The sequence below is a fragment of the Rhinatrema bivittatum genome, chromosome 14 (assembly GCF_901001135.1).
Source record: "Rhinatrema bivittatum chromosome 14, aRhiBiv1.1, whole genome shotgun sequence".
Lineage (NCBI taxonomy): Eukaryota > Metazoa > Chordata > Amphibia > Gymnophiona > Rhinatrematidae > Rhinatrema > Rhinatrema bivittatum.
Window position 1 is genome coordinate 45,338,764 of NC_042628.1, and position 72,089 is coordinate 45,410,852.

The window sequence follows — 72,089 nt, forward strand, 5'->3', positions numbered from 1 at the left end:
ATGTGCAAGCAAAGCCTGCAAATGCATTCCCCCACCCCCAGAGGCCGAAATCACTCCTCTCTCATCAGCTGAGCAATAGGACACTTACTAGGCAGGCTTGAAAAAGTGCTTTTCCCTTTCTCCAGGGATTATGAGTTTAAATCAGAACCAGAGCCTGCCCAGCTTCCCCCCATCATGGTCCTTCATCTGCACCTGCCAGAGCTACGTCCTTAAGCCCTCTCAACCAGAGCCCCTTCTTCACCAAGGTTAGGTCAAAGTCATCCTAAACCAATCCTTCTCCCAGAGGAAGAGGGTTTAGGCTTCACGCTGGAATCCCTGCAATACCAGCTCTGACACCCTCCCCCTCCAATTCACAGCAGCGACTCAGATTCTAAAAAACAAAGTACAAACTTTATTCTGTTTCTTTACAAAGGCACACGCCTTGCAGGGGTTTTTTTCTGTCACTTTCTTAACAAAATATAATAGCTTCTCAATAAACACACAACCTCAAATTGTAAAAAATAACAAAAACGAAGAAAAAAAAACAAAGTAAAAAACAAAAAACAAAACATGAAACCCAAACAAACAAAACACAACTGATACAGAAGCAAGTTGTAGATGGAGGGCGAGAGGAGCCTGCGCTGTAGGGACTGAAGCTCACACAGCACCAGGCTACACCCAAGAGAAATAAAGAGAGGAAGGCTCTGGGGTGGATAGGCAAGGACTCAGAATGGGGCAAGACCTTGTACCTTCCCCCACCCCCATGAAAATTAAAAAAAAAAAAAAAATTTAGAAGTTTAAGTGCTTAAAAGGAAAAGAGAGAATTTCTAGTGGGTGTTCCATTTCATGGTTTGGAAAGATTTTTCTTGATTTTAAATTTTCCCAAAGCGCTGGTAGCCGCAGCTGTGTGACATGTCTTGGCAACGGCCCCCTCCCCCTCGTGTGAGATTTGGGGTATGAATGCCTTTGTTTGTTTGCTTCCTTATGAATTACAGTAATCGTGAGGTCATAAAAGAGACCCAAAAATTCAGACTGTATTTTGTAAAAATTCTCTGCATCTGTTCTGCAGATGCCCACTCCCCTCCCTCTGTGCTAGCAGGGGGCTCCAACGTCAGGGTAGCTCCGGCCCCTGCGGCGTCTCCTCCCGGCTCTGCTCCATGGCATCGCTATCCTCCGACGCCAGGTCCGAGGCGGTATCCGAGTCGCTGGCTTCCAGGCACGCCCGGGCTGGATTCACAATGACCGCCCGCCGTTTGTCTTCCTCCAGCTGCAGTTGGCTCTCCTGTGTGCCCTCGATGTGCTGAATTGCCTGGGGAGAGAAGAGAAAAGGTCAGAACATGAGATGATAAAACAGCAGCCCCTACACCTTGCTCCCTCCCTGCGACTGTGGTGTTTTGCACGTATGCACGCCTTTCAAAACCTCCTCTGTGCACCAAGATGCACGACTCGTTTGTAATTTTTATTTATTTGTTGGTTTTTATATGCCGGTGTTTGATCTGGAATATATCACATCGGTTTACATTGTAACTTGGCTTTAGGAAGGGGGGGGGGCCTTCCTATTTACATTATAACTTCGAGAATGCTTCTTATTTAACATTTTAAATTCAAATTCAATAATTCAATAACAATCGGAAACGAGAACAATATGTCTTCAACGTATAGTATGATATCACATGATTAATTCTAACAGTAGCTTTAGCAGCAACGGTAACAAACGGGAACAAGGTTAAGTCCAACAGGTTGTGTTGTGTCTTGGAATACAACAGCATAAATAATGTTATCTACAATGGTTGAGATATAGCTAAGATGGGTTACAGCGAAGCGTTCTATAGGGGTATTTTATAGAATAAAAACATAAATAATGTAGCTTACAGTGGCTCAGCCATGAATCCAATGAGTGTCCGTGAAGCGGAGGTAACTGTTTTTGGGGCCTGGTAAGGGTGGTATGGAGCGTATCAGGATTTGGCGAAGATTAGTAAAGATGTCAGTAGCTTGGATTAGAGGTGAATATAATGAGAAGACGTGATCAAGAGATAAACATAGCGGGCAGTTTCAGCGGGGAAGAGGTTGTGTGCTTTCGGCGTATGTGATGTATGAGAGGGGGCGCCTTGTAGGAGGTGAGGAGGGAGGAGCTGGGGGGGGGGGGGGGGGAGCTTCCCCTGCCATAGCACTAGCATTGTTTGCCACATATCAGCCCCGTTATTTTATAGGAATTCAAAATATCTTTTCAGAACTGGTTTCAGACACATTTACAGCACGAATTCCTCATTATAAAATGACAGTTTTCTAAGCCATGTACACAGGTAAACGGTGAATTATGCAGATAAACGCAGCTACAAGTGGGGGGGGGGACGACTTTTAAACTGCCAATTTAGAGGAGGCGTTGCCGGAGGAGCTGTTCTGGGCGGGATCGGGAAATGACAGGCAAGGATTTCAATTTTCAAATGTGTGTGCTGTTTTCCATGGAAAATCTACCCGCACAGAAAACCGGTGCAAAAGCCCCCACAGCAACGTGAAAGTATTGCTCATGCTTTCTCTGCAAATCCTGCAGGGGGGGGGGGGGGGAAGAAATGCCCACGGACTTAACCCAAAAGTGGGCAGTCTACAAATTGCCCCCTTAAATGGCCCAGAAAGCAATAGTATAGACTAGAGAGACATTGCCTCGCATTTTACACATTGTGCTGTCTATAAAGATACAAATCTAAATGCATTAAATAGGAACTTGTTTCACTCTACTTTCATCATGTCAGAACAATTATTAAAATATTGTACAAGTAATTACAGGCAACTGGACAAATGCAGAAGGATGACGAACGCAGCCAAGGTAGTGCTCTTCCAACAGGATGGGAACGGCCCTCATGAGCTCACGGCTAAGGAACCGCTCTGGACTGATGCCTTCTCGCTTTGATTATTTTTTTTTTCACTCTTTTTCTGATAAAATTGCAAATGTTTATGCGAGATTTCCTACTGGTACCAACGCGTAGAAATAAAGTGGAACCAAGTCAACCTTGAGACAGTGCAAGAAATAAATTCAGACTACTGCAGCAATGAATGTGTCACCCTGCCCTTTAAATCTTTGCACCATGGTATGTCTGAGGGCTGGCAGAGACGATACTAGCCAGCTTGTCTCAGTCTCTCTCCAGCAGAAGGAAGCTCGTGCACCACTGGCTTAAAAAAAGCCTCTGTATGACCTTTGTTAATCAACTCTCCCTTGGCTCGGCTAATGTTGCTAATTATCGCCCTATTTCCTCTCTGCCCTTCCTGATGAAGGTTATTGAATCAACTTGTATTGAAGCAAATAAATGAGTATTCCATTTTTCTGCTTGATTATACGGAAATCGTTTTAATACAGAAACCCTGCTATTATCTAGTATTGATACATTCAGACGAGGGTTTGATTGTGGCTAGAACTATGGATTAGTTCTGCTAGATCTATCTGCTGCATTCAATATTCGCAATCATCAGATCCTAATTTCTCATCTTAGGGCGTGTGGAACATCGGGTGCCATTCTAAACTGGTTTGCATCTTACCTTGCCGACACATCCCAACAATTTATACAGCTATATCTACCTGGCATCTCATTTCCACTAATGTTCCCCAAGGGTCAACCCTGCCAGCTACTTCATTTAAGATATATATATAGGGCTCCAATTTGTAAGTTACTTGCTAGCCTCAGTGCAGGGTATGAACTGTATGCCAACGATGTGCAGCTTTCAGCTGTCAAGCAATGGCTTCTTCACAACAAGCTTGCCTTGAACTTACACGTGAGCCAAGTCATGCATCCTTAGATCCTTATCTGAAAATATTAGTTATGACATTCAGTTTTCAGGATTGTCAAATACCCATTGTGTCGTATGTTAAGAGAGTCTTGAGCTCACCTTAGATTCACACCTGTCAATATGCGATGAGTTAAATCTGTTAAGGCCGGATTTTTAAAATTACAGTTAATGTGCAGACACAAGCCTCTGCTAGACAGTCACATTTTGAACAGTACTGCAAGTTCCACTGTTCTCCAGCTTTGACTACTGCAATTTGGCTTACATTAGGATTATTCAAAATTCAGCTGCCCAGATAAAAAAAAAAAAGTTGAGACACTAGATTACGTGGTCTTCACTGGCTACCAGGTGAAAGGTGAATTAAATATAAAGTGGCAACTGAAACCCACAAACTTCTCAGCAATATCGTCGTCCCAGGGATTAATACCATATTGCGTATTTGCAATCCATCACGCATGCTCAGGTCAGCCCAAGGTGGTCTTTTAGATGTTCCATCAATGTGTTTAGTAAGCCTTCCTGATACCAAAGAGAGGGTATTTTCAGTAGCAGGTCTAACGTTTCAGAATGGATCACAGACTAGTTACGTTGAATCTATACGCAGACTTTTTGGAAGAAGTTTCAGTAGATATTTGCTTTAACTTGGCATGCGGTTGGCTGGCCATTTGAGGACATTCATTTTCTTCTTGCCAAGCCACTCCAATGTTACTTAAGCTTTGTGTTAAGGTCATTTTCCTGCTGAAGGGTGAAAAGAACATAAGAAATTGGCATGCTGGGTCAGACCAAGGGTCCATCAAGCCCAGCATCCTGTTTCCAACAGAGGCCAAACCAGGCCACAAGAACCTGGCAATTACCCAAACACTAAGAAGATCCCATGCTACTGATGCAATTAATTCTATAACATATACCAATACAAGGGATGCTTGTGTCCTGGTATTACTTATGTACGGTGGCTATTGTTCAAGGACAGCCAATTTTATGGGTGTCCTTCTTTTTAGCCCTGTCTATTAATCTTTATTATCCAAAATTCAATGTAGATTTTCTATTTTGTCTTTTACTTTTTTATCTAAAAAGATCCCCTTATCTCCCCGTTTTATGAGGCGACCCGCTACTTGTTTGTCAAATCTTATCAGGACATCCGTCTCAATTGCTTCTCGCGGGGATCGCGTCTGCCTGCCCGACATGGGCCATGTTTCGGCACTCTTGTGCCTGCTTCAGGGGCTACGGGGGGGGGGTTGTGCTGTGTCCTAAACAGGTACTCGATATCTGTTAGTTCTCCAGTGTCATGTTGATAATGTTCCTACTCGTGCCTTCTGTAGGAACATTATCAACATGACACTGGAGAACTAACAGATATCAAGTACCTGTTTAGGACACAGCACAACCCCCCCCCGTAGCCCCTGAAGCAGGCACAAGAGTGCCGAAACATGGCCCATGTCGGGCAGGCAGACGCGATCCCCGCGAGAAGCAATTGAGACGGATGTCCTGATAAGATTTGACAAACAAGTAGCGGGTCGCCTCATAAAACGGGGAGATAAGGGGATCTTTTTAGATAAAAAAGTAAAAGACAAAATAGAAAATCTACATTGAATTTTGGATAATAAAGATTAATAGACGGGGCTAAAAAGAAGGACACCCATAAAATTGGCTGTCCTTGAACAATAGCCACCGTACATAAGTAATACCAGGACACAAGCATCCCTTGTATTGGTATATATTATAGAATTATTATTATTGAAGGGAAGAGGTTGGTTGATGAACTGATGCAATTAATAGCAGTGGCTATTCTCTAAGTAAACTTGATTAATAGCCGTTAATGGACTTCTCCTCCAAGAACTTATCCAAACCTTTTTTGAACCCAGCTACACTAACTGCACTAACCACATCCTTTGGCAACAAATTCCAGAGCTTAATTGTGCGTTGAGTGAAAAAGAATTTTCTCCGATTAGTCTTAAATGTGCTACTTGCTAACTTCATGGAGTGCCCCCTAGTCCTTCTATTATCTGAAAGTGTAAATAAATGATTCACATATACTCGTTCAAGACCTCTCTCCTCAGTCCTGGATCTATGGCAAACCAGGACACACTTTCTTCTAGGGTCTACCTGTACAGTGTATAGCAGGCATTCCTGTGGCCAGGTCTGGGTAAGGGCATCGATCCCTTGGGATTCTGGTTCTCATCTGCGACTGAAGAAGTTGGGAACTTGGGCGTTGGACCAGGTTGCCAGGAGATCCATGGCTGGGGTTCCCCAGCGGTTTACTAAGAACTGGAAGGCTGTGGTCGACAGCTTCCATTCCCCTGGGTCTAGACTTTCTCTGCTGAGGTAGTCCGCAGTGACGTTGTCTTTTCCCGCGATGTGGGCGGCTGAGATCCCTTGTAGGTTTGCTTCCGCCCACGCCATTAGAGGATCTATTTCCAAGGACACCTGTTGGCTTCTGGTTCCTCCCTGGCAGTTTATGTAGGCAACTGTTGTGGCGTTGTCTGACATGACTGACAGATTTGCCCCGGAGTCTGTGACTGAACCGTATGCAGGCTAGTCTGACCGCCCAGGCTTCCAGTCTGATGATGTTCCATCCAGACTCTCTTGTCCCATTGCCCCTGAGCCGTCAGTTCCTGGCAGTGGGCTCCTCACCCTCGTAGGCTTGCGTCCGTGGTGAGCAAGATCCAGGTTGGTGGGGATAGCCTTACTCCCTTACTCAGATGGTCTTCTTGTAGCCACCATTGGAGCTGGTTCCGCACCTCCTCCGGGAGCTGCAGGCGAACAGAGTAGTCCTGGAACATCGGGTTCCACCGTGACAGTAGGAAGCGCTGTAGCGATCATATGTGAGCTCTTGCCCATGGGACCACTTCCAGGGTTGATGTCATGAGGCAGAGGACTTGGAGGTAGTCCCATACCTTGGGGCGAAGACTTGTTAGCAGGTTTCGCAATTGGTTCGTCAATTTTCTTCTCCTCGCAGGGGGAAGAATGACCTTGTCTTGTCTGGTGTCTAACCGGACTCCCAGGTATTCTAGGGATTGGGAGGGCTGTAGGCAGCTCTTGTTTGTATTGACAATCCACCCGAGGTTCTCCAGTAGAGCCTTGACTGGTGGTCGCCTGATGACTTTCCTCTGGGGACTTTACCCTGATCAGCCAATAGTCCAGATATTGGTGTACGAGGATTCCCTCTTTCCTCAGTGTCGCTGCTACTACCACCATAATTTTGGTGAACATCCAAGGGGCTGTGGCAAGCCCAAAGGGTAGCGCTCGGAACTGGTAGTGGTGGTCCAGGATCGCGAAGCGCAGGAAGCACTGATGCTCGTGATGGACCAGGATGTGCAGATATGCTTCTGATAGGTCCAAGGATGTAAGGAATTCTCCCAGCTGTATCGCCCTTATGACCAAGCGCAGGGTTTCCATGCAGAAGTGTGGTACCCTCAGGTATCTGTTGACAGACTTGAGGTCCAGGATGGGCCGGAATGTTGCCTCTTTCTTGGGAATGATAAAATAGACAGAATAGTGTCCAGTATTTCGGCATTATGGCCTTTAGGGCGAGTAATTTGGCCAGTATGGTTTCCACTGCCGTCCTCTTGGAGGGTGCGCGGCAAGGAGATTTCATGAACTTGTCCGGAGGGATGTTGTGGAAGTCCAGATAGTATCCCTCTCGAATGATGGTCAGGACCCACTTGTCCGCTGTTATCTCGACCCATCTTTGGTAGAATAGGGCAAGCCTGCCCCCTATGGCTTCTTCCTGTGGATGGGTCGGCTGATTCTCATTGTGGGGTGCAGCTGGGGCCTGTGCCAGAGCCGGCTCCCCTCTTGTGTTTGTTCTGAAAGGACTGGCCCCTGCCTGCCTGAAACGCTGTGATCCTCTGCGCCTAGGTAATCGGGGAGAGGGGCGTTGGCTTCTTTTGTTCTTGTCCTCCGGTAGCCAAGGTACTGGCGATTCGCCCTATTTGTCGGCTAACTTCTCCAGTTCGCTTCCGAACAGGAGGGCTCCTTTAAAGGGCATTCTCGTGAGTATCGTCTTGGAGGTTGCGTCGGCTGATCAACTTCGGAGCCAGAGTTGCTTTCTGGCTGCCACTACGGATGAGACGCCCCTGGCTGAGGTGCGCACCAGGTCAGAGGTCGCATCCGTGAGGAAGGATACCGCTGGTTCTAGTGCTTCGCCAGGCATGGCGGCGTTCCTGGTCATGGATAAGCAGGCGTGTGTTACCACGGCACAGCAGGCAGCAATCTGTAGTGACATTGCTGATACATCGAATGACTGTTTAAGGATGGATTCCAGACATCTGTCCTGGGCATCCTTGAGTGCCGCTCCTCCCTCAACTGGGATGGTAGTGCACTTTGTGACCGCGCAGACCATGGCGTCCACTTTGGGGAACACTAGTAGATCTTTGGCTGAGGGTTCCAGGGCCCACCCCCCTTTGAAACTGGCCTCCGGGGAATCCCATTCCAAGTTGATCAGCTGTTGTACGGCTTGCAGCAAGGGGAAATGGCAGGCGGCCTGATGAAGCCCTTCTAGGAGAGGTATCTCTTCTTTGGAGAAGAAACGCCTCATGGTTCGGTAAGGTTCCGTTCCTGGAGGTATTTCCCCTTCCTCCAGGGGGGCTTGATCCTCGTCCGAGGTGTCCGTGTCCCCTACAGTGAGGCTTTTGGCTGGGGGGAACACATCACTGGAAGGCCTGGAGGGCCCTGGGAGGCAAGGGTCCTTTGGTGGCGGATGTGTCTGGCGGTTGCATGTGGACAAAGGTGTGTAGACCCTTAAAGAATTCTACCCAGGAGAAGGATCCTGGGTCTAGATTAAAGGCCACTGCGTTCCCAAGGGATCCCGTTTGGGGGAGGGTCGTGCTGGGGATAGAGAGGTCCGGATTCCTGTACTGGCTGGGAAGGGTTCTCCCAGGGCCTCCTCGCACTAGACACAGAGCCGTGGCCTCCTCGTGCTGCGCTGCTCTTATGTGGCAGGCTAGGCAGAGGGCTTGTGCCTTGGTTTTCTTGGCCGGTGGTGCTATGGTTCTGTGCGCGTAGGTAGTTGAAACCCTGGTCTGTGCATTTAAATGTGCACGCTGGGAGGCTTAGCTATGCGCTCCGGGTGTGCCCAAGATGCGCGTATAGGCCGGGATGCTCACTCACTGAGATGCGCGCGCTGCTGTGCGCACAGCCTTAACTTGTACGCCCAGCACAGTTGTGCGCGTAGCTGTGCATACGGCACCTATGCGCGCGCCACTGTGCGCACAAGTAATTTGTGTGCCCAGCTCGACCCTGTGCGCACAATTCAGTTAGGCGGACAGAGCGGCAAAATGGCATCAGCAACCACACATGCAAGATGGTCTCCATGTGGGAGGAACCTCGTATCCGATCGGGGTCTAGCCCGGCCTGGTCTGATCAACCCGATGGTACAGACGCCGGCAGGCGATCTGTGCGGCTATCCGAGCCTCGGAGACCGGAGACTTAGAAAAAGTTTTCTACCTTACCTTGTCTCGGTGTTTCCCGGTTTCATTCCGGGTGGTCTCCGGCTGCTTGGTATTGCACCCGCTGCTTCTCAGCCACTCCCGTTGCTGGGGTCTAAGTCTACGCCGGGAACCGGCTGCCGGACCAAGGCCTACCTCTGAGGGATCTCGGAAATCACCTCAGGTAATCTCAACTGGGGGAGGGACCCTTAGGTATCACCGCAGGAGAGCGGGGCTCGTCTGGAGAGGTAAGATTTCTTCTTTGGTTTGAATACTCTAACGCTGAGCAAGCGTGTATAGAGTCCCGAACTGCTATGGAGACAAAAAATACTGAAGAGCGGCGCTTCCTGCACGGATAATTGTACTGGTGCTGACGTCAGATTGAAATCTGACTGTCTCCAACTGCTATCAGGAGCACACTATACCCATTGGTCCTGAATCCATCTGCTACACGCTAGGAAATAGCAGTTTTGCCAGCACTTAGCCAGATAAGTCGAAACTTATCCATCTATGTTGAAAATGCATGCCGCCTATCTGAAAGATACATGAGCATGTTGTAGGATAGATTTGCACATTACGCGTATTTCACATTGTGCACGTGTATTTGCATGCACGATATAAAATACATACGCGGGCCCCTAGACACGCATAATTGGGCGCTTGTGAAGCTTTTTTAAAGTTATCCTTCCTGTGTGGATAGCGGACCTCAAAACCCTATATATTTGTGGCTGTTAAGGAGTAGAGCTGCTTAGCCCTTAGCTTGTTAGGGCAAAAAGTGTTGCGGCTGGCCTTGAACCGGGATCCGCTCAGTTCAGGGCTGGTATGCTATGGATAGAGCCACAGAATGGCTCTGAGAAACTCAGATTTAGACTACTGGTGTATGGCCCTACCCTGGAGGATCCTGACTGGTCCTTAAAAGACATGCTGGGACTCCTTGAAAAGGTGTTCCTAGTATTTGGAGGGCTAAGAGGCGAGATGATGTGTGGGGTCCTGGTGGAAGACCCATGAGCTCATTTTAGTCCTGTATGCAGGGCCAGTGCAAGGGGATTAGGTGCCCTAGGCGAGCCTTCTCCCTTGCGCCCCCCCCCCCCCCCCCCCGGTCTTGGCCCCAACTCCTACATCGTTCTCGATCACGCCCACCAACTGTGTGGTTTTCTGGGTCGTGAGCAGGTTGGGCCCTGCTTGCAGCCCGCCAAATCTCCGCTCCTCTTTGCTGCCGCTTGCGGCCCCATATGGTTCACACCCAGTGGCGTACCAAGGGTCTCTGGTGGGTGCGCGCCCTTGAAGTGCACAAAGGGGTGCAACAGAGGAGCTTGCCCCTTTGTGCGCCCCCTTCGTGTGCACCTGAAGTGCTAGCCTGCTGTTCATCTACCATAATAACCTTTCCTATTAACTAAAACCATTCTAACAATGGAGCACAAACTTTATCAAACCTATACTTGGATAGGGCATCTACGGCGAACTAAGAAGGCAAATTCAAAAACAGAATCAAAAAAGTAATATAAAACAAATCTTCCCCATGACAATAACAACTCTCATATAGGGCTAATGCATTTGTGTGCCTCTCCAGCATCCCCCCCTTAATCCTTCTTGTACTAATGCTTAAGGTCACAGAAAATCAGTGGCATCTCTAGACAGAAGAATTTTTTTGAGGGGGGGGGGAGCCAAAATGACATTGCTTCATCACACCCACCTCTATAGCATGGATCCTGCTTTAAAATTGGTTACAAAAAAAAAAAAAAAAAAAAGTGTTAATAAAGAAGTCCAAAGGGTCTTCTGCATAATTTTAAAAAGCTGGCCAGTTTTGCACTATAAAATTATTTGATAGCCTCATTCAACTAATTCTATATGGCTATGAGAGTGAAGTCTGGAATATAAAGGAAGGGACAGAATGTCAATATAAATCCTGCACCTCCAGTTCTCTAACTCTGTGCTTCCACTGAAATTCCCCCAAACAATGGAGCTTGGATGTTTCCCTTACAGCTCATCATAGTAAAAGATATTTTCAAATTCTGGTGTCACCTCACAGTAACAGCAGCACAAACACCTTCCACTGCCAGGCACATTGTGAACTAACACAAAACCCCACAAAAAAGACACTGAAAATCTATACTGCAGTCCCATCGTAACGTAACAGTAATAACACCAAGGACTCAAACAACAATAACCCTACCTATGAAAAAGCAAGGGTAAATATTACACTGGGTCTTAGAATACCAATACACCACCTACTGAGGAAACAAAACAAACCCGATTGCTATAGATCCCTATACAGACACTACATGCTAGCAGAATCTCTCATCATGATCACACACACAGAGCAGAGACAGACTCTCACCAAATACAGAATACAAAATAAAGGAGCACAAATTAGACAAAAACTGAAATGGAAACTCCAAGAAGCCAGACTCTGTGTATTAACAATGGAAAAACAGAACCACCACTCCTCATAAAACAAATAAAATCAAGAAACATAAAGCATCAATTATAATAGTAACACCATAATAAAAGAATATTTTAAAACTACTGATAAATAGAATTTCTATTAATTAAAATCATATACATTTTTTTACAAATTTCCCAAACACCAATAAAATATTTCAAAACAGCACATATATCAAATTGCCCGATCGCTGTCCCAGGTTCTGTAACAGGGCCTGCTCCTGTAGGGGTGAGTGAGCCGGGCTCCCCGGTATCACCCCGATGCTGCTGATCACCGAAGGCAGAGTCCTCGAACCTTCCAAACAGTGGCCTCGACCAGGAGGGATGGTCCCCTCAGGACCTAGCAACCTCCTGGGAGACTAACAGAACCACAGTCCTTCCTCAGCTTCCATTCAAACTTTTTTTTTTTTTAATTAAATTAAAGGCACAGACTCTCAACCTGATAACTCCACTACCCTAATTGTCATCAGGTAATCAGCAGAGACCATGGGTTTTGCACCTCTGCCACCTGCTGGAGACAGAGTAAGACTGGGGTACCATGGGTGGCACCTCGCTATATATGGCAGGGTTGTTTTGAAAAAACTTCTCTGTCTCCACCTGCTGGAGGGGAGGCAAAACCCAGGTGTCTGGACTGATCTGGGTATGTACAGGAAATTCCTTTTATATTGTCTTTTTTTTCTATTTCTTTTTTCTACAGGCCCTCAGTCTCTCTCTCACCTCTGGGCCCCCTGTTCACGAGTCGCTACCGGGCCTCTTCCTCTTCTCGGGCCGCTGCGACTTGGGATTCACGGTGGCCCGCGGCGGCTGCTCCTCTTCTGCATGCGCTGATGCTGCTCCTCCTTCCTGCCCACGCGGCTCTGGCAAATGTTTTCTTCCGGGGTCGTGCGGGCAGGAAGGAGGAGGAGCACCTGCAGGTTTGAACACAACCTTTTTCTTCGGGCCGTGGTGTCGTGAGCTCCACCACGGCCCTGCCGATCTGCCTGCGTGCTATGTGTCGCTGCTCAGCCACCAGTGGGATGAGGGCCACCGGTGGCCGCATGAGCCTCCCTGCACCCGGGGGCACTGGCTCCCCTCAGGATACCACTGCTCGCGGCGCCCTAGTCCCAGACCTAGTGCTTCCACCGGCCCTGCCTGTAGGCACTGATGTGCACTGATGTTAAAAACCTGTAAGCAGAAGTGGTGTCAAGTATTGCTCGTGTTTGCCCATGGCATTACTGTGAAAACTGACCTGGATGGCATTTGTGGACTAGATGCAAGCTTCACCCTAACAGTGAGTATCGGCAACCTTGATTTTGTACCTGCAGTGCATCACAAGTCAGAAAATGCTTCTGTTATTGCCTTATCTGATAAACCAGCACCAAGACCCCATTCCCAGGGTGGTTTATACTGCAAGGGCTTCCAGCATGACAGAGCTACTGCATATTATCACCTACCAGGTACATCTCTGTGGAAAACACACACATCTCACTTTGGGCTCAGTGCACTCTTGCCCCTCTTCCTACATAAAGGCTGCCTGCGCAGTGCCCGGCCCAGCACACCGCCCCCAGCACACCGCAGGGGAACTTACTCACCTGCACAATGGTGTCCAGGTTCTGCCGAGACGTGGAGACTGTGTTGATGACGGAAGAAGGCCCCATGGTTACCACAGTAACATGATGAGAAGGGGGAGGTGGAAGAGCAGGAGCTGGTACTATCACAGTGGGGTGATGGGTTGGTGCTGGCGGCAGATGTGCAGACAGAAGCTGTTGGGGGTGGGGAGAAAAAAAAAACCAAAAACACAAGAATACACTGCTGTCACCTCAAAACTATTGTAGGGCAGAGAGCATTTGTTACCCCTATAAACTGCGCTGTGACATTTCTAGAAAAAAAAAATCAGGCAGAAGGCTGTGACTGTGCAGGAGAGCTTCTATTCCGTAGAAACATTCAGGAATCAGCTACACGAGTAAAGCAAGTCCAACACTGTGCCAGGAAGCACCTGGAGGAAGTGGTTATCAGCCGGCTCTGCCCACGGCAGACCTGCAGCCACAGGACCCAGGAGGCCTACACAGTGCCAGAGAAAGCAGCAGGATGTTAACAGCTGGGCTGTGTACTTTCATTAGGACAAGTTCTAAGGGGTCTGTCATCTTACAGGGCTCCGTTTTTGATTCAAAAGCATAAAAAAGGTGGGGGAAATAAGACAGGAAGAGACATTCCAAAATGTTTTTCCAAAAAAAAAAAAAAAAAAATGTAGTGACAAATTCTTACAGTGCCTACATAGTCACCAAAATACATTTCCTTAAGACTGCTGCAGACAAGGCACCGAGAGCCATCCACACCACTGCTGCTGCACTGGAGCCAGAGGTTCCACAGCTGGAAACATTGCAGGAATACTCAGCCCCTGCTACTTCATGGAAGATTCAGAGAATACAACCAGGGAAAGCTCCATTTTAGGCTGCACCGCCTTCACTCTCTCCCGGCTGAGGCCTCCCAGTGATGGGGGAAATCAGGATCAGTCCTGGCACACAAACATCCGACCTTTTCCCCTTCAGAAATGCAGTTGCACTGCTGGCATCTGGGGAAGCATTGGAACAAACTGCTCTTTATCATTTTAATGAAAGGCGTTTGGATACGGCGGCTTTTGGACAGACAACCGGCACTGCAGCTCTAGGAAAGGAGCCTGAAAGAATGACCCTTCATCGGACTGCTACCAGCAGCAGCAATGCTGCAGACCCAAAGAGCGCACACTGCAAGAACCATAGGCGATGGGGGGGAGAGAATCAGGGTTTCCATAGCAACCGTGGCAAACCCACAAATCTAGTTACGACTCATGGTCAAGCTTCAGTCTCTGGATAGCTCCAGGCTGCGGTGCAATGAAAAATCGGATCCAATTACCACCAGTGCATCAACTAAAATGTCGTCATCATCATATCTTCCTCCACATCAAAGCCTGAAGACTCCTAAAGCACGAGGGACCAGTGAATGGTGGTGCAAGGCAGCTACCATAGGACAGATCCCTCCTCAGGGAGCACACACTTTCACTAGTGTCTCAGGCTGTGCATGCCGAGATGATGGCCTTCAGGGGGGAGCCCTTTCACTGCTGCTCGACAAGGCTTGCGAGTCCCTCATTGGATCGCACACACCACAAAGCACAAAATGCAATTTACAGTACAGAGGCTGCCACAGGTTTAAATGCTGCATCTGCAAAATAAACACAGCCCCATGCCCTCACTGGCGAGGGATCTCCTGTATCAGTGTCAGGGTCTAGCTTAGCTACCTCACAACAGGGACACCTTTTCAGGGGCGTTTAATAAAGAAAACAAAGTCCAAGCAGAACATAGGATTCCTGACTTATAAACTGCAACAACAAACAAAATAGTCCGACAATGTGAATTCCTCTTAACTAGAATGTCAAAAGGAGGAGATCCAGCACAGTTCAGTGTTTTCCAGCGTGACCCTGTCCACTGGAAGTCCCTGCTGGCTAGCACTTAAAAACAGCTGCGCAGGTAGGGTGGATCTACCAGGTAGCCAATGACTACCTCTATTCGGTATAGCGCCACCCACCATACCTGAAAACTAGCATTGCTAGCTACTTTCACCATTCCCACAAATCGGAAAGCTCTCTGCCAGAGCGCCAGTCACATACCTCCAGGACCAAGGATCCAAAACCCTCCACGGACCTCACAATGAGAGTCTCCAAGGACAAGCAGGATGGTAGCCCTCACACATGGGTGACATCATCGGATGGAGCCCCGGTCCGGAACGTTGATCTCAAAGATTCTAGAACTTTTCAACATGCCCTACTGAGCACGTGCAGCTGTAGTTATCACTCTGCCCCCCTAGGCAGAGTCTCCCAGTCTCTTTTTTTTCTGTGGAGCCGTGTGTGTCACTGTATTCAGCTTTGCTCTCTCTTCACAGTTTTTGTAAGTAATTTTTACTAGAGCTGCAGCTGTTTTTCCTTTCCCTTATGGTATTTTCTTTTCCTCTCTTCTTTTCACTGTCTGCCAGCTACATGGCAGGCCTTAGTCACCATGCAGATGGCAGAGTCTAATACTATCCCTTATTAAATAAATACTGCACCTGCAGTATCTGTGTCCTCTTCTTGCTCTGTGTTTTTGTAACTTTGTCAGGTGCTGGCAGGACTGACTGAATGCAGTCCATGGGTGATCTGTGTAGGCCGCTGAGCCTGGGAACTCACCAAAGTTCTACCCAGGCAGGAGTTCCACATCATTTCACCGAACGATCGGCATCAATGGAGATTCAGTTAAGTTAAGAGATCAAGGACCACACCGATCCTGTGGTTGGAGAGCTCATCCTCCCCACATTCAAAGGAACTAGTCTCCACGGGCAGAAGCCCTGTAGCCTCCCATCCTGCTTGCCTGTAATGGCAGTGCAGTCTTCTTATGAGAAAGAGTGAGCAGGAGCCTGGGCAAGCAGCTTGCTGCTGCACCTTTCGTGCCTTGCCCAGTATCAGTTGCCCAGGCACATTTGTGACCAAAGCACTGATGATCTGACACATTGATGTCAGGCCCGTGTTGAGGACCAGGACTGCCGTTGAGCGCCATGATCACGACGCCATCAAGATATGTGACTACCCTCGATGCCGTAAGGGCCTTCTCTGCCATAGGCATCTGTGGGCACTGTAGAGTCCCGATGCACCGGAATCATCGAGCGCCTTGGATCTCAATGTGATGGAGTAACGGCACCGACCTCTATTGTCGGGGATCAGGACTGCCATCGATGCCCTTGATCCCATCAAGGTACATGGGTGGCTATCCTCGATGCCATTGCGGTGCAGAGCTGTCTTGATACCATCAATGCCCTCCAGATGCAGGTCTGCCATAGAGGCAATTGAGCGTGTTTGCCAGTGATGCCTTTCATTTCCACTCTCGACAATGTCTAGCACCATCAATGAGGCACTGGGATTGCCTTTGAGTACCCTGTCACCCTCAAGGCCATCAACTGCCAGGGATCCTGAGAGACCTCGAGTGCCACTGAAACCCTCAGGTGAAAGGAGTTTCGGCCTTGGATGAACTTGGGCCATCTAATCAAAGTTCTCTGGAGCACTGAGGAATCCCGGTGCAGTGGTCCGGTGTCCATGAGGCTCCTTTGCAGTGTCGAGATGGGGCACCGAGGGGCATCATGCTGTCTCATCACTGGCCTATGGCTATTGGGTACCATGGATGCCAATGATCTTGGGGGCCCTGAGCTGCTGGGATCGGAGGCATAAAAGGTCCTACCTGGCTTTGTGCATCATCAGTGCTAATGAGTGCTAGGGTTGCTGTCGCAGCTATTGTCAGCCATAGCTACTGGTGAGGGACGCCATTGAGCTTGCAGCATCAACGCCCTCAGACATATAGGTGAGCTGAGGCGAACCAGTTGATTATGCCGGTATTCAGTTCCTTTGGGCATGGATGAGGCGTGTCAGGGTCATTTTGGGGCTGCAAAGCTTCTGCCTGCAGGTGCCTCTGACATCCTTGGTACTGTTGCTTCATCGATGCCTTCGGGCACTGGGGCACCAAGGATGGCTCTATATACACTGAACTGGTCAAGACATAGTCAAGTGCCATCGAAGCCCTGGGTGCAGCATTGTTTGGTGTCATTGATGCGGTCTATTGTTGGTGAGCATGACAGTGCTATGGGCCCTATGGGCGCCGTCCAGTGGGCACCAGTGGATGTGGTCGGATGCCGCCAGATACTACCGCAGAGCACCATGGGCACAGTCTGTCACCATGGACTTTGCTGCTGCCGATCCATGAGAGAAACAGTGGTGAGGCATTCCCGACGCAATTTCAAGGGCTATGTTCAGCCTCTTGGAGCGTTATCAGGTACTGGGGATACCATGGAGACAGCATTATAGAACGCCACCATACCATAATCAGAGCCCTAGTGGTACTGGGGGTGCCATCGACACACTATTCCTATTCACTCCATTGGGAGTTAGTGCGACAGTGGCATGCAGCATGTGCAGTTGGGTACGGCAGGGGTCATCTCCTCCAAGCGCCTCGGGCACTGGCAGGTGGCATTCTCTCTGTTGGGGCAGTACACAGCCATGCCAGGGTTCTGTGGTCCTTCAAAGTATCAGCCTCCTCGTCTGTTCTGCACTATAAGCTAGGGAGCACCGGTGAAGAAGGCGAAATCACACATTCTGTGATTGCTTTTTAGCAGTGGGCAGCCACAGACACTAACCAGTGGTGCTTGGTCCTTGCTGTGCCATGGGATTCTATCCACAAGCATGGTGAGTGGGTTCGTAGGTGAACTGCCATCCATAAGATGGGATACTACTGTATGAGTACTAGTCAGCATGCTTTTACAGCGGAAGGCACTATTCTTCCAGTTGTCCTCTATTATATGGGTGTGTCTGTGTGTTTCAGTCATAACAAGCTCAATAGGTTGTGCTCCGCAGCCACAGGACTGACCTAAAATTGCGTTCCTGGTCAAACCCCTAGAGGAGTGGATACCAGGAGGGTAGTGTCCAGAGTTTTCTCCTTCCTCACGAGAGGACTATGTCTTTCAATTGTATTAGAAACCCCCTTTATGGGGAAGCTCCATCCCTTGCAGGTTTATTGCCTAATTGGAGCCTCAATTCTTTTGAATCAGTGCATATCCTTGTAGGCCAGGACCAGAGGACAGCAACAACCACTGGACCATTTTTGCTGGGGGTTCCTCCGTTGATTACAGTGGTAGCGTACCCATCTGAGGGTGGCTGCAAGTGGCAGATTTGGTCACTTCTGAACCTCAGCAATCCGTGACTAAACCAATTCTCACCTGGAGAGTTGGAAGGTTTTTCGGAATAAGGAAGCCCCAATTCACATTGCTTTCCTGTCCCTTCAGGAAGAGGAGATACAACTGGGTTTCCAGGGCGACTCTTATGGGTTTCCCTCTGGACGCCTGGTTGTCCACCCCTACAAGGGGTGTCCCTCAAGATCATTTTCCCGGAGAAGGAATGTCACTGCTTCTGACTAGCAGCCACTCTCTGTTCCTTGCGGGATCTGAGAGCAGGTTGGGCGGTAGCGATCTCCTTAGAACATCCTAAGGTCCTACAGGTCCATATCGTGAGGGAGCCATCCAGATTCAGTCGCCCTATCATACTAGGAGTCTCCTCTTCGGGGTAGCAACCCGGTGAAGATTAGGGGTTTCTCCTGTCCAGGAGTCACCTTTGATACTGCTGAGCTCAATGGGCATTTTTCATGAAGGACCACTAATGCCAGTCATTCTCGCCCGTTGGACCCTACCTCAATGGGGAGGGTTCTAGTCCATCTATACGTCCCTATTTTATTGTTAACCTTGTCTGCGGAAAGGAGAGTCCTGGTTCTTGCAATGGTTGTTCCATTCCTTCAGGGAAGTATATGTAATCATGGCTGAGGTATTAATACCTAAGCCAGGTTGGTGAACAGTCTGTTCCGAGATCACACTGACCCTGCCCTAGTACCCTTAGGGTTTTCTGGCCAATGAAGAAATCCTGTTCTTCAGAGGTTTGCATTTGCGGCACCCGGGCTTCCTGTTTTGGTGGAGTGTTTCTGGATTTCTTCCCTCGGGGACTCGCTCTCAGTTTAAGCTGTTCCAAGCAGGCTGAGGACGCTCAGTGGTTAACTCCCTACTGGAATCGACAGTGAGTTATTCACTTAGGGTTAAGATGTAAAACCTGGCGGCTTGCATTTACCCCTGCAGCCTTGTGTTCTTTGCTCCTTCCGAATTCCAGTTGGAATATCGAGGGGAGGGGAAGCAAAGTTAGGGCATTTGTGGTATTTCTTACTGTATACCTGCAGGGAAAAAATACACCACTTTGCCCCTATATTTTTGCCAAGTTCTAGACAGTACTGCATTTAGCTTTTCAAACTGAACTAGGTCAGTTCCATAGTGCCTTCCTGCTCACCTGAACTATCCTGTAGACTGGATGGATAGCCCTGTCCTTGATAGGGTGCAGTGTGGGTGAACTTCGGGTCTAACTTATCTCCCTGAATGGGGGTTTGGGCTAGCAGCCCATTCAGAGATTGCCTTTCATCCCTGAAACTCTTGATGCTGTCCTGCATGGACAACTATGTCTGGTACTTTGGCACATGTAGGGTCTGTCGCAGACCATGCCGTTATTGCTTCCAAGCATTGTTGGCTTTTTTTGTCCATTGTGCCTATCAGCCAAACTTAGGCGCACTTCTGCAGATGCAGTCTGTCCTTCAGATTCCAGTTGACCGCAGTTTCTTTCTGGGAAGCTCTTGGGCCCCAGTTGGTTTTTCAGTTGTCTTATAACACCGAAGGAAACTATGCAGTCTTCGTCCAAGAGTCCATCTCTTGTTTACATCACTAGACTTTTTCCTGTATCCAGGAGGTTCTAGACCTAATGTCGTCGTCGGGATTTACTGATATGAAACCCTGCTTGTAACGTTTTCCATGATACGGAGTGTTTCTTACTGGCACTCGCATCTCTCCCCTGCCTTAGGCGCTTCTTCTACACATCTGGGTTTTATGTCTGTCTTTTCTATGCTTTTCTCTTTGTAGAAACCAACTTTTTTCCTACCTAGATCCCTTTGTGGGTCGGCTGCCTCACAGGCAAAAGGAAGAGAGGTGATACTTTCAAGCACTGTGCAGTTTTCCGCTTTGTCCTGCTCGGACAGCCTACAGCTTGGGAATCACCCATGTGTGAGGACTGCCATCCTGCTTGTCCTTGGAGAAAGCAGAGTTGCTTACCTGTAACAGGCATTCTCTGAGGACAGCAATGGTAACATGGAATAGTTTTTGGGTACTTGCCAGGTTCTTATGGCCTGGATTGGCCACTGTTGGAAACAGGATGCTAGGCTTGATGGACCCTTGGTCTGACCTAGTATGGCATGTTCTTATGTTAGTCCTCACGAAACTCACCCGCCTCCCCAGGGTTTCTCCCTGTATGAACTAAATTATGGACGGAGGGACTCTACCTAGGGGGCAGCGTGATAACTACAACTGCACATGCTCAGTAGGGCATGTTTGAAAGTTCTAGAATCTCTGAGTTCAAAGTTCTGGACTGGGCTCCATCTGATGATATCACCCATGTGCAAGGACTAACATCCTGCTGTTCTTGGAGAACACCTGTTACAGGTAAGCAACTCTGCTGACTTGGTGCGAGAAAAGGCACAAGGGATGAGAGGCACAGCAGGTCTTCCCTCAGATATGATACAGAATGAAAGGAAAGAGGAATGTCTCTCAGAGATGGACCGAGATGGGATGAGCAAGATTTCCAAGCCACCTTGCTTTGTTCTTTAGATCTTTTTGACTGCGTGAGCACAATAGGGGCATTCATTCTGGGCCTCACCAGTGGATCCAGAATCCCCTCCCCAGTTTGGGGATCACTAACCCGGCAGGCAAAATATTTTAAATCTCAGTTGAACAACTACGATCCATTTACAAAGGGGAACTCAACATGGGAATTCTCAGACTTCCAAGTGAACACCAGGTTTCCTGTGGTTCGGAGTAGAGAGCTGGGGTGGCTCACCTGCTTTGATATGAAGGAGTAGAAGGAGGCGGTGAAGTTTGTGGGAAACAGATGGTGGCGGCAATGGGGTTTTTCATGGATCTAGGGATATGGTGGTGGCGGCACTTGGAGGAGCTATGAGCAGCACTGCCAGGGCTCCGGGCAGCAGGATGGGAGCTCTCACCTGGCTTTGGCTTTGTTGCTCTCGCTCCATTGTCTCCTGGTGCAGGAGCCGCACCTGTTCCTGCTGTTGCTGGAGCTGCACCTGCTGCGCGATCACCTTCAACTTCTCGGGGTACATGTGAGCCTCCAGGGAGCGCACCTGCCAGCCAATTAGAGAGAGAGGAGCCCACACCATTGGTTGGTGGAAAGTTAAAACCCACCCCCTTCCCCCCATAACTGCTGCAACCATGAACTGGGTGGGGGCCAGCAGGACATCACTTAGGGGCACCGGGGCTTTTAAAGCAACCCCCAGCAAACAAGCACCAGTTTATACAAATATAAAGAAACTTTCTGCCACAAGAACATCACAAATGGGGAATTTATTTTGTTGGAATCTCTGCGTAACTCCCCTACAGTCACAGCCTTCTCCTCCTGCCTGATGAAGACATTGCAGTGCAGTATGTGGGTAACAGAAATCGACACAACAAAAGCTCAATGGAAAGCTCAAAAGTAACTAGCCCTATCCCTGTCATTTGCATATTTATTGCCGCTGCATCACAATTATAACCCGGGCACCCCATCACCTGGTCTTCCAGCATCATGCGGACAGAGCGCTCCTTGTCCAGCTGCTGCCGCAGTTCTATCATCTCCCTGCGCAGGTCCTCTGCTTTCTCATCCTCCCAGATATCCGGGGAGCCAATGCCCTCGTCTTTATCCTCTGCCCGCCGCCGCTTGGGAGAAGAACCACTCAACTCCTGCAATCAGAGAGGGGAGGGGAGAGGAAAGGGTGCAATCAAGCCAAAAGCGAATAGGAGTAGAGGCGTGACCTCATGCTTGGGACCAGGGAAGCTGCTTCTCCCTTCTGACCTCGGGCAATTCACTCTGCCCTCCACTACCTCATGTACCAACTTAAGACTACAAGCCCCCGGGGGCAGGGAAATACCTATTGTACCTGAATTGGAACTTGCCTTGAGCACAGGTTTGGAAGCCCATGGAATTAAATTCGCCTTCAAACTGAGGAGGTGCACACCCAAACCCATGAAGGTGGCAGAGAAGCAGAGAGCACAGTGACAAGGGGCCATCCAGGCCTAATTTACTTCCCGTTACAATGCCAGCTGATCTCTGTCATTCCTGTCACTTCTCTGCAACCAGGCATCCTTTGCGCTTATCCTAGGCCTTCTTAAATTCTGTTCCTGTTTTTGCCTCTACCATCTCCCTTGGAAGGCTGCACAATGGGTCTTATCACCCTTTCCATGAAGAAATGTTTTCTGACATTACTATCGAGTCTACTTCCTTAGAACTTCATTGATCTAAAACATTCTCTTCACTGAAAAATATTGGTTTCTTTTGCTTTATTTATATATCTTTCAGGTATTTAAACATCTCCTCTTAAAGTATACATAGGCAGGGCCTAAAGCCTCATCTCATAGGGGTTTTGCTGCAGTCCTTATACTGTTTTTGTAGCCCTTCTCAAGCAACCATGGGCGGGACACATCTAGAAGCAAGAAGTAAGAAACAGAGAGGCAGAGACATTAAGAATCAAGAAGGTGGTCGTGGGGGGAGAAGGAAGGAGGGAATTGCAAGCCATGTTACCTGGATAAACCTCTTCAGCTGCGTGTTCTGTTGCAGTAGCCTGGTTTTCTCCTGCTCCAGGGAGAAGATGTATTCCGCTGTTTGCTGCAGGATTGCTGCCTGGGGACAGCAAGAGGTGCAAAGATGACAAGCTCAAGAGAATTCACCTTACAGTCTCTTCCACCTACTGCAGTCCTTTATCTCACCCACCTCCTTCCACCTCCTGCTAGGAGTCAATGCTAAGCTTTCACTTCGGTCAGCTGCTCCCACAAATTAGGTGAGGCACAACAGACCATGACCAGGGAGATGCGGGTCATAAGGACCAAGGCCAAGACTTTTTGCATTCCGCTAAGGGGAAGGAAAAGTCAATGGGTCCAAGAACCCCTTGATTCTTCAGCATAGTCCCTTCTATTCTTTGGAAACCTGGTGTTCTATTCTATCCTTCTGCATGGTCCCTGCTATTCCAGGGCACCTGCATTTTGAGATTACTGCAGTTCTCACCTTGCTGAGCTTCTCCCCATCTGTGTGTGGAATGAGTGTTTTCAGGGACTGGAAGCCGGCATTGATGCTCTGCATTCGTCGGCGTTCATTGCTGTTGGCGATTTCCCGTCGTATCCGCCGCTCTTGGTCACGCTGTGTTTCTGGCGTCAGTGGGATGTTGGCCAGGCTGGGGAGAAAGAGACCAGCATAAACACAAGAAAGCAAAAGCATGATGGAGCAAATCAGAACTGCTCATTACTTCAGCAATTAAATACCAGGGTTGTGAATCTGGAGTTAACCACACATTCCCCAGGAAAAACAACCACTGCACCCAAATTGGTTTAGATAACAATTATGCATATCATAAGCTATATTAGTTTTCTTCATTGTCTTGTTTCTTGGCTATCTACTGTTTTTTTCCCCGAAACTAAGACCTACCCAGAAAATAAGCCCTAGCATGATTTTTCAGGATGCTCGAAATATAAGCACTACTCCAAAAATAAGCCCTAGTCAGGTAAAATTATGTCAGTCAGTTGGCAAATGTTATGTAAATAAACTAACCCATTGGTGTGTAAGTTTAGAGATGGTGACATATTTAACAGCATATAACTTTATACTCCTTCAAATCGTCTCTACTGTTTGGTTGGTTATAGTTTCTACTTGTTCGATGTAAACCGAGCTGATTTGATTTGTATCAAGAAATTCGGTATATAAAAGCCTTTAATAAATAAATAAAAATAAAATATAACAGCTTAGAAGAGCTGAGCTGGGGTTTATTCCACATTTGGTAATTTGCAATACTCCTATTATAATAAAAGACTAAAGATTTTTCTCCTAGGACAAGCAGGATGTTGTGTTCCTATAGTTTGTTACTTTATTTTTTCCTAATCTACTTATGAGACTGAAGAGAGACCCCGCCTGGACGAGTGGATAGTGGCATGCTAGACTCCATCTGATGATGTCACCCACATGTGAGGACTAACATCCTGCTGTCCTAGGACAATACTTTGCTTTTTCTTTCTGGCTGTTGGTTTTCAGTGTTTACTAGCAGCCCCAACACCACCACACCGGGAAACTCTCCAGATTGCACTGGAATCTACTCCAAGAATTTCAGTCAATTGTGGATTTCCAGGGTGACACTAGAAGGCTCTGAGCCTCTCTCTGTTTATTGCTACAGCCCATCCCCTTCAAGAAGCCCACAGGAAAGGGATGAGAAGGGCCGAAGAAGGGAACAGAGCAACTGTTTTCTGCTCTGCAACAGGTGTTGGAATCTCACCCATTTCCTCTTCGCCAGCAAGCCTGCAGGGAACAAGAGGTGTTGGGTGAATCTGGAGCACAACTACAGGTAGCATGTGGGGAAAAATTGTCGAGGGACAGAAACAGACACAGCTCAGCCTGCAGTTGCAATTTCAGGCTTGGGACTCACTGAGGGTAGACTGAAGGTCCACAGGTTAGGGAGCTGTGACTTATAGGGGGGGAATGGGGGTCATCCCTGGAGAGAGGAAAAAGTTCCTGGATTCGTGGACCACTGACAGAGGGCCACTACACTGAGTTTGGCCAATCAAAGTTTAAAGTTTATGAACTTTGCTGTATGAGGACTTTGGGACAAAAGTCACACTATAAGAACAGATAAAAAAAAAAAAAGCTGAATACTAATGCAGTCAATATGGTGAGCAAGGGCTATTGCCAGCAATCACAAGGAAAGCTAGAGCAAAAACTTGCAGGGCAGGTGCAAGGGAATTAGGCGCCCTAGGCACCTTCTGCCATGCACTGCCCCCGCCCCCCGCCTCCTACCTCCAGGGGCAGGGACCACGTCGCCGCCCCCCCCCCCCCAAAATAACTTTTCCACCCTCCCCCCCCCTAAGACTCACAAAAACCCCCTGAAGGTCCAACGGGGGGCCTAGGAGCGATCTGCTGTTCCCGGGCCATCGGCTGCCACTGACCAAATGGTGCGGGCTGTCCATTGCCCCTACCATGCAATAGGGGCCGGCCAATGGCAACACTAGCCCCTGTCACATGGTGAGGGCTAAAGGCCACTGGCGCCATTTTGGTTAGTGGCAGCAGATGGCCCAGGAGCAGCAGATCAATCTCAGGGCCCCCCGCTGGTCCACCAGGGGTTTTCGTGAGTCTTGGAGGGGCCGGGAGGGTGGCGCAACGGGGGGGGGGGGGGGCAGATTGAGGCGGGGGCTGGGCAGAATTTTGAAGGGGCCCTTTTTGCCACTTCAAAATTCTGCCGCCTGAAGCGGCCACCTCACTCTGCCTCATTGGCTCACGAGCGGCAGCGCCTTAGGTCCAGGCCTAGCTCGCCTAGTGCTTCCGTTGGTTCTGAAAACATGCACAAGCAAGAGGCACAGACATTGGCTGTGAAAGTGCAAGGAATCATGGGAGAAGTACATTCATTGGCTATCAACATATTTTGGAGAGAGAGGCTACACTTGAGAGGCACAGTCAGTCTGTCAGCATGCAAGAAAATCACACAGACATACAAACAAAATGTAGCCATGGGCTGCAAACAAACAAGGAGTCACAGTTATTGGCTCTCAAGGAGAAAATTACTATTGAAAGGCAGCCATTAGCAGCTAGTGCTCAAGAGGGTGGGGGTGAGGGGGCAATTATGTTAGAGGTACAGTCATTGGCTACCATCGCACAGGAAGGGGGTCACAAGATACTATGTCAATGACAGCATGAAAATGTTTACATCCATTAGGCTTCTTTACAACGAAGGCCTTAATGTGCCTGACGGTGTCCATCTGTGTCCTTTTTCACGTGTGCACAGACCATTTACGCACAAAAAATCCCCCTGGCAGGAAATTATGCATGCAAAATCCAGCTGTCAATTTTTTGTTGCTTTTTTTCTTGTTGACGGTAGGAATTTGATTCCAATAGACTTTTTGAAAAAAGCGACAAAATTTTATTCCAAAAACAATTTTAAGTGAGGTGGTCGGTGGTTGCTTAAGACCAATGACTGAAATACCTCATAAAATACCATAATGTTCCAGTCAGAACAGGTATTGAGGCTCTTGAGGTCTTTCCACTCCTTACCATAACAACATCTTTTGTAATTGTATATCAATATATATGTGAAGGTTTTCATGCATGAATTGATTTTTTGGCATCTTCACATTTACCTGCCTTTTTTTTGGATGTTTCTGAAAGCAAGAGTATACACACATCCCTCATTCTCCCTTCAAATTCCATACATCCCCCCCCCCCCCCCAAATCTCTGCCAACACAAACACATTCCTCCAACAGAGACACAAGACCATGGCAAGTACATTTAGTCCCTTAAAACTAACTGCTGGAGGCAAAGAATGCCTTTGGAAATTTGGTTAACTCTATTGACGTTTCCAATCTTGCATTGGATGTGGTCACTGTTTTTCCCCATAGGCTAGTAAATTGTCAGCTCACTGGCCCAATGTCCAGCCAATAATAAAACTGATTGAATTTAAGGCCTGCCCAGACTGAAACAGATTCGTCACAGAACAGCCCAGAACTGCCAACTGACCCATTTCTGGACAACTTTGGGCCAGTCCTGGCTGACAGCCCTTCCAGATGTATTCTGGTATCTGCAGTGTTCATGTCTCTTGGGAGACTGCCACTTCACCCCTGATGTTCTTTAGGAATCCATGTGACAGTCATAAGTACAAACTCATGCTTGCAAAGGGGAAAAAACCAGGGATTGGCTCAGCCTTTCTGGTTGACCTGAGCTGAGGTGCAGCCCTAGTCACATGGAAGACGCAAGCTTACAAAATACCACAGCACAGTAGGATGCAAGCTTTAAAAACTAAGGAAAAGAAACTGTCTCCCTGCAGAAAATTGGCAGCTCCTACCTCAGCTGATAAGTAATTGTTACTCTTCACAGAAAGATACTCTACATCAAGCATGTAATGTGGTACAAACCGCATGCACTGCAGAAAATAAAAATATATCTAGGAGATGGCGCATGAGCATATTGTCTTCATTGCTTTGAATGGCTAGATTTCCAAAAGCCTTACAAAAACAAACAAACCAAAAAAACCACACACAACAGAGCAGAGGGCCTGCCCAGTGGCTCAGTGCAGGCTTCTGCTGCCTGGGTCAGCCAGAGAGGCTGAGGAAGCAGCACTTACAACTCAAGGCAATGTGCTTCACTGTCGCACAATGGTGCCCCCTAGTGGCCAGACTTAGAATGCACATGCATTGGGCTCTTGAATAAGCTGCAGTCTTACGAACCCTGGCCAAATGAATGGCTGTGGGCATGTTGTATAAACAAGGGGGGAAAAAAAATCTAGGCCACTGCAAAGGCTTTGGACATTATAGCCTGTTCCAATGGAGACGGAAGCCCAAAGGAGAAGAAAATCACCAGGCAAATAAATAAATGAGTTCACCCAAATCTAACAAAAGGAGCCAAGGTTCCAGGACAAGCAGGAATCTGGAAACCCTCCAGTCCTGTCTGAGTCCTCATACTCCTCCTGACATTTTAGTGCGGGCAGCACCCAAATACAGATGTTATTAGGGGCATGCACAGAAAAAGATAGTGATTTCACAGGTTGCCTTTCGCTTTGCAAAGTAGGCAAAAAAAAAAAAAAAAAGAAAGCAAGCAGGGCGCCTTGTTCCATAGTTGTGCTCATGGCAGCACTTCTAACAAGGCACTGTGTCTAGCTTGCGTTTCAGCAACGTTCGCATGTAGCAATACACTAACTCCGAGCATGTGTAACTTGTGTGAAGCTGGGTAACTTCTCTGAGTGCCCACTCGCTTTGTACATCGGGTACAAGGTGGCTGACTGCATAACGCGCATGTAACCAACACCCATTAACTGTACACAGTGCATTGTGTTTGTCCACGCGGGTGGCCATTAGATCTCGCCTTATGAATGACTCCTCAGCGGCTCCCCCGCCCCCATCTGATCACTTCCAGATGACCGAGCAGACAGACCCCACCCGCCGGGCCTCGCCATGTTCCCTTGCCCTCCCCTTTCCTGCTTCCTGCTCCTTCCCTTCATCCTGTTCCCAGTCAAGCTGGCATCTCCCAGTCGAGGAGACGCGATTCCCAGGCAAAGTGCCACAGCAAAACGGAAACGAGGAAATCTGGAGGGGGGGAGGGAAACAAAGCCAAAAACACACGGCTTGCAGCTAAAGGAAATGAAAACCAGCCGCCTGCAAGGAGCCGCGCCCTGCAGGGCTAAGCATCTCCCACCACTTCGGGGGCTTCTGCAGTCTGGCCTGGGAGCACCACCCAGGGCACAGGGCCAACTGGGGAAGGCAGGAGAGAGCCCCAAGAAAAGGGGGCGCTAGCCTTTCCAAGCGCAGACCCCTAGGAACCCTGGAAATAAAACCGCAGGCTTATTTGAGCCACAGAATCATTGTCTCAAGATGTTCTGCAGAAACATTCTTTGCGGGGTTGGGTTTGTTTGTTTTTTTCTTTTGATCCAACAGTTTTCTCCCCCAGGGCAGGGATCTGGGGCCAATAAGCTTCCATTCGCAGCTATTTGGTAAGTCTTCCCCTATTTGTATGTTCCCTCTCTCAGCTAGTCAGGTCCCTAGGTGCCACCCTCCCCCCTGCGGGTTGCTTATCGCTACCTCCACAGCATCCCTAGCCCGAGAGACGACGACCCAAACCGAGGAACCTTCTGCACGGCACTGGCCAGCCTTTGACACCTGAGCCACAGAGCTGACCCTGCAGAAGGGTTCCATGTGGATTCTTGGCGCAACAAAAACCAAGAACTCCAACCCAGCACTAAAACATGCCTCCTTGTGCATGCAGAAATGTATATTTTCTCAGGGTCACATATCCCTGTCAGAGTCCTCATGTCTCCCCCCCCAGCCCCCACACGTTCTAAGAGTTGGCATGAACAGGACACCAACCACAAATGTTATTAGGGGCACAGACAGTAATCTCATAAACCTTTTCCTTCAAAAGTAGAGTAAAAAAAAAAATTCCAATTACAAATGCAAAATAAGCAGGATGGAAAGTCTCCGAGTAACAGGAACAGAGGTATAATATGATTTATTCCAACAGTGCCTCTCACTCCCTCTCCAGTTTTAACGCTGCAGGGATGGAGCACAGAGCCTGGACCTGTCTCTAGGAGAGTTCTTAAGAGCCATGACCCTCTCTCTGACCGGGGCAGGGGGCGTGAATTGTATGTTTTCTTATACGCACCCCCTAACATGGTCAGAAAGAAGTGGTGGAAGGAGGGTCACATGCTCAGTTCTCCACCTGGAAGTGTTCCAGATCAGGAAATGTATTCTGCATGAGGGGGCCCCTCAACAAGGAATGTCAGCCCTGAGGGATGGAGAAAACCAGATGGGGAGGGAGAGCAGAGAAAGGGAAGCACTGCTAAACTGATCCAAAACATACATGGTCTGAAGGTACCATTAGAATTTCCCACCCACCATACAAAAAGCCAAAACAGCAAAGGTGCAGGACTGCAGAAAACCCTGGGCCCTCTAGTCACTTAAAATTTGGGGCCTGGTACGACCACAAGCCTGACAGCAGCTCTCCAGAGCCCACTGAAAGATGCCATTGGTCTGGGCTCAGGCCAAAAGAGAACCGATGCCACAGCGCCACTACTACCACAGGCCTAGCCCCTGGGTATGGTGCTAAGGAAGCGAGGGAGGGAAAGCTGGGGGCAAAGTAAAAAAAAAAAAAAGTGTAAAAATGATCAAAAACATAAAAAAAGCAAAATAAAAATCAGATTAAAAAAAAAAAAGTTCCCTGGCTCTTAAGAAGTTTTTGCTAGCACCTAAGTTTTCAAGTGTATTTTACTGACATTTATTTTAGAGTTAACCCACTTCAAAATTGTTATATGCATTCCCCTAATTCAGAAGGATAGGCCTTTCTTTTATTTGGAGAGTCCTGGGTTCAAATCCCATCCCTTGGGTTGCCAGAGGCTGGAGATGATGCCACAGATTTTACAGCACCTGGGGAGGAGTCAGTTACTGCACAATGGTGACACCTAGTGGCCAGATTCAGTGCCCAGGATCACAGGGTTCCCAAAGGAGATCTGGTGTTTAGCCCCTGGCTGACCAATGGGGACTTCCAAAACATTGTCCCATGCACAGGTTTTCTCATTTGCATAAAATATGCATACATTTTTCCCCGAGAACATTTTTTGTAAGCATATTTTCCTGCTGCCCTATATCCAATTTAAATTTAAGGCAGATTACAACAAAATATAGCAATTAAAAAAAAAAATTTACCTAACCTGGTGTTTCCCAACTTATGTGCCAGGGCACACTGGTGTGCCTTCAGACCTGACCAGCTGTACCATGAAAAAAAAAAAAAAAAAAAATCACTACTGCCTGATCCTCAGAGCCAAACTGGAACCTAGGCTCATCACTTCACAGCAACAAGAATCACCAGAGGTGAGTACCTCTTGTTCCTAGCTGCAGGGTGAGCCCTGGAACGTGGTAATTAATGAGCCGCATGCAGGGCATGAACGGCTGGGCTCCTCTTTCTGCAGCACACACACACACACACACACACACACACACACACACACAGTACCTCCTCATCTTGTCCCTCCTGAGCTTCCTCAGAGTCCTTCCAGCCTGTGTCTTATCCCCAAGCATGAGTGAGAAAGGGACAGCATGCACTAACCATTGGGTGTGATTCATTCTGAGGGTTGGCTGCAGCAGTGGCAGAGCTCTGGCAACCAAGGTAACTGAGTCAGCTGCCCGCGCCACACCAACTTCCCCCCTGCTCCTGCACTTGTGTACAGAGGGAGCTGGACCGCTGCGACAGGTCCCTCCGCTGCTCAGTTTTATAATTTGGACGAGAGACTCGGGGGGGGGGGGGGTAGTGCTTCCCTAAGCTCTTCTTTTGACTGTACGAGTCCTCTCCAAGTCTCCCCCCACCTGCCTCGCGGAGGACGTATGTGCCACACATTGCTGTTAACTTAGGTGTGCCTTGGGCTTGAAAAAGGTCGGGAAACACCGGCCTACCCATCTTTACAATCAATTTATACGTATACAATCAAAAATAGTAACTTTAAAAATTATAAAGCACTCAACCATCCCATTCTATATCCAATATTCCCTTCATATTCATGGCACATAATTTTTTTTTTTAATTTATTTAAACTTGTTTCTATAGGGCTGACTTCAGCAATCATGGCAGCTTACATAATAAATGGTCATCTGACTTGATCTCCTGTTCTGCTTCTGTCTTGTGTGGCTAAATAATATTCAAAAATCAAAGAAAAAAAATCAAAAACTTTTCCCCAATAGAGAGAATACTATTTCTGCTCTGTGTGTTGTGGCATTATATTGCTAGCTATTATTCTAAAATCCCTGTGTGCGAGTGGGCACAGGACCTTACCTAGCAGACTTTCTGGGTGTGGTGTAATCAGTCGCATGGCAAGGGATAATGAACCAAGCTCAATGTCTCTAGAACACATGATCTCACTGAAGGCTGCGCAGCTTACTGGTTCCCGTTTGGCCCAAGTTTAATAAAAAAAATTTTCCAATATATTTTGCTGCCAAAAGTCCCTGGTGGTCCAGCGGGGGTCCAGGAGTGATCTCCTGCACTTGCAACCGACGGCCCAAGTGCAGATCGCTCCCAGACCCCCGCTGGACCACCAGGGACTTTTGGCAGGTCTTGGGGGGGGGGTTCAGGAGGGTGGGGGTTTTTCCCCCCACAGAAAGAGAACGATAAGTTTTCTGATGATCTGGGGAGTGGACCGAAATGGCCCTTCCCAGACCCGAAAACGAAATGGGGACAAAAAAAAACCCACAAAACAACTTTATGCACTCCCCTAATTTGCTCCATAAGACGCACAGATGCCCGGGAACAGAGGCGGTTTAGCACACCATTTTTTTTTTTTTTTAATTTCCCCGCTCTGAATCCTAGGTGCATCTTATGGAGCGAAAAATACGGCAAGTGCCTTCCAGGATCTTCAGCTAATAGAAATGCAAACCAGGTGGTCAATGCAATTATAGAGAAAAAGTAAGAACTCAGACATCAATGTTATCATCCATCTGGGGACCAATAGCCTCGCTGGAAACAGTGTCCACAAAGTAGAGGAAGATTTCCGAAATCTAGAGAAGACAGATGGCAAAGACTATTTATTGCCTTTTCACAAGTATTACCCATTCGTGAAAAGGGAAAGGTTATGCCATATATATATATATAATTTTAATGTCTGGCTCAAAACCTGGTGTAAAGAAAGAGTAGTTTTGGATACATTGGAGGCTAGGGCTGTGTATGGAGTAATAAAAGATTATATGGTAAGAATGGCCTACATTTGTCTTTGGCAGGAAAGAGGATGCTAAGTGAAAAATTCAAATCCTACATTATCAGGCATTTAAACTAGGGAGCAGGGGTAGCAATAGGTGGCCAGTGAATTTGGCATGTAACCCAAGCAAAACCGGAAGAGGGAAAATAAAATAAAATCAGTTTAAAAAAAGCAGAAAAGGTGACTACGACGAGCAGGTGGAGAGCTTCGACTACAAATGCTCGTAGGCTGGTCAACAAAATCCCAGACCTGCAGGCCCTAAATGGTTGAGGCAGACTTGGACATTGCTGCTCTTCCAGAAACATGGTTCACGAATTCTCATGATTGGGATACGGCCATCCCGGGCTATAACTTTTTAAGAGAGGACAGAAAAGGGAGAGGATTAACTCTCTACGTCAAAAATAATATCCAAGCAACTGAACTGCAAGTGACATGGCGTCGAGAAGAAGCATTATGGACTGTCCTAAGAAAATTAAAAAAAAATAAAATAAAAAGATGGTGCTTCCATTTTTACTAAAGTATCTAGAGGCCTTCGACGCAAACAGAAGAACTGGACAGAGAACTCATCCAGGATATCCAAAAGGTGGGAAAGAAGGGAAAAGTGTTGCTCATTGGGAGATTTTACAGTATTTGCCGGCATATAGGACGCACTTTTTTCCTCTGAAAATAGGGGGAAAATAAGGAGTGCGTCCTATGCGCCGGTAATCAAAATTAACAGCGTCCGGTGGAGGGGGGGGGGAGAGAGTGACACGGTTGCGTCGGAGAGCGAGGGCGCGCTGTCCGATCGGCCGGAGCTGGGCAAAAGGGGCTTGATTTTGATTGGGGGAAGCCGCGCTTCGGCAAGCCCCTTTTGCCCAGCACCGGCCAATCGGGGAGCGAGGAATGCTAGCGCATTCAGGACATCACACACAGTAAGTAGGGTCCTCTCCCCCTCCTCTCCGGCATCCCATGTCCCACACAGATTCCAATTTTATCCACGTGGCATTGGCAGGGCACATCCTTTTCTTCAGACCAGTCTGCACCTCACAGCAGTGAGAATGGGCATCTGTAATCGGCACCACGCTCTCACCAGCTTCAGGAGGTGCCAAAGGGAAGCAACTGGCAAAAGGGAGAGTTTCTCTGCCCCACGACCACATCTAATGCAGACCCTTGCAGAAAATCTCTTCAAAAGCAACCATGATATGTCTCCACTCTCCCCTTTTCTTCTCCGAAATCCAAAAAGTACCAGGCCGAAGATCTGGCCTTCACAAATCTAGGGCAGACCAAAGGCAGTAAGGTCTCTCTCTCCTACACTTCTACTGATCTCTCTTCCCTCTACAACCCTTTGGTCAGACAATCCTTTGTCAGGAACAGGCTGCATACGTCCAGCAGCACTTTAAAGATGATAACCAGTAGTATTAGCAGCAGCAGCAGTGGTAGAGAAGGCCCAAGCATTCCCCGCTTGCACTTCCCCATGCCCCTGCAGGAAGGAGCTTCTCAGTTCCCAGACCTCCCCTCCCAGCTTCGGCTGAAGTTTCTCGTCTGCCGGTGGGAGCCAACAGCCAGAACTGGGAATCTCCTGCCCAATGCAGGACCCTTGGCAGGTCCGGAAGATGACCAGACTGCCAGGAGCCAAAGTAGGTTAGGGTAAAAGTACCGATACTACACGTCCACGGCCACTGACCCACGATTCACACCAGAATGGGTGGTTCTGGGGCTCCGCTCTCTTTCGCTTGCTTACCCTCTCTGTTCCTGACATGATTTCTCATCTCCTTTTCAGCAAGGTGTTCCAGAATACATATACGCTGATAAGTACCCTGGTAGTTAGTATGAATTTCAAACGTACAAAGAAACAAATAGAGCACAGGAAAGCCCTTTTTTTTTTAAAGGGAGAAGATACACAGAGCATATGAACATCTGAAATTCATCCAAAAATATAGAAAAAAAATTTTTTTCCTTAAAAATGTGTCTAAAAAAAAAGTGGGGGGGGGGGTCTTATACGCCACTGCGTCCTATACGCCGGCAAATATGGTAATCTGCTGGATGAGGATTAGAGTATCCCTTCTGTGGAATCTACAAGAAGTAGGGAGCCGGTGGATGCCCTTCAAGGGACTCTACTTAAACAAATGATCTTGGAACCTTGAGAAGGGCGTGGTACTCATTCTAGTGCTCACTAATGGTGATAATGTCTCTAATGTTTGGATGGGGCTCACCTGAGCACCAATACAGAAACATAGAAATAATGGCAGAAGACCAAATGGTCCATCCGGTCTGCCCCTGCAAACGTATGGTAGTATCTGCCACGCCCATACAGGTCACCACCAAACTCATCAGTTTCCCCAGACCATAAAAGTCAGGGCCGCTTGTTGGTTGCTGTCCGAGTCCAATTCCCTGTTAACCTCTTTCCATTGAAGCAGAGAATAATGTTCTGGTTAAGGGTAGTAACAGCCACATCAGCAAGCTACCCTCATGCTTATTTGATTTCCCAAACCATAGAAGTCAGGGTCCTTGTTGGTTGCTGTCTGAATCTAATTCCTTTTTCCTCTTATCATCAGACAGTATGGTTTGATATCACGAACAGGATACAGAGAAAAGTCACACGAAGACCTGAGTTTTGAATTTCACAAATATGGACTTTGTCAAAATGGGGACGACGTGGAGGAAGAACTGGAAGACTGGGAGATAATGGAGGAGGTGAAATAATGGGCCAAATTACAAGGAGTTATTACAAAGGCAACAAATCTATATCTTAGAAAAGTAACCAAGAATAAGAGGAAAAAGAAACTGATCTGGTTCTCTAAGGAGATGGCTGAAAAACAAAGGCAAAAAGAATTGCATTCAGGAAGTATAAAGGATCCCAAAAAGAGGAACACAGGGAAGAATATCTGTTAAAACTGAAGGAGACGAAGAAATAAGGAAAGCAAAAGGTCAAGCATAAGAAAGGATTGCCAGAAGTAAAGTGAGGTGACAGAACATTTTTCAGATATATCAGAGAAAGGGAGGCCAGAAGTGGTATAGTGAAACTGAAAGGTGACAAGGAGCAATGTGTGGAGAGAAACGAAGAAATGGCTGAAATATTAAACAAATACTTCAGTTCGGTGTTCACTAAAGAAGACCCTGGAGAAGGACCGTCACCAGTTGACAAGACTGTAGATGGGAATGAAGTAGACGTAACTCCGTTTACAGAAGGGAATGTTTGGGAAGAGCCAGGCAAACTGAAAGTTTATGCCAATAGAGTCCTCTGTTGCTCTGTAAACCGGTGTGATATGTCCGATGAAAATCGGTATAGAAAAAACAAATAAATAAATAAAGTGGACAAGGCAATGGGGCCTGTTGGGATACATCCCAGAATACTAAGGGAGCTCAGAGATGTGTTGGTCCTTGGTGAGGCCTCACCTGGAATACTGTGTTCAGTTCTGGAGCCCTACCTCAAAGGGATAGACAGGATGGAGGCAGTGCAGAGAAGGGCGACCAAAATGGTGGTGGGTCTGTATTGGAAGACTTATGAGAAGAGATTGACGGATCTAAATATATATATATCCTGGAAGAGAGGAGGTGCAGGGAAGATATGAACAGACTTTCAGATACTTGAAATGTTTTAATGATGCACAAACCGAGCAGCTCATCCACTGTGAACAATGGTAGAGAAACATTTTACGGATCCTCGCCCCGAACATCCTCAACCAAGAAATTGAGTGGTCAGCATTCTTTTGATTCCAACTGATATGGCTCTTGTTTTCTCTTTTTATTTAGAGGCAAATATTCAAATACTACTTAGCCAGATAAATCAAACTTATCTGGCTAAGTGGCTGCCGCTGAACATACAGCTGTACCACTTAGCAGATAAGTGACTTATCTGGCTAAGTAGTTAGTGGGATAAGTAGTTAGCCATATAGTCAGTGAGAGGATTGTGCAAGAAACTGGGATGGATAAGTAGAGATATTGAGCCTTATCCGGTTAAGTTAATTGGATAAGTTAGACATGGCCCAGAACAAGTATAAAGTTAGCTGGGTAAGATTACCCAGATAAGCGTCAGCCAGATATATTCTGCAGCATTGCAGATAAGTCTTAGCTGGCTAATTTACATAGCTGGACAGTTTTTAATATTGGCCCCTTAGTATTTTGCGGTTTTGCTCTTCCCCTTAGAAAACCGTTCCAGTTGGATACCATGCCTCATATGACCTCTCTGACATTAATTTTGAGCTCTATATCTAGTCACTCTGACATTCTCTCATGTAAGAACATATAGGAAGAAACATATTATAGAAACATAGAAACATAGAAATGACGGCAGAAGAAGACCAAACGGCCCATCCAGTCTGCCCAGCAAGCTTCACACATTTTTTCTCTCATACTTATCTGTTTCTCTTAGCTCTTTGCTTGGTATACTAAAACTGTTTCAGGAAGACATTTCGGTATCCATTTGTTTTGTATCTATCCTTTTATGTGCCAAGTTTATATATATGCTATTTGTAGCTTTATTATTATGTTCTAACTCTTATTCTATTTAATTTGTTTATAGCGTTGTCCCTACCGAGGAAATTGCATGGCAAAATGCGGCCCTTGTCGGGTGACGAATCCTTTTGCTACCCAGAACTCTGTTTGTTTAGAGTTTATTTAAGCGTACAATCTAAAGAAGGCCTTTGTAGGTTTGCTTCTTGAAAAATAGATCTTAAAACATCCACGATACACAAATAAAATGCCAGAAAAGTAGAGTGTGTTAGTGGGACTTCTCCATTTTGATTTACATATATTATAAAAAAGCAATACAGCAAAAGCCAAACAAAATTAGGTCTCCAGTGCTGCGATCATGTAATTATGTATTACCGTCAACTCCGTTTATTAAGATAGAAATTCACAATAAATTCTTCTCTCATCCGCTCAGCCCGAGTGGCCAAAGGGCTTACTGGCTAATCTGAGCAAAAGCCTGGTGAAAACATGGCTGTTTCAGCAATTACCAATTTGACACAGTTTTTAGATATTCCGGCATTGCATGCCACATCAATGGTCTAGCTACTGAGAACACATGGTCTCTTAACTTCTCCTAAGTGCGCCTGATGTACTGTTGGAGTCTGTTAAGAGACCTTTGTTCAACAAGCAGAGCAACCATGATGAAGAGTAAATTCATAACATAGATCCAGCCATGAAATACCAGCATTATTAGTTTATAAAGCAACATTAAGATCTTATATTTGATTCTTGCATGATTTGGCAGCCAGTGAAGAGATGCTACCATTTGGATCAGTTAAACCACAAGTGGCAGAAATTTATTTTTTTTTAAACTGCAGTGCTCTCAAAGTGCTATCTGGAAACCCGAGGAATAATGAATTGCAATAATCAATCCTTAAATGATGCTACAATCATCATTAACTTACAAGTTCAAATCATTTTAACAGCAGCTACTACTCCAGCCCCCACTAGCCTCACTATCACGGTGCTGTAATTACCGCCCCCGACAATCGCCAGATCCAAATTAAACAGACCCTCAACCTGGACTTAATTTTATGAAAGTCCCCACAAACATCAGGCACAAAGAATATCTACCCTTCTGTATCTCATCCTTGTTCATAACCGAACCACAACAACCAGAAAGTAAAAATATGGGCTGCACCGCAGCCACACCTTGATCTCTCCTCCAGTGGTGCCGAGCTCAGTCTGCCGGTGCCATCTGCAGTAACAAGGCAGGAAAGTTTCAGCAAGAGAGAAGCATATCCAAGCAGCTCTCTGCTTCAATGGCAGGGGGACAGAAGAAAAGAGGATTTATATTCAGACAACAACCAACAAGGACTAAATTACACAGGCTGGGTAAACAAATAAGCGTGGAAGTAGCTTGCTTGTTTAGGGGTAGTAACCGCCACAATAATTAGGCTTGTTACTTCACTTTGATGCAGCTCCAGCACTGCTCTCTGCATCAATGGCAGAGGGGAAGGAAATTAGAATCAAAAAGTTACCAATAAGGGCCAAGAGTAACAGATAAGTATGAGAAAAATAACTGTGAAAGCTTGCTGGGCAGACTGGATGGCTGTTTGGTCTTCTGCTGTCATTTCTAAGTATATATGTTTCTATGGAGAAAATTGGGAGAGGGCCCGGGGGAGAGGCGGGTATTTGGCAGCAACGATTGCCTTGTTTTCTTATATTTTTAAACAAAATTGCATGCATTTTTTCTTTTGTTTTAAAAACAAAAAGGGAACAATTTTTAAAGAGTCTCATTTTAAATTTGCAATGAATGCATAGCCTATTTGCATATTATTTAACTTAATAACAAAAGCGAACAGAATAACCCTACCCATTTATTTCCCATGCTGTAGCCCAAGGTTTTTCAAGTAGCTGTGCAGTTGAATAGGAATATTTGGGTGGAGGAGGCAATAAAGTTACTTACTGTGGTTTAAATGTTATACTGGAACTAATTCAAAGCTTTATGGTGGAAAGAAACTATTTTTATTGGAACACTTGTAAAACGTAAACACGACTGCATATGCTTCTCTTATGTTTACATTTAAGGGACCCCTCACCCCAAAAGCCATGTTCATACCTTTTTTAGTTGACCCAAGAACTGTACACATCTGTCTAGATTAAAGGTAAACTTCCTTCCCTGGAGGTCGGTTTGGCATCTGCATTTTCACTGTCACTCTCTGCAGAATCACCGATGCGACCTATTAGCTCCTTTCAGAACAAGAGCATGACAAATCTGAACCACATTCCCTGCTTTTACTAGCCAGCCTGCAGGCAGGGGTCAGAATGATTTTCAATCGGTGGGTCACAAGCCACAACTGGGTCACGCCAATGGCACTACCGCTATAGCCATATATGGTACAAAGTTTAAAAAAAAAAAAAAAAAGAGGAGGGGGCCTATTACACATATTCAGGCTAACGGTGGCTCCTGGGTCTGAACATGTTTTAAGATAATCTAGAGGGTAGCATCTATGCCAGTGGTTCCCAACCCCCCCCCCCCCCCCCCAGCTAGTCGGGTTTTCAGGATATCCACAATGAATATGCATGAGAGAAAATGTGAATGTTATGGAGGCAAAATAAGCATGTGCTTAGGGCTCCGCAGAGGGTTGAACATGTGTGGGGTTTTGGGTGCCCTCTAGCTGTAAATAAATAATTTGCTTATATCGCTTACTGCTATTTAGTGTTAAATACAGTTTTGTTTTTTTTTAAATGTAATATAGTTATGGGGTTTGGCCTGGAAGAAAAAACGGAGTTTTTAATCTCTTATTTTACCTTCAGCACTTGTTGAGTCTTAATGTCTCGTCAGTTAAGCAATGGAAGGGCCGAGGGCGCAACATTGTTGGATATCCATTGACCCTGCATAAGCAGTTAGGCAAATATATGCACTCTCTCGCTCACAGGGCCAGTCATGGACATTTTAGGGCCCCTGGCCAAAACAAATTTGGGGCCGGTCTTATTTATAACTACTGTCATTACATAATTTTGAGTTTATTTTTTTTATGGCATGCAGTAATATAGAGCAACACAGCTGACAGGGCTCATGCAGATGCAATCACCATGCTAACCCTCTATATATTAGGCCTACCCCGTGCAGATGTGTCCTCTCTTTGCACTTTCAAGATACAGTAAAAACTGCAGACAAGTATAAAGTCACAGAAGAGATGTTAATTGTTCTACACAATCCAGGAACATTCCATGTTAGTAACAACAATGCAGTACCTGAAACACTGTCACTCTGTCAAAGTAAGGGCTGCCTGTAGCAGACCTAAGCCTATGGATTAGTTAAAGACATCACTCTAGACTACTTAAACCAAATTTGATTGGGCACAAAATTCATCTACCACTTTGTTATAGTCAGTTTGACGACCTATTTCCCGTTCAATTGCTATAATAGACAGGTCCTTTGAAAACTGTCTTGGCTCATGCCAGAAATTAAAAATATTTTTTATGAGCTTAACTTTAGAAATGCTGCGTTCTGCCGAGGCAACCAACAAAATTTGAAGTCCAACTGCAATATTGGGGTAGACTTCACATAAAAAACATTTAGACAATAAAATTGCAAGATTTCAGCTGATTTTTTTTTTTTTTTAATATCTGGTAGAAGAAAGCAAATGCTGCAAAATTCTTCAACTAATTCGGTTCCATCCACATCAAATTCTTCAGATTTTGAATCAGTGAGAGCAATCTGTAAGTCACTTGCTCGTTTACTGAGCTAATGAATTGACATTTGCTTCAGTGCATGGAAGTCATGTAAGAAGTCAAATATCTCATTATGTCCTCTAAGCACACAATACCTGTCTTTCAGTTTTTGTAATGCCACATCAACTAAGTAATAAAAGAATTCAATTTTTCATTTGCACCAATTACTGGTTCATCGCAACCATCGTAATCAAACTGGCGCTTTAGTCATCAATGGCTTCTAGCTGAAACAACATAGACTTTTTTTTTTTTTTTTTTAACTCTGCCTCACTGATGATGGCTTCGTCAAAGCCCATCTCAGGAAAAAATGCAGTAACAGTTCCTGCATTGCTGTTACATGTTTAGTTGCCACAACACGAACAGCAGGATTTTGGAATATTTTGGTAACTTCGTTGATCTCGACAAGGATTTGATGCCAAATGACAAGCGAGACGATGAATGGATAGGAATACAGCTGGTCTGCCAAGCTGCTTGCTTTGGATACCGTTGCACTGTCACTTCAAGAATCCCATATTCCAAGAAATGCTTCATGAATCTCTCTGTCAGTTGGTAGCGTAAAACCTTTGCACCATCACCTCCACATTCCCAACACTTTGCGGAGAGCAGTTTGACTATCAATTTTACACTTCCCACTGCTACGCAGATGCAGAGAAAAAAACAAAAAAAAAAATGAAAATTTGCTGCAACAGTCCAAAAAATATAATTGTAGTGTTCAACAAGGAGGCGGCATCGTATATAACTAGATTTAAGCTGTGATTACTGTGAGGCAAGTCAAATGCTCTGTTTTATGTTCAAAATTCTTGCTTGCACACCATTTTTGTTTTACCCTTCATGTTACTACCATTATCATGACACTGGACCTTGAGTGTCCTGTATATCTAAGGAAATTTGCTTTAGAAACTCCAAAATTGCTCCACTTAAATTCCCCCCCCCCCGGTATGTCACTAACGTTCGAAAAACCTAATCAAGAAATAATTTATTTTTTTTTTTAATTTGGACTTCTTTTGCGATCAAATTGATGTATCTGACAAGAACTGCTTTCTGTTCTGCTCTTTCATCAGCTGTAATCCACTATTTGAATTGTTTGACTGAGCTAATGATCCATTGTAAAAATGTTCTTTGCCAACAAGAAAATTATTTTGAAAGTGGCTCCTCAAGCAATGGTCAAATAGTTGTTTATTTTGAATACATCGAGTATGCTACTCCAAAAAAGGATCAAAATCATGCAAGTAATTCCACTTGGCCAAGAAACCATCCACTGCTTGACATATCGAATTTCTTAATATTTCCACAAAATGGTCACAGTCTTTCAGTTAATGTTGAACGGATCGTTATTGCGGTGCAGAATTTTTTGCTGGCGAATTCCTTTCATGTTCATTCAATTTCTGAGTACGTGCATCACGCGTTGGGTATTAGTCTTCAATGAGCTGTACAAAAGCTTCCACGTCTGTGCCAACGCCAAATGGTTCTGTGGGCATTTGTGGTCTCTCAGATAAGAAGAAAAAACGTGCTTCCAGCCGTTACAGCAGTTCTCGGCAAGGTGGGATTTGAAATTTCCAAAAAGCTTACAAGAAAAGCAGAAAAAGCATCCCGTTGCTTTGAATGCATGAGCCAGCTGCGTACAACTATTTCACCATTCTGCAATTTACGATAATTTTCCTCAGTGAATTATTAAACTATTAAAAGGAACCTGGAAGCCAGTAACTTTGTGTGTTCCTCGCCTAACCAACTCAATTAACAATTTAACAATGAATCAAACATTTAAAGGCCAATTTTTCTGGGTCACTGCTCTTGGCTGCATCAGTCTGCACCTTATTATCATTGCCAATGTGGTCTATGCATTCGTCATTGTCACTGCCTAATATGCTTCTTCTTCATTACCACGTAATGCTGCATCAACATTATTTACACCTAATTTCTTATCATCACCTTAATCCCGAGTCCAAGGCAATAAAAAATACGGGTCTTATAAGAATCAAAAAGGAAGATGCCAATTCCCAAAATAGCCTACCAGCAAAGGTAGTGGAGGTCAGAGTGTCGACACGCTTGGGACAGATAATGGAGGGCAGTGGGAGGAACGGGATGGGTAAAAAGACAAGAGGGGGAGCCAAAGAGACTGAAAACTGAGGAGGAAGCATCTCAGCTAGGCAGTCTGGATGGGCCAATTGGCCTCTAAGGTATCATCATTTACTAGGTTCCTACGCATTGTCTGTACAACAGGGGCGATATATCATGCAAGCAACTTCTTGATCCTCATCTACTGAGGTCAGTAACAGATTTAGCAATACTCCCAGCCCCGGGACCAGGTCGCAAAGGAATATCGGCTGTCAGGCACGTAAGAGGATGAAGCTTTGCAGCCCCAGACCCAAGCAGGACTGGCCAGGAAGAGACCAAAGATCTAAATTCATGAATACAAATGATTCAGAGTCTAGGAACGGTGAAACTGTCTTCAGGGAGTGAGAAAATAACTGTAAATATCTTCCTATCCAGCAGATATATATATATATATATATATATACACACACATATATACACCAAAAGGCAGTATTCCCTACAGAAGGTAAAAAAAAAAAACCCCACACACATTGGGCACATGGTAGAACACTTACAAAGAGACTGAACTGGCACAAGTTTAAACAAGTCTCAGTTTGATCACTGTTTCTACAGAATAAGATGCTTAAGGACAAGCTGAAGTGTGGAAACCTCAACAGGAGGGCGAGAAAATATTTTTTACTCAGGACAGTAAACTGTCGGACTTCAAAACATGACGGGACAGACAAAGGGACTTAGTGGCAGTGGAAGGAGAAGACCACAGAGCAAATCACGTAAGATGTCAGAAGGCAGTCACCAATGGGCAGATCGGGTGGACCAAGGGGTCCTTGACTGCCGACATTTGCTGCCTCTCTTCATGGTGTTGGCTGTATCCCAATGTAGCATCGGATGCCAGAGATGCTCCACGGTGCGTCTTACTTCTTCCTGCTGGTGGTACTGCCAGAGCTGCTCACGAGAGAGCCCGCCCTGGGGCTTCAGGCAGCTGGAAGCGTCAGAGAGACTGGGTCACGGACCTTCTAAGCCTGGAAAGCATTTTTCCTGGCCTGTCCTGCCACTTGTGCAGTTCTCATTGCTCCGTTCTTCATTTGTTGAGGATTCTTCCCAGGAAAAAGGAACAGCTGGAGAAGATTAAAAGGTTTGTCCCTTCCACGGAAGCAGCTCCTTCCTCCTCCTGTAGCAGGGGGGCGCCCTCTGGCTGACACAGAAGAGCTGGGTGGCAGGGGTTACAGCACAGATGCTGTGCGACTTGATTCATCTTGTTCTCACACCTCAGGCTGTCTTTCTAGTCCTCCTTTGCTACAAGTTGGAAACTCCTCGCCCTACGTGCGGGCTGAGCGCCCTTCTGAGGAATCAACGCTGCAGAGAAATGCTTCTGAACCCACCAGCAGCGCTGAGAGGGTGCAGGAGCTGTAGCAGCGGGGGGGGGGGGGGGGCGTACGAAGCTCCCCTGGAATGGGAGGGAATCGGGCGGCACACGTGAGCTCGGCTCAATCACCAAACTGCCCGACTAGGGTGGGAAGAGGGGCTCTGTATCCCACCTCCCCCAGGATGATGAATCTCCTGTACCTGCTTCTCCTGAAATGAAAAGGGGTAAGCACTAGGAAAAAGTGCAAGCGACCCTGTAGAAAACTCCTAGGGAGCTCTCAAAAAAATAAAATATCCAAGAGTGAATCTGACCACTCTCATTAGCATCTCCTTATTAGCATGGTACGTTCCTTGAGACAGTGGTTACGGAGAAAGACAAGATCAGAAAGCAGACCCTCAATCGGCAGAGCGCCAGCTTCTTTTTATTCCATCGTCATTCAACGAGTGATGGCGCATGCTTGTAGGTTTTGAATGGTATTAAACACATACAGGCCATCTAAAGTAAACCCCAGCACGCTTTTAAAAGTAACACGGATAATGGGACTGGTGACTGGTCAGTACTACTCTTGTTACTATTTATTTATTTAGATTTTATATTCCGCTTTTCGGCACTTCAGAGCGGATCGCGTTCAGGTGCTGTAGGTATTTCCCTATCCCCAGAGGGCTTACCTGAGGCAATGGCGGGTAAAGTGACTTGCCCAAGGTCACAAGGATCAGCAGGGGCATTTAACCCTGGTCTCCCTGGTTCCAAGGCCGCACCCGTCGAGCGCATGTTGGGTGCACGATTAACAAAATACAAATTCAGAGCTACCCAAATATTCGTGCTGCTCACCGCGATAGAGGAAACAAATCCAGCAACACTAGTGATTTTCCCCTGCCTGTAAACACACGGAGGCTGGTGTTTCAAAGGTTTTAGGTACCTACCTCTGGAAGTTAAGCCGCTAAATTGGCTCTTTTGAAAATGTACTAGGGCAGGATTCCTACATTTGGGCTCTCAGTTTCACTAGGAACCTACATTTAGGAGCCTAAAAAGTAGACAGCTACAGGGACAGACTTAAGACAGGCACTAGGCACTTAACTTTGGCTCTTAAATCTCAACACATGAAGAGCAGACCTCAATTTAAAGTTCTTAAGCTAGGGGGCCTATTTTTCAGCTGAAACCTTAGGAATGAATTTTCAAATGAGTCACGCACATAAAAATAGCAACTATTGTAGCAATTTTCAAAAGCCAATTTAGTGCGAAAATACTCGACAATTCAATTGTATGGAGTGAATTTTCAGAGGAGCTACACGTGTCAAAAAAAAACAAACAAACCCCCCAGCAATTTTCAAAAGGCCACTTTTACACCCGGAAATCCTTTTGAAAATCACCTTCGGTTTTGCTGAAAATAGGCACCTAACTTGGGTGCCTAAAGTTTAGTAGCTCAGCTTTTTTTTTTTTTTTTTTAAAATAGTGGGCTCGTAATGACCATCTCGGGGCAGAGACCCGACAATCCTATGCCTGGGGAGGTAGGGAGAGAGTCAAGGTGCAAGGATGCCGGAAGGATCCGCACCCCAGGACGGAGAGTCCCACATCGTACCTCCGACGTGACCACGTCCCCTCATCTTAAATCCCATTCCCGTCCCCACTCCTCATAGCTCCCTCCTCCCCACACCGTTGTTTCCAAGCGTGGTGGTGACAGGCAGTCAGCATGGGAGATGGAGCTGATGAGCATGCATGGGGCTCAGGGAGTCCCTGTGCTACCACTGCCGGGAGGTGGTGGGGGGGGGGGGGGGGGGGGAACGAAGGATGACCCTAAAACCAGCCAAGGCAAGTTATTTCTTAATAAGGGAGGGGGGGGGGGGGAGACACGACATGGCTTCCCGGCCCCTCTTGTCCTTCAGTGCCGCTGATCATGAAATTGGTTTCAGCGTGCAGACAGAGAGCAAAGCAGTGGCGCTTTCTGCCTCTCCACTTCCATTCGCCGTCACTCAAGCCAGTTGGTGCAGCAGCTTCGGGTCATCCGAGAGCATCCCCCACCCCATCCCAGGAATTATCAGCAGTGCCAGCGCCCCCCCCCGAGCAGAACTCTGCCCTGCTGCCACCCAATCTTCGAGCCACCAGACTGAGTCAATCTCCTGTCCCTATACAGTGAGGGGGATGAGGGGTGGCTTTACTTACTAACAGCTGCGGGTACAAGAAGCCCACGTTAATTCAAATCAGAAAGCGGATACAATGTCCGTACACTGCACAAGCCCACCTACAATATCCAGAAATCTGTATACAAGCATCTCCCGTAGAGCTTCGTGCACTAAAACGGCCTGCTGCACCAGCAGCAGGGAAAGACATGCAACCGACGCACGAACAGCTAGGAAATTATAGAATTAACTTCTTCTGATGGCAGCCTGCATGTCTTCCAGGCGGGGGCAGGTCCAATGCAGGGAAATGAAGTCATATCGAGGCCCCACCTCTGCCGAGCAGAGCCAGGACTCTGTGACAGCGTAAACCAGGAATGTTCTGAGACGGGAGCCAGAGGCGGCTCCCACGGGATGGCTGGAAGCGGCTAAACTTCCTATAGGTGGAAGGGTGGGGAGAGAGGGCAACTCAGACTCCCCCCCCCCCCCTTACATAGCCAAGGAGCAGCCCAAGGGGGTGAGGAAGAGAGCAAACATTCAAAAAAAAAACTCAGCAAAGGCCATTTCTGGGGAAGGCAGGGGTGTGGAAAAATATTTAGAAAAATCATGTGCCGGCACAAAACGTTTCTTGTATAAATACACAAAAATACAGATCCAATAGCAGTCAGGAAACAAGCCATTTTTATCACATTTGCTCGTTTTGATTTATCTATTTTTCAGACTCTTTCCTTGTGTTGTTGCTCTTTTTTTTTTTGCTTGCCATTTTTGGGGATGTCAGAGGTTTTATCTAACAGCTCATTCTTTTGGCTTGACTTTTCCCCCCTCTTCTGTGGGGGGAAGAGGGAGCCATCCCAGTCAGCAGTGGTGGCACTGGAGCCTAGAAATGCTGAGGTAGCAAACGACTTTTCCTGATGGGCTCAGGCCTTCTGCTTCTCCCTGGACCCAGGCCGGTGGCAGCTGCTGGGTTTTAGGCAGCGGGGAATGTCCAACCTTCCTTCGGGCATTAGCATTTCTGGGCGATTTCTTTGCTCAGGGTGGCGTGTTCTCCAATGTATTCTCTTCTCTGTGTTTTGCTTTTTATCATGGTGGGAATAAGCCGCGTTCAGGGTATGCTGGGCATTTACTTTTATTTATGTTCTGCCTTCCAGGCACTTCAAAGTGGATTGCATTCAGGTAGTGGAGGTATTTCTCTGTCCCCAGAGGTCTTACAATCTAACAGGCCGATGCAATATCGGCGCGCGGAAAACAGGCGCTCAGGATTGGGCGCCTGCGGCAAAATGGAGGCGCTAGGGGAAACTGTGTATCCCTGGCACCTCCTCGACAGCGGGCACCCAGGAGAGGTGGCCGTCAGTGCGGGTTAGGAAAACGGACACTCAATTTTACAAGCATCTGTTTTCCTAACCCGACTACTGTGACTTTTTTTTTGTTTTTGTCCTTATTCCTTTTTTCTGTTTCTCCAATCTAATATCGCCTGCTCTGGGGCAGGCGTTAATTTTCGGGAATAAAAATGCATGCGTCAGGTTTTGCATCAGGGGTAATAGTTAATAGCCTCATCAGCATGAATCTACACGTAATGAGTGCTATTAGCTACACGCTGGTTAGGACACGCATTAATCCCCTTATCGATCAAGGGGTTTTTTGAGACACACATCCAAGCGCACCATATTGCATCGGCCTGTAAGTCTGTACCTGCGGTAACAGAGAGTAAAGTGACTTGCCCAAGGTGCATCTCAAACTCAAAATTTACTGCTCCTACTCTTAATACCTGCGAAGAATTTCCTTCTGGAGCTCCTGGGGTGCAGTATGGTACAAGCAAGCTGAGCCTGCAAGCTGCTGTGCCTTGTGTAGCTTATTAGAAACTCTTCAAGGGTCATTTCATCCTGGGAGCAAAGGCACTTGGCTGCTGCACGGCTCAGAGTTTGGGGTTCTGGCTCCATCCTCATTCCTTAGGATCATCGCAGATCCCGTGACAGGCAATCACGGCGCGCGCAGCGTCCCAGCCCAGCCTTTCCCCGACCCGTGTACCCTGAAAAAGGCCCCACAGGAAGGCGCAGGGGTTCAGCTGCTGTTTCTCCCCCCCCCCCCCTTCCTGGCCTGCAGGATGGCTTCCCGCCAGCAGGGAGGGTCAGAGAGCAGCGCTTCCCTGTTGGAAACCGCCCGGAGCCCTGAAGGCCCATTTGGTTCCCACTGCAGAGGGAAAGTCCCTGGAAGAAGCAGCAGCAGCACCAGGCAAGCCCTGCTCTCAGATTCTGCCAGCTCCGGGACACCGGAGAGAGAAGGTACAGCCGAATGCGGCAAGGGGGGGGGGGGGGGCTGGGGGTGGGGGAGAGGGAAGGGAAGGTGATGATGCCAGGGAATGGGGGAGAGGGAAGGGAAGAAAAGGCGATGATGCCGCCAGTAGGGTGAAGGGTGAGGGAGGGGAGAAGGGGTGCTGGAGGAACAGGGAAAAGGAAGAAGGTGATGATGCTAGGGAAGAGGAAGAGAAAGTGATGATGATGCCAGGAGGTGGAGGGAGAGGGAAGAGAAGAAGTGATGCTGATGTCAGGGTTGGGGAAGGGAAGAGAAGGTGATGATGATGCCTGGAGGGAGCAGGGAGACAAGGATGGGAAAAGTGATGATGCCTAGGAGATGGGGGGAGAGGACAGAGAAGAAAAAACATGATGATGCGAAGGTGAATTCTGTGCTGGGTGTAGCCCCTGTCCTAGCCATCGGAGAGCTTTCTACGCTCTCTGCGTGGAAGGCGAGGTTGGTTTTATGCCCGCCATGCTCATGGCGTGGGCTAATCTGAGATCAGCAGCCCTGGGTTACCGGCTAGCCCCAAGCTTCCTGGCTTCCAAAACGTGGGGCTGGCACCCAAGTTATCTAAGCAGATTCTATCCTGCTTTCAAGGCTTTGCTGAATCCACAAACTTTGGGGGACAAAAAAAAAGAGAGAATCCCAGGGTAATGGCAGGGGAAAGCTTTTCTGTGGCCACTTTCCAAGAACTTTCCAGAAGCCCTAGAAAGATAAACCAAAGCCTCTTTCAGTCAGCAGCGCACACCCAAAACAAACCCAGAAACCGGCAAAAGAAGCGAACCCGAGCACAACCTAAGAGAAGAAACCAGCAAGGCCTAGTCAAAGAATACTTGTAAACGAATGATTTTTGCTTATAAAATGTCCTATTTTTTTTAAAAATTCTCCTCCAGTTTCTTCACTCATTTTTGAGAGGGGATTTGCTGTTTGGGGGTTTGAGGTTTTTTTTCTCCTCCGTGGAGTGAGGCTCCTGGGGACTGCAGATGGAAACGGCTTTGGATTTGCCCACAGATATTTTCCTGAAAAATGCCTGCCTACAGGATTAGCAGGGGTAATTGCGTACGAGTAGTTCTGGCAGGGTAATTTTCAATGCGAACGTGATGTATGTTTTGTTTTTTTTTTTTTTTTTAAATATGCGGGCTGTTACAAAATTACCCTCTAAACGTTCGGCAGAAATACTTACCCGCCTTTCTCATTCTCTCAACAGCTCACAGGATTCAAACAGCAAACAACCCTACCTATCAAAAACACAGCGCTGTGAACACTACAACTAGCACTAGAAAAGCAAATACGCCGTGTACCGGGAGGAACAGACTGGAAAACTGGATGATTACAGATCCCTATACGGAAACTACGTACTGCAGAACACCTCACCCTCGCCAGGCCCTAAAAAAACAGAATACGGGACAGAAACGTGCGGACAGACTGAACTGGAAAGCCCAAGAAGGCAGTCTCTGCATCCAGTGTGACACTGCAACAACACCTAGACTGAGAGCTGCCCATCTCCCACTGCGGCCTGGGAAAGACGCCCTAGCAGATATGAAGCAATAAATCCCCCGGGTAATTCGGAGGGAGCCAGGCGGTACGGCAGTTATAGCGGCATCCTCCCACCAGCCCAGAACATGACCTGCACTGCGACCACAGGCAACAGTGCTCAGGCCGTCATATTATTTCTCTCGCTTCCTTTCCTGCCGCCACTTAATGTACTGCTCTGGCAATAAATACGGGCACTTAGCTGTCATGGCCAATAAAGGTTGCTTGTATTAAATTGAGAAAACAGCACAAGAGGGGGGTCTGGCAGGCAGAAGACCAGGCCCAGCCACACAATATTCCGCAGGTTGCTCTAGAAGATCAACAATCACTCTCTCTGCCCCGTCACTCTGCAGGGCCAAGCCATGCAACCTCGCTCCAGGATCAGATGCTTAGAGAACTGGCACAGGAATACATTGTTTTTTCCACTGCTGCATCAGTAGTTCAGGCCTATTTGAGGTCAGGGTGACCAAAAGCATGAACAATAGATCCCTGTGGGAAAGGAGTGCATGGTTTCAGTGGTATCCTAGTTGGTGATTCTGCCAGGGAAGCCAGATGAAAACAGTAAACAACTGCTGCCTCTTCCCAAGGAGCAGTGCAACAAAATGTTGAAGGTTAAATTAGGGGGCAGTGTATGAGGGAGGCTTGCACTGCTGCCATACCTGCTCCATGTAGGGGGCAGTGTGTGAGGGCAGCATGCAGTGATGCTGCCTGGGCTGCACCTGCTCTGTATAGGGGCAGTGTGTGAGGGAAGCGGGCATTGCTGCTGCCTGGGCTACACCTGCTCCATGTAGGGGGCAGTGTGTGAGGGCAGCATGCAGTGCTGCTGCCTGGGCTGCACCTGCTCTGTATAGGGGCAGTATGTGAGGGCAGCATGCAGTGCTGCTGCCTGGGCTGCACCTGCTCTGTATAGGGGCAGTGAGGGCAGCATGCAGTGCTGCTGCCTGGGCTGCACCTGCTCTGTATAGGGGCAGTATGTGAGGGCAGCATGCAGTGCTGCTGCCTGGGCTACACCTGCTCCGTGTAGGGGCAGTGTGTGAGGGCAGCGAGCACTGCTGCTGCCTGGGCTGCACCTGCTCCGTGTAGGGGCAGTGTGTGAGGGCAGCGAGCACTGCTGCTGCCTGGGCTGCACCTGCTCCGTGTAGGGGCAGTGTGTGAGGGCAGCGAGCACTGCTGCTGCCTGGGCTGCACCTGCTCCGTGTAGGGGCAGTGTGTGAGGGCAGCGAGCACTGCTGCCTGTGGTAGATCTGTTCTACGATGAGTCAAGTCACTGAGGAAACTCTAACAGGTGCAGAATTTGGGGGGGTTTAAGGGGGTAGGAGGAGGAAGCAGTCACTGAGGAGAAAGCAAGATCAAGTGCAGTCTGAAAGAGTTGGCAGCCTTCTTCTAGAATAACGTAAACTGATCAGACCTAAAGCAGAACCGTATGTCAGTCACTATATGGAAACAGACCTCATGAATATGCTCTGCGGATGTCCCCGAATCCCAGACCCATCTCTCATCCTTACAGGCCGATGCAACAAGGGTGAGCGAAAAACAGGCACGCATGACTGAGCGCCTGCTTTCCTAACGCACTCCCGTCCAAATGAGCCGCCGGTTAAACAGGAGGTGCTAGGGGAGCTGGCATTAAAATGTGTGCATGGGAGGGGATAACCAGCTAATAGCTATGCGCTGGTTTGCACACACGTTTTGGACATGCTGATCTCCTTAATGCATCAAGGGTTATGGGCTAGCTTGAGCGCACGACATTGCGTTGGCCTGCTAGAGAGCAGCAATTCCCCATATCTGTGCTACCATAAAGTCAGAGAGCTGAAGGCAACACAGTTTGCATTTCCTATCAAGGGATCAATTCTGGTTTGCAACGGTTTATGGAGGACTGGGGACCGTTTTATTAGCATTTATTAAAAGGGCTTTCAAACCCAAAGGGGGTGAGCCCTCTAGGAAGGGCTATGTAGCAACATTATATATTTCTTTCCTATATTTACCATCTGCCCATCCCAATAGCTCTGGCCTAAGTACAGGTTATACTAAAAGTAATAAATACAAAATGCAACAAATAGCATTAGAGTGCAAATCATAAATACACAGCACACCACCCGAATAGACGAAAAACCAAAACTTTACAAACTGTACTCCAATCCAGCAAGTAAAAAGAGAACAATGATAAAAATTCACAGCCCCTGCATTATAATCTTCATAAAAACATGTTATAAAAAATAAGATAAGATTACGAATCAGAGGCATTATCCTCAAAAAAAGTCAACACAAAAAGCCTTATTCCTAAAACATAAATAATTCTGCATAAATACGCAATTGCTTTATTCCATAGAGTGGCCCCTATGTGAGGGCTATGTATGTATGTATGAAGAGCATCAGCCTAGCATCTTCACTGACGGAGCACAGAATAAGTGCAGCCTCTTGGGACGAGCTCAGGAATACCTCTCTGAAGCCAGGTGCTACGTCCAGCTGGTCTCTGGTAAAATAATACTTTAAAAACTAAAAGAGCTTCAACTGCACTCCACTGGGTACCTCCAGGCTGGCGAGACAGGTTCCCTAGCTCCTAAGCCTAAATCAGTCACGGCACTGCACTATTCTGGATCAGCTACAACCTGGTGATCTGAATTTTTGGAAGTTGCAGTAATCTAGGCATGGATTAAAGATGCCAGGTCTGAATCTATCGTAATTGAATAAAACTACACTAGTGATCTGTGTTTGCATACTCCGCTCATTATCTAGGAAAACTTCGACAATTCAAATAGCTGTCTTTACTGGGATTTCCTCTCCTACGGAAAAAAAGTCATGGGAGAAAACAAAAACCAATAAGTTAAGCTTTCTCTTTAAAAATTTAGAAAAAAAAAATGCTTGCAGCAGAGGCAGACACTTGTGTGAGTACTTTAAGCCCCAGAGATTCCAAGTTATTATTTTATTTTTATAGATTATAGATCTGTGAACAGTACTCACAACTCTATACAAGACAAGAGCAACTGACTAGCACAGGAAGCTCAGCTCCACGGACCACATTACTAAGTTTATGGACCCTGGAAATGTGCACCCTCGCTGCAAAACTTCAGACCGAAACCAAAACTGACAGGGATAATTCCAGCCACACAAGCCCCTCCAGTCCTCCGACCCACACCAAATGCACCTTTACCACAAACAGCAAGCGTGCCCTCCCCTGCTCCTTATCAAACTCCTCTCATAAGCCACCTAACTCTCCAGCTCTGCTCATGACAGGTCGCCAAAGAAACTGGGAAAATGCCTGATGTACTAAATCAGGTTTGCTGGCTAGATATACATATGTGTTTCTAGTATCCCTCCTACACTACACAACACAATGCCCTCCCCGCCACACACGTACGGAAGGGGTGCGGCCCACACTCGCAAAAGTACTGAACAAATCCTATAACAACTACTGTTAATACTGTAATCATCTTCCAAGAGCATCCTTCTGACAGGGCCTCGGACTGCCACCAGAGGTATAACATTAAAACATAGGCTAAAAAAAAAAAAAGACAGCATCCCGAGACAGAGGAGAGTGCTGCAGGGGGATCAGTGGATTGCCTGTGAATGTGCATTTTCCCTGGGGAAAGCCACAAAAACCTCTCCCACTTCCAGGAAGTGGAGTCTGTACAAAAAAAAAAGACAGCTGATGAGAAAATTAGGTGCAGACCAAGCACTAAAGCCACATTCCTGCCCCGTGCTGCCATCAGAGCTCATGGGCCCCTGCCTATCGGAGTGTTGTCACGATCCAACCTCCCACCCCTACCCAAAGTCTGTGCCATAACCGCAGACCTGCTAACAGAGCTCACAGGACAGTCGCTGCTGGTCACGTGGAGCAGATTACTGGGGGGGTGGGGATCACACCCCCGAACCTTAAACTCTGCAGGGTCCATGGCAGCAGCAGCAACTTGTGTCTTCATCTCTACCTGGCTGACACCAAAGAAAACTGTTCTTCAAAGTCACACATCCTTCTGAACCCTTACATGAATCACAAGCAAAGCACCTTCCAGTCCAGGGAAAATAAGGAGATCTGCAGGTCAGAGGTGGGAAGGAGAATAAACAAAGAAAAGGCCTGCAAAGTAATCTCTAATCAGCACTTTCTTTTAAGGCCGGTCCCACCACAACCCTAGCAGGGCCACCCTTGTGTGGGGGGTCCTGTGCTGCTGCCCCCAGATGCCTTAACATCCTGTCCCCACTCACGGGGCAGGATCTGCGTCAGCCCCTGCACGAAGACATCGGTGCAGTGTCCCCCACGCACGCTTGTCAATATCTCAATTGGGACGGAGGAAGGGGGGCACGCCAGTGCTGAATCACAGCCCTGGTCCAAAACCAAGGTTACGTAAGCAAGAGCAAGGGAGGATAACTTTCACACAAAGGCGCGTGGCAGCCTATGTGCGGGTACATGGCTGTGAGCAGATGCACACAAGTATCATATACAAGGCGTTTTATAAAATACGCGCATCTCTAACCCGCAAGGTACACGCGTATACATGCATTGCACTGAAACCACATATCAATGCGCTGAACGCACACACATGCATATATTTTACATGCAAAAGTAAAGCAAGACTTAGCCAATTTCAAAAGCATGTGCGCATAAATGAAATTAACCAGTTTTACCAAATTAGTCCACCAGTTCACCCAGTCCTACAGCCTGAACTCCTACCCAGTCAGTACTACACAATAATCACATTTAACATCACTTACACCAGATGATGTGCAGGTCTAAAACGTACAGAAGCTGGCAAATCTACATGTGCAAGTACCTTTTAAAATAGCAACTTATACGCATAACCGCTGCCCCACTCAGGAACACCCCTTTCTTACAAGCATATATATGAGCGCAAAAAAATGAAAATGTGTGTATTTTTTACTTTTATACAATTCGGAATATGCGAGTAGAGGCTACTTATGCACACAAATGCTAATTTTTATATGCATAAAGCTTTGAACTTTCAGCCCTCGGTGAATTAGATTATCTTGGTCTCAAATATTTTAGGAGGGCTTAAGTTGACTGATGATGGAAAATCTGTTAGATGCACCAGTTAACAATTTATTTATTTTTTTTAATTGTAGGTTAGCTCCATGAATTTTAGGGAAACTTTTTTTATTCTAGCTTTTATACAGATATATGTATTTTGAAAATCTGCTTGCTATAGGTTGAAAAGTTCAGGAGATAAATAAAAACAGACTAAAAAAGCACTAAAAAAGCAAAGACGCACATCAAATATTTATTTGCTTTTAGTACTTTTTCCCCTACATGATAATATTTACCAAAATATGATATACTGGTCAGAGAGCTCCAAGACCAAGTTAACACCAGGAGTTTAGAAAATTGGCACAGCGAATGGCATACAATTAGCCTCAGAAAGACCAGAAGCATTTTTTTTTTTTTTTTTTTTACAAATTATAGAAATAGATCTGAAGATTCAAATTATCTATTTACTTTTAATCCAAAATTAAAAGGCAGATGTAACCAAGAGCAATTTAGAGAACTACATGCCAACAAGTTAAACCTGAAAAAGTTGGGAGAAAGCCACCTGAGCCTCACTAGCCAGGTACAGCCATGGCACCTTCCTCATGGCTGCTTTGGGGTGGAAGCACTGATAAGTGAGCAGCAGTGAGATATAATTGTTGAAGTTTTTGTTCATTTTGTCATGCAACAGTCTTTCTCCCCTCACCACAAACATAAAATAAAGAAAAGGGAAAAAAAAGGATGTGAATAATACAAAATACATGGCTGGAAAAATCCTAGTCACCGGGTCATCTGGGTTACTAAAATCTGACACTTGATGCTTAAAAATTCAGAAAAGCACAAAGTAAAAATAAAAGGAAAAGCAGTAAAAAAAAAAAAATTAATTAAAAACTAAACCAAAAATAGAGCAAAATAAGCAAAAAAAAAAAAAAAAAGAGAGAGAGAGAGAAAGTGAGGAAAGTGAGGAAAAACATTTTCCACTGGCTTCTAAAAATTGACGGAGAGTTTTCTACACATATTACCAAACTACAAAAATGTTTAATAAGTTCAGCAAAATAGAAATGGAAAAATCTAAACAATGAACAGCGACTGTTCTATGAGCTGTTAGTAAACTGGTTGTGCGTATAGTCTTTGCCATCATGTTTGATATTTTTAAACATAATGGCAGAAAAGTTAATTTAAAAGCAATGCTTCGACAATCTCTGATCCCCAAAAGTTCTGGTTGTGTACTCCTGAATTGTGATATCGCCTATAACGACTTTGACTTTCCCTCTTCCAAGCAAACGTTGTGCACTATTGGCTACAGGAGTCATATTCTGCTGTAAGAACTCTCTTTAATAATACATTTCAGCTGATTGTAATCGCCGGCGCTCTGCCTCCCTCAACCATGGATTTAATCAGGTTTCGTTTCTGAAGCCTTCATAAACACCCACTGCATCTAAAAAAAATCTGTTCGAGTTTTCGGACAACAGCAGCGCACATTTTTATCAATGCAAAACCCCGGCTCCGATCACTTCCTCTGCTATAGCGATCAACCCCTACCATGCTTTGTGCTAAGAAAGCGTGCTCGGATTCTGCCTACGCTTCCCAGAATGCCTACCGCCCCAGGCCTCTTAATACTACAAATCCCAGCAGGCTCTGTGCTGAGACCCTCCTACTCGGAGAAGGCTGCAGAGTCACGGGCAGGCCTCTATAGTACACATATACACACACCCCTTTAAAGCTTCCGAAACGTGCTAGCGGTCACCCGCGGCCCCCTCCCAGCCCAAACTGAAGATTCCCCCCGCAGTATCAAACCTCCTTTACTAATCTCCTGCAGAGCCCTCCCTGTGCTTCCGCCTCCCGATCGCAGCAAACAACGCCGCACAAAGCCTACTAAAACCAGGCAGGGCAGGAGGAAGCATGGCTGCACGGCACACCTCCCCCTCCTCCCCGAACCAATCTTGCAGCCCAAACATTGAAGCAAAGGCGTTTCAATACCGATCAAACGGCTTCGACTCCTTAACTGCCGCATCTGGACCCTAAACTGTCCCCTTCCTCCCCGCCGGGCCGGGGCCGCAAAGCCACAGGCAATCGGTTGCAGCAAAGCATGGCCGGGCTGCAGCACCACGTGGGTCTGTTTGCAATCTGCGACCGTCTCGCCTTCCTCCGCGCGCCACCGAACAAAAGTCTCCGGGCGCTTACGGGGCACGCGCCGCCCTGCTACCTCGCGAAATGTGGCAACGTTCGAATTCAGAACGCGGGCCCGGAAAGCGCCTTACTGGAGCTAGGAAACAAAAGTGGCGCGCGCGCGCGCGGCGAATGCCGATCGGAACCTGCGGTGCATTACGCGGCATCCAACGCCGTTTCTCGCCGCAAAGTGAGTGCACGGGGCATGCCTTCGGCGGCTGCCTGAAGCCCCGATTCATCGTAGAGACAGCGGCTCGGCCGCCGCCTGCCATGCATACACGCGCACCGTCACAATAAGGGAGGCGCATACACACCTACAAAGCCCTCCGATGACTTCTTTCTCGGTTTTTCGGAAATGCTGCAAAGAGGGCACCTTCTGAGCCGACACCATGAAATACTCCATAGCGATCTTGCCTCGCCGAGTCTCCACGATGCGGCTGCGGTTTCTTTCCTGCGATCAGAGGTTGAAAAGACTGGCAGTACGAGGAGGAGGGGGGATGGGGAGGTCTCACTCGTAGCGCCTGGATGGATGTGTGTGTGTGTTTGCAGCTGATCAGATGTCTGCTTCAAGGCGGGAAACAGCTGGTGAGAGCTCAGCACTCCCGACCTCCTTCCGCAGAGTAAGGAATTGCATGTAAACAAAGGACTATTTGCAGAAAAAAGAAGGGGGAATCCTGGGGATTGAGTCGCCCGGGGGCGTTTTAGTGCACAGGCCTATACCGATCGGGGGTTGGTGAATGTTAGATAAAGTGTGGGAGAGGGATCGGAGCCGGATTACAAGAAAATGTGAATGGAACAGGCCAGGTTCGGGTTCATGCGCCACTACGGAGTTATGAGGCCCATCAGCTGACAGCTTGGCAAGCACTGCAAGAGTAGCCGCGGCACAGAGACGGGCTGGGGGAAGGGGTGCCGGCTCGGAGCCCCACGCGGGAAGCTTGTCTGATGACGCTTTGCAAGATCGTGCGTAGATGGGTCGGATCGGAACCTCCCGATTTCTGCACCGCTCAGGAGCCGCTATTTGGGCTCAGATTGCTTGCATAGGTTCCTGCTCCTGTGGACGAATGCAGAGATTCCCAGTCGGAATAATAACCTCCCCGCTTACATTATGCATCTGGGACTAGGGCATCCCCTGAGCTGGGGGAGGGTGCTGGCCAGGCCTTCGTCCCCGATTCTTCCGCTCATTTCCCCGGGAACTGGCCATTACCTGCCCCACGAGAGGCGGGAGGGTGTTGCCTAGCCCGTGTGTGCAATTCTCATTGTTTACGCACCCCCGGGCATAGAACATCCCCTGTCTGTGCTCATAGAAGGAAGAAAGTGTTGCCTAGTCCTGGGTGTACAATCTCCGCTTCTGCTGCTCACTCCCAGAGAAGGGTACTCCATCTCCGCCCCGGAAATAAGCCATCTCCTGCCCCAGGGGAAGGCTCCCAGCACTCGCATACCGCATCTATCGCCGCTATTTGTCTTCACCAAGATTTATAGGTCTGCTCGCTTCAAAACACAACAGTGGGTTGCCGAGATATGCCAAAATACATCTGTTATTTTCATAAGCCCGACACAGTGTTTGGATACATTTTCTAGTTATCAAAACAGTTTCTCAGATTGCAAAAAAAAAAAAAAAAGAAAGAAATACAGAAATTAATAAAATTTGCTAAGGACAAATGTAAACGAGTCGACCGAGGCAGGCTGTTGGGGTTTCTGGATAGGTCGGTGGTCTGGATCCTGCTGCGTGGACAAAGCATGCTGCTGAAAGAGCACCGGCAGTTCCCCGAGACGACACCTACTGGTAGCTCTTGGAAGATAAAGAAAGAAGCTGCGTTATATCTCAACCACTGAAAAGTTTGTCCTCTAATCAACTTATCGGGTCCTAGAAACTGAAGAAACGCAGATGCAGAAGTTTCCACGAGAGTGCAAACAAAGAGGAAGCCAAAAACTGCAGACCTGTAATCTCACAGGCAGCAGATTGGAATGGGAAACCGGGGCCATGGTCTAACCAGTTAGTGGCCCCAAGGACTCAGCAACTAGGGAGTTAGGGTTGCAGGAGCAGAGTTTGTTTTGTTGGGACTGCAAACCAAATGGCTGTTTTGCTGCCTCTGAATCTTATATAATATTGATAGTAGGCAAAGTAATGGAAACATTTCTGAATGACAGAATAATGCAATAGTATTAACCTTGAAGAATTCTATGCAGCAGGGTTTCAATGGGAAACATGTTTGATTGAATTCTTTGATGAGGTGACTAGAATTTTTAGATGGGGGGGGGGAGGGGAGGATGCAGTCAATGTGACCTAGCTGGATTTTAGAACGACCTTTAATAATAAAAGTTATACTGGGGAAGGGTTCCAAGGGAAAATATACCTATTTGCAGATGATAGCAAAGTATTCTGTCCCGGGTTCTGAAGACCACCTCTACAAAAGGACAGTAAGAAGGTGAAGGCAATTCAAAATATGCGACCTGTGCCGTAAATAAATACGTAGACTCTTAAGAAGGAAAGAGGAGATATGACACAAATATTCAAACACCATGGGCATTAGAAGGGACGTCAGCAAGCCTGCAGTTTCATAACACTTATTGACAATATCCAATGTCCTCACTTGAAAAAAAACATGTAAATACAATTTTTACATTTTGATGAATTCAGTTCTTCACAGTTTACATTTGGAAGACCTCAAAAATTATTGTGGCTGCTAGAGGGCAGGACCAGGGCCGGTGCAAGAGTATTTGGCACCCTAGGCAAATCTTTGATCATGAATTCCCCCCCCCCACCCCCAACCTACCTATTGTCGGTAACTCGGGCACAACGCTCCCCCTCCTACTGGCGGCAGTGGCTCCAGCACAGTGCTCTGTTCTTTGGCTGTATAAATTCAGCACCCTGTATGCCTTGCACTGGTAGGATTTTGCCACCCCAAAATATTTTGGCACTGTAGGCGACAATCTAGTTTTCCTAATGGAAGCACCAACCCTGGGTAGAAAAACACATGGGGCCCTACTCAGACCTACCCTGTGACTATGCCTGGACTCCACAGTGCCCTCTAGAGGGCTGATGAGCAACAGGTCCCAAAAGGTCTGAATTCAGTCCTTGACCTTTATATTAGTGTGCACTGTATTTAAATACATTAAAAAAAAATTACTACATAAAAAATAATGGTGCTGCCTATGGTTCACAGCTTTTGATGAGTTAAAGTATTTTTTATGTTTTAATTTGTTTTCTTTACAACAGTTTTCTTTACCACAGTCATGTTTTTAGTTCTCTAATTGAAAAGAGTTGTTTATTGGAAATTTATTGCATCACCCTATAGGTTTCTCCTGCTTTCAAAGTTCTGTGCAACTGTTTTGTGGAGGAGCTGCAGAAGTCTGGGGATCACATCTACTCGTGTGGTGGTCATGTCCATATATTCAGCATTGTGGCGAAAGAGAGTTTATTAATATCTGGGTTTTCACTAGATCTGTAATCTCACCTGTTTATTGGTCAGAATCATATTTGAGCAGAAACACTAAAAAAAAATGAGTTTTACAGCTGCAAGATTTATCTTAGCCAGATACTGGAAGAGCATCCCTATTGCAACTATTGAAAAGATTGCTTTTATTTTATGTGGAAACTTGGATGGTTATAACAACATTTTGGGATCCTTAGTGGTCCTATATTTTTATTTATTTGATTTATATTCTGCCTTTCAGGCACTTCAAAGCAAATTATATACAGGCGCTAGAGCATGTAATGCAGTACAGGGAGGGGGATTTATTATTTTACCCTTTTTTATATCTTGGTTTTATATATCACTATTTTGGGGGCGTTTGGATATTCGTGTCTTGTAACTTTTGGTAGCTTGATCTGCTGAGTCTGTCTTATTAAATAAATATATATTTTTTAAAAGTATTAAGTTTTCTTTCAAAGCTTTCCTTAACCTAAGACTACACAGAGAGTCACAATATATCATAACATTGTTAACTGATCTGGTTGACTGATCTCATTCTTCTATATTTTCTGGTAGTGATCCTGTAATTTCTTACAGAGCTTGGGTATCTAACAGTATCTCATTCCGTTTTTCAGCACAAAATGTCATGTTAATTGGCATGTGATATAAACAGATCTGACATACAGTTATTGGAAGTTTAAGGCAGAACTAACTTTTCCAAACAATACTTAATAGAATATTACTACATATCTTATGTTGCTTCTGGTACAATAAAAATATGCATTCTTTAATTATCTTGTGTACATTTTAACTACAATTATAGCATTAGTGATATGTGGACAGGTTTGGTTAGTGTGATAATTTCCAAGCCAAATTCAGAGAACAGTTTTGTGTATAAAAGCAGGATACTCCAGAGACAGCAGCAGTGCAAGCTTCCATCACACACAACCAGGCATACCACAGAACAGATATAGCACTGTAATAGCAGTGCAATCATCCCTCACACACAATGCCTCACCTCAGAACAGGTACAGTGCAAGCAGTGGCAGTGCAAGCTTCCTTCACACACACGCTGGGGGGAAGGATGGGGGTTTTGTCTTGTAGTCTGGATCACACAAACACACTAAGAAAATAATGACGCCTGACTATGGCTTATGGGGAAATATGAAAAGCTATATTTTCTGTATCCTATATGATACGCTTATAAGAATGTCTGTGATGCAGACAATAGGTTGTACATAAGCAGAGTACAAATTTTTCCCCAGCTAATAGGGAAAATTATATACAATGGCCTAGCAAAAGCTGTCACTTTCCTGGTTGAATGCCCTCTTATCTCTCCAGTCAATGGTCATAAGCGTTATCTCTGGGGAGGGCTGAAAAAGATTCTTTTGTCATTGTGGAGATTAGTCTTGCTGAAGGAATCTGTCCAATTTTTGGAAGAGAATCTGCCCATCCCACCAGGTGCTAAGGTCTTAAATCTTTGCGTTGCACATGCACTGGACTGTTTTCTTTGTCTCTCAACTCTCCTGAAATATTACCAAACTAAGGTGTAGTTATTCGGCGCGAAACTGGCAGTGATAAGGGTCCTTACCTTTCGCCGCCAGTGATGTCACTGCAGCGTCAGCCCCGGTGACGCCCCGACGCCTCCTCTTCCAGGGCCGACTCCGCTCCGATCACCGTATCGCACACGAAAAGGGACTGAAATGATGGATGTCTTGTAGTTTATTCACTACGTCTAAACTGCCATATTGTCCAGATATTCTCTCACATGTAAAACCATTAGCCCTTTGCACTTTCAAATAAAACACATTCTGTTGGACACCCAGATTAATAACAAAAATTAGCATAAATATTAAAGTCATGTAAAATAAATGCAATCATATAATTCAGGTAGAAATACTACTGTAAAACCAATATAAAGAGAACCTGTAAATACTGTGTGCAGTTTAAGCTGGCTATAAGTGGTATTCTATCTTTTAATTAAGTCTTGCCTCCATCTTGTATTCTGTACTTCTCTGTGTGTGACCTTGAAGTTTCCAGTTTACTAGGAGAAAGGAAGGGAAGGAGTGTTGCGGGCCGTGGAGGGGGCTACCTGACTGCCCAGAATCCTGTAATTTCTTCTATATGCTTTCAGCATTGTACATGTATACAACAGTACTGTGTGTCTGTTATCTTTTCTGGCAAAACATTCACTACTCTCTAAGCAAGCTACATGCTGACTTTGTACTATTATAATGGAGTATAAGTTGTTCTTTGCTCTCTAACATCCTTGTTCGCCATTGCTTCACCAGCACCATCTTGTCAGTATCAACTTCTGAATATACTAGGGAAAAGGGAGCGTGGAGCTGCAAGGGAGAGCTATCCCAAGTTTTCAGTGAACTCAGGCACAAAGCTGCATATTTTAACTGTGACTAAATCATAATTTTTTCTCTCTCTCATAAGGGACTAAATTAACCCTTTGCGTCATACCAAAATACTTCAGCACACACACAGCCCCACCACAGAACAGATAGAGCAGTGCAAGTTTCCCTCACGCACACAATCTCAGCATAGAATAGGTACAGCACAGACAGTAACAGTCCAAACGTCCCACAGAACAGATATAGGATACGCAGCAGCAGCAGTGCAGGCTTCCCTCACACACTGCCCCCTACACAAAACAACTAGAGCGCAAGGGGTATTGATTTTTGTTAAGTAAATTTCAGTTTTCCTTCTTGTCATTTTAGTCTACTAATGACCATTTTAATCTAGTCATGATCAGTACTTATAATTTGCGCAGAAGCATTTTTAATAGGTATTCTTAATAGAACTTCTTGTGAGCTTGTTTAATGTTAATTTTGATTGTACATCTATAAATTTGATTATGAAGATGGTTAGGTAATATTTTTAATGCTACGCTTTGTTGTAATCTAAAGTTTAAATTAAATCAGATGGAAGTTAATTCAAATTCCCAAAATCCCAACCCTGAAAGGATGCCTTTAGAACTAAGAAGAATTAAACTAGAATTTCCATATTCCGCTAAAATAGAACCGACAGTAGTTCAGAGGGACTCATCCAGTTGAGTCCATCTGCCTTCCTGAATATTGAGGATTTTGTTTTTGGGAGGAGAGAGAGAAAAGTAGGGATCCCAAGGAGTGTCCTGTCTGACTGGAGGAAGTAGGCTCAGGGACGGTAACTTTTAAACCAGTGTGCGGATGCATAGGTGCCCATGTCCAGGGATGCAGCTATTTTACACTTGCGTATATGCAAGCATGTTATAAAATAGCCAGGCCGCGCACACATTTTCGCTGAATTTTGTGTGGGCAAATCCCGCTTCTACCACTTAAGTGGGGGAATTTTAAAAGGGTTACATGCCGACTTTCCCAGTTTGTTCCCAGTTCTCCCAGTTAAGGAGTTGCTCTTCCAAACACCCTTGGTTTAACAGCCTTCCTTCCCTGTGTTAGCCTCGACCCTTAACCCCGCTGATCTGCCTAGATTTTTTCGTTTTATCATTTACACGGCACCCATAGCAGAAGTAAAATTATGTGGCAGGGGACCCCGGCGCGTGCCAGTACGCGTAGGTATTTACACGCAAATTTCAGGTTAAAATCCCAGAACGCCCTTGCCCCGCCCCTTTCTCAGAAGTTCTGAAATGCGTGCACAGCAGCATTGCCATTTACCTGCATATCCGGGTGGCTTTTAAATCTACTCAGATTGCGCCGGTCCAGCATATTCGCACATCCCACAGTTGATGCTCACGTCAGGCTTTAAAATTCACCTTTAAGGCTTCGGTCTCCCCAGAAGGTTTCACCATTCCTTTCTTCACCTTTTGGAAAGACACTATTCCCGACCCCACGCTCGGTCCATATTTCATTGCGCTCAGCATTTTCATGCAGGAGGGTGACCTTGGGTGTGTCTCTGGCCAGTTGGGACCTGGCAGCACTGGGAAGTGGAAACTCAGAACTTCCAAGTCCTTTTCTGTTAAAGAGACAGGATGTCAAGTCCCAGAAGGCTGTGACAAGGTATTAAAGACATTTCGAAGGAGCATCCTCAGTTCTAGGCCCAATGTGTTTCTAATGACAAACTTGCTATCTTTGCCCTTCCCCTGTGCCCCTCAGAAGCACTGACCAACTTTCTAAACCAAAATTGTTCTATTGTAAACCGGGGTGAAGGCTAATTGCTAAACCTCGGTATAGAAAAGCCTCTAAATAAATAAATAAATAAAATGGTCTAATGTCCTTCCTCCCCCACCCCAATGACCTAGCTTAATAGCAAAGTTTTTGTTGAGCTGCCAACCTTATAAGAGCGACACACGCACAGACATCAGTACGATCTGATCAGCCTCTCTTCATATTGAACCGAGGCTAAAATGTGGGACTAGACTGGTTTGCTAAGGTTGACCTATGTCAGGTGACATCACTAGGAAGGAGAAGGGTGAAGGGTTGGGGGCAGGGGATATCAGACTTCTGTGTCCATTGAGCTCCAGTGATGGCTACTTGGGGACAGTGGAGAACTTATCCACTTGGGGAAGGAAACTGGTGAGCACCTGCAGCCACTGGGAACACTATAACAGCAAAGCAGACTAAATCTGGCAGATGAAGCCTCAGAGCCCAACCTCTAACTCCTGTTCCTACTTTTAAAGAGATGGGAGCAATTTTTTTTTATTAGTTTATGTTTCAGATTATGGATTTGTTGTTTCATATCACGGCATTTCTTCTTCACTTAGTGCAGTTAGTGTAGCTGGGTTCAAAAAAGGTTTTGATAAGTCCTTGGAGAAGTCCATTAACGGCTATTAATCAAGTTTACTTAGGGAATAGCCATTGCTATTAATTGCATCAGCAGCATGGGATCTTCTTGGTATTTAGGTAATTGCCAGGTTTTTGTGGCCTGGTTTGGCCTTTGTTGGAAACAGGATGCTGGGCTTGATGGACCCTTGGTCTGACCCAGCATGGCAATTTCTTATGTTCTTATGTTCAAGTTTCTCTTGATTGTGTAAATTGTTAAACAAATAAATCAATAAAAATAGATAGGAGCAGCATTGCCAGTCCAACTGCATGACTATTATTTTTCTGCTTTCATTAACCTTTTAGGTCAAGATTCATGGTGTAATCACAATAGGATGGATTCCGTTAAGCATCGTAAACAGCTGTCTGCCTCAGTGTCTGGAATGCTGGCAAATAAATGCATCTTGTCTGTTGCTGTTTTGGTTCTTTTCACAGTCCTACAACGTTTATCACATGTATGAGCAATTTCATTAAAGAATATTGAAAATCGCTGCCTCCCAGATTTTGACAATCTAGGTATAGGCTTGCTAGGCTGTGTGAAAATCTAGGCCTGCCTAGGAGTCTTGACTGCCTGTGTAAGACATCAAGAACAAGTTGAACACAGTTGTGAGGGGTGCAGTCAGCACATTCTCAAGGTCTTTAATTATGGGGAGCACATCTCTGGGCCCCAGGGCCTTAGCCACTCTCGTTTGTGTATGTACATTTCATGACTTAGCTACATCACTTTCTTCTTTAAATGTTGATAATAAATTGCTATAAATTGAGCAAAAAGGATCCAAGATGGCTGTTGCTGCTTAGATGTTGGAAGCAGGAGCTCCCCGTTCTTTGTGACTATTTTTCATATATTGGTGTTTCTTTTTTTCATTCCCCATTTAGAATGGGGAAGCGCAAAGGGATGGTAAACGGGAAGGTCCCTGGCTCCCTGAGGCCACAGCTCTGACAGACATCCCTTCTGGAACACATGCTTTCTCTGCCCTGAATGAGTCTGCAGTCTGGCATGGCAGGCAGTGGGGTGACCAGTCTGCTGGTGACAGAGGTGGTGCAGAGCCTCGATGATAGCTCGACACTGAGGGCTTCTGACAGTTGTTTCTTGGTAGGAGGAAGCTTGCAGGATCTCCCTGGATCTCCCACCATCATTCAGTGTTTCTCAGCTGGCACCATTAGGGGTAGGAGACCAGTCTTGATCCTTGGTGTCTTGCATGGGGATTGAGGTTTCCTGGCTCTTCTGGAATTGAGTCTGTGAAGCTAGGAGTCCATTCTCCAGCCCAGGAGGTTACTGCTGTAAGCTTATTGGACACCTCAGGGACTCTGGCTGCTTTGCAGGTGAGACCTACCTTGACTAAGCCTGCGGTTGTGCCTTTAGACAGCCTTTGGTCAGCAATGGCTGTTTGGAGAAATCAGTTTCAACATTTGTTACTATTAATATGGAAATTCATTCTAAATTCCAGTTTATGAAAATAAGTTGGTCATGGTTGAAACTGTGTTAGCTCAAGTTAAAGATGTACAAGCAAATATGGTTAAAGACCAGATAATGCTTTATAGGAGAATAGGAAACTTGGAAAATTCATGTACATTTCTAAAACTCCAAATTTTGAATTTTCCTGTAAGTAGATATTTTTCACTATTGGAGCCTTCTAAGACTTATATAAAGGAGGTTACATAGAAACATAGAAAATGACGGCAGAAAAGGACCCTATGGCCCATCCAGTCTGTCCAGCAAGCTCCCAAAGTTAACCAGTTTCCCATACCTATCAGTTAGACCAAGGTCAGGTCTCTTTTGGTTCTTCTAGTGCCTCAGTCTGGGCTCCCCTCAAATGGTAAAATGTACTATCTTCCCTATCCAGAGAAGACTGGGGAGAAGGAAGGGAGTGCCAGAGGAATTACTGAAATATATTCAGGTAGTTTGGATGTCTTAGGACTTTCGGGGAAAAATCTGAAGAAGTGGTAACTTTAAGAGCCTCCTTGTTTGTGACTTTCATCTTTCCCCAAGGCCAAAATAATAATCTTCAGCTGCCTTTTCCTGATCAACAGGAGATTTTCAAAGGACAGAAACTTTGGGTGTATCCTGACTTGTCTCGAGTTACACAGTAATGCAGAAAGAAATTCATAGCTTTACGACTGAGGCTTTGTCATTGGGAGCTACTTGTGATATGCACTGCCCTTGTAAATGTATTTTGAATTTAAATGGTGTGAAACAGGTATACTTTGATCCTATGCAATTAAAATCCTTTTTAGATTCCAAGCAAGTGAGTCAAAGTTAGCGCCCACCAGAGGAATTGGCCTCGTTTTGGGTGAAGCTTTCTAATATAACTGTGCAGCATTTATCTTTTTTTTTTTTCTTAATTTTTTGTCATCCCCAAGGCCTTTTGTGGTCTGTCCCCTAGTGGAGCTCCAGGGTGGGTTGTGAATCAGTGTATGTTGTTTGGTTTTTTTTACATTTTATTTCCTGTACTGTCTGACTTGTACTGATCGCATATCTCACTATTTCTTTTTTCATTATGTATTGTATTTGAATTTGTTTATAGTTAATAAAGATATAGTTTTAAAAAAATGTTCAGCAAACGAGGTTGAGATTTCTGCCTTTTGCCAGTCCTCTTCTCAAATTCCACTTTCTTCATTTTACATATGTGGTGTCCTATTGTGTTGTTTTTTTCCTCTCCCTTATATATCTAAAGAAGATTTTTTTTCTTGGCTAGGCAGTTTCCTCCATGTTTGGGCCTTTTCTTTTCTAACCATCCTCCCTGCCTCGCTTTATTTTTTCTGAAAATCAGCCTCCGCCAGGGATTTTTGGAAGGTTTACCTGGGTGCTGCTAACATTTCCGCTATCTCCTGAGAGCAGGGTTTCCCAGTCTTTTCAAGTTCAAGGCACACCTGCATTAACATAAAAGTTGTGAGGCACATCATGGAATAGGCAGTGCGGGCATGAAGAGGACTCATTTGGCTAAGAGAGGAGCCAGGGAAACACTGAAAGCCCCACCAGTCTCTCTTCCAAATTTTAAAACAAGGGAGAGAGGGGGGGCAGAGGCATACACATATGAACCTGTCACCATGGACCAGTTCTCTCTACATACATGTGCAGGAGAAGGTGAGAAGTTGGGTGCGGTGCAGACAGCGGACTCTGGGGTCGATGCACGCTGAAAATGGGCACTCATATTGTGTGCCTGATCTCGTAACGCACGCGCAGCCTCATCCTTGTGTGCCCTGATGCCATATGTAAATGAGAGGCAACGTAAAAAAGGGCGCTCTATGGGAGACTGTGTGCCTCTGGCGCTCAAAAGAGGTTATTGCATCAGGTGCCCACAATTGCAACGGGCACTCATTACGAGCGTCCGTTTTGATCACGCTTGCTTTGGTTATTTTGCTGAGGTGCCAGTTTTGGATGTTGCAGTTTATTACATCAGGCGTCCATTGCTACGGGCTTCTAAATTGTGCAGTCATAAGAAACGTGCACTTCTTTTTGAGCCAAGCAACATATATTTCTTTTTTGCCACCGCAAGCAGTAAATTCAAGAGCTGGGATAATGCTAAGGAGGAGGGCACATTTATTGAAAAACAGAAGACTATGTTTTGTAATGTTTCTCATGAACCCTTGGCTGCGAGTTGACTTTACTCCACCTCTGGGGCTGGAGTTAAATTCCCCACGTTAAAAAGTGTGCATTGGATGCTCAGCACTTTCCTGCATTGGGCGGTAATATCTAACGCCCTCATCTGTATGGCATTTGCATGTGTTGGGCGCTATCAGGTTTGCATTTGTTACGGCATGCATTTTGGATGCGTTAATAATCTCCTTACTGCCAGGACGATGCCATATCGTGAGCGTAATAACGTGCATCCAAAGTGGGCGTCCGTTTTTTCAATGCGCGCATATCCACCTCTCCGGGGTGCAAGATGCTAAATTATAATGAGCTGCCACGTTAAAAAGATGTGCTTGGCTAAAACTGTGCGTCCCTAGCATCGGGCACCCAGGAGACACGGCTGTGCGCAGGCTAGGAAAACAGGTGCTCAGTACAAGCGTCTACTTTATCCTGCCGCAGATAACTCACACCCACAATGATTCACACACACCTGTAATATGTATATTGTGCGCCCAGAAATGTTTTTTTTTTTTGGTATTCAAGCCTTTACATTTTTCCCCTAATTTTAAGCACTGCAAGCAGTAGAACTTAGTATCGCAACAATACTAAGTTTTAGGAACTACAGAGACCAGAGGCTTTTTTTTGTTTTTCCATGTTCTCTTCTCTTGCGGAATGAATTAACATCAGCTTCAGGACTGGCGTTAAGTTTTCCACATTAAAAAGGGTGTGTTGATCGACCGGTGATTTTTTGCATTGGGAGGTACTAGCTAATATCCTCATCTACATGGCATTTACATGTGATGAGCGCTATTAGTTACGCGTTTGTTTGGTGTGTGTTTTGGACACACTAATCTCCTTATTGCACCGGGTGTTACTCTAGCACATCCAAAACGCACGTCCAACCATGGGTTAACCTGTGAGCTAGGCTGAGCACATTTTATTGCATCAGCCCCTGCATCAGGTGCTAGTCTTTTGCGCTCATAATGCGCGCCAAACCGCAAGAAACCCATGCGCTAGGCTGGGCGACATCTTATTGCATCGGCCCCTCTGTTAGTTACTTTGGCTGCTGCATGTAGCTGCCAGGGCTCCTTCACTGCTGCTGAACCCAACACTCACAGTGAGTCACATCCAGTGCTCAGTGAACTCTGCTCACTCAGCCTGGGGATAATACAGAGGGCTAAAGGAGGAGGCTTATAAAGGAGAAGTAGAGGAGGTGCTATGTGCAATGTGTGTGCCAAACAAAATGGGACCTGGCTGCATGCTGCCAGGGCCAGCGCAACCCACTGTGCAAGCCATGGATCTTTTGTGTGTATGCATGTGTACGTAAAAGGGAATATGTGTGTGTGTGTGTGTGAACATATATATGTAGGAGGGAGCATCTGTGAGCATGTGTGTGAGTGAGAATGTGTTGAGAGAGGGAACATGGGTGTATATGAGGGAGAAAGCATATGTATGTATGTGTATTTACAGATATATATCTATGAGAGAGAGAGGGGAGAAAGTTTATCGTCCCTCTCTCACTAATCCATTACTATCTCAGAGTAGAACTCAAACGTTTCCAGGTATAGAGAGCAAGAATTATCCTTATTAGTTTTAATTTTTAGATAATGTTTGATGTGTCTGCTGTTTTGAAATATTTTATTCATGTTTGAGAAATTTAAAGCAAATTGGTAATGAGTTTTTAATTATTTGATCTTCCATTCACCAGCTGTTTATTTTTATTAATATGTTTATACTATTATGATTAATTTATTATATTTTTTGACTTCATTGTTTAATGTCTGAGGATTTGTGGTGGTTTCTGTTTTTTCATTGTTGCACTGACTTGTTGCGGTTTTCTATTCACTTTTTGCCTGCATGTTTCTATTTATACTTTATGGTTTCTATTTCCTGTATTTGGTGAGGGTCAGCCTGTGTTCTGCATGTGTGATGTGGAGGGGTATTCTGCTAGCATTTAGGTTACTATAGCAGCTTGTTTTTTTCTATTTTCCTAATAGGTGTATTGGTGTTTTAGGGACTGGTTTGGGGATGTTACTTTTTTAAGTGCTGGCAATTAGTGCTGTTTTGGTGTGGGAGGTTTATTATATTTTAATTGTAATTTACTCATGGCTTTCTGAGGTCAAGCCCACACCTAATACACATTACAGTAGCCCTAATGTCATATGGGTTCCAAGTGTCTTTTTTTGTAGGGTTTTCTGGTTGGCACCAAAGACGTTCGTGCAAATACTTGTGATATTTTTGTTATAAATGCATCATTTTTAACTGTGCATGGGGGGTGCAAGAGTATAAGATTTGCCTAGGGTACCAAATACTCTTGCACCAACAATGGGTTCCAGGGGAGGGGGTGAAGACCCGGAAGGTAGAGGGTGACAGTTTTTAAAGTTTAGGTTGCTAGAAGGAGCTGGGCTTTTTTGGCAGGCCCAAGACAGACTGAATGAAGTGTGGTGGTGGTGGTGGTGGGGGGGGGGGCACAATAATTGTTCACACAGGGCAGCAAAAAAACTAGTACTGACTCTGCATTAGAGAACCATATAGGTCTTTTTCTCCTTTCCCCTTTGTTATCCTGCCTTACACAGAGATTTGCAGCTGTTTCAATGCTCCCTCTTATTGCTGACCTTCATGCTCTTCAGATCTCGGATTCCCAATGGGGCCTCCTCAACACTGTCACTCATCATCCTGAAATCAGCCCTCCTGACGTCCAGGATCCTAACCTTAGATTGGTTCACTTCAGGTTAGAGTTTAATATTTAACCACACAGTACAGTGATCACTAGATCCTAAATTCTCCCTTACTATAAGGACACAGGCACGGTCTCTATTTGACAGTCCTAGATCTAGCGTAGGTTTCCCTTGCATGGACTCTTCCACTAGTTGCCTTGTAGGGCATCCAGAACTTTTCCACTCCTAACTAGTGTTGCAGCAGGTAGGCTCAAGGCCACATTCAGTCCTTTGAAGTTGCCTACAAGCAGGACCTCCCCTTTGCATCCCTTTCTGGTAATGCCTCATCATGTTGAAATCCACCTCTTTTCTCTGTGTTGGAGATGTAGAGAATACTCCCATGGACATAGAATTTCTCTTAGGTTTTTCCAGGGCAACCCATAGTAATCCATCTTCTCCCTGCCTTCCCTTTATTTCAGTGGTTACTATTGTGTTCATAACATAAAAAGCCACTCCTCCCCTTCTTTTCTCTACTCTGTCTCTGCTGAAGAGATTTGTAGCCTGGGATAGCCATATCCCAATC

At 46.2% G+C, this 72,089-nt stretch overlaps 1 protein-coding gene across 5 annotated transcripts; it reads right to left on the reverse strand.

Moving 5' to 3' along the window:
• Nucleotides 1-371: 371 nt before the first annotated feature.
• On the reverse strand, nt 372-58,214 carry TFAP4 (transcription factor AP-4). 5 transcript variants are annotated; one of them, XM_029576765.1, is made up of 7 exons: nt 57,414-58,214; nt 23,278-23,443; nt 22,798-22,896; nt 21,789-21,959; nt 21,227-21,364; nt 13,193-13,363; nt 372-1,288 (listed from the first exon to the last, which is right to left on the reverse strand). In XM_029576765.1, exons 1-7 carry the CDS (start codon nt 57,500-57,502, stop codon nt 1,091-1,093), a joined length of 1,032 nt encoding a protein of 343 aa, XP_029432625.1. In that variant the 5' UTR covers nt 57,503-58,214; the 3' UTR covers nt 372-1,090. The 5 variants fall into 5 exon arrangements, with proteins under 5 accessions (XP_029432625.1, XP_029432628.1, XP_029432629.1 ...); XM_029576768.1 differs by lacking the exon at nt 57,414-58,214 and adding an exon at nt 56,911-57,085; XM_029576769.1 differs by lacking the exon at nt 57,414-58,214 and adding an exon at nt 56,473-56,493.
• Nucleotides 58,215-72,089: the final 13,875 nt, after the last annotated feature.

Coding starts and splice junctions, on each gene's coding strand:
- TFAP4 (XM_029576765.1), bottom strand. CDS start 57,502: ATGGAGTATTTCATGGTGTCGGCTCAGAAGGTGCCCTCTTTGCAGCAT. Junction 21,365..21,788: donor GCATGATGCTGGAAGACCAG/GTGATGGGGTGC, acceptor ATTGGCTGGCAG/GTGCGCTCCCTGGAGGCTCA. Junction 13,364..21,226: donor AGCAACAAAGCCAAAGCCAG/GTGAGAGCTCCC, acceptor CACCCCCAACAG/CTTCTGTCTGCACATCTGCC.